General features: G+C 44.7%; 1 protein-coding gene across 2 annotated transcripts; it reads right to left on the bottom strand.

The window, feature by feature from the left end:
• Positions 1–16,165: 16,165 nt before the first annotated feature.
• On the bottom strand, positions 16,166–58,211 carry SPIC (Spi-C transcription factor). Of its 2 annotated transcripts, none has more exons than XM_075342392.1 (6): positions 58,152–58,211; positions 58,010–58,060; positions 48,307–48,400; positions 43,655–43,761; positions 21,321–21,426; positions 16,166–16,816 (listed from the first exon to the last, which is right to left on the bottom strand). In XM_075342392.1, exons 2-6 carry the CDS (start codon positions 58,013–58,015, stop codon positions 16,389–16,391), a joined length of 741 nt encoding a protein of 246 aa, XP_075198507.1. In that variant the 5' UTR covers positions 58,016–58,060; positions 58,152–58,211; the 3' UTR covers positions 16,166–16,388. The 2 variants fall into 2 exon arrangements, with proteins under 2 accessions (XP_075198507.1, XP_075198509.1); XM_075342394.1 differs by having other exon boundaries at positions 16,166–16,813.
• Between the last annotated feature and the right edge of the window lie 13,878 nt (positions 58,212–72,089).

The following is a 72,089-nucleotide window of genomic DNA, read 5'->3' as shown; positions in this document are numbered from 1 at the left end:
TTACATTACATTTTTCTGGCTTCCCTGGTATGTGGGTTTCCAGTAGAGCCCCCAAGCCCCTCATCCTCTCCCTCGGCTTCATTTTACACGCCAGAATCAAAAAGTCCTTCCAGTCACCCCTTGTCCCACCTACTGAGCTTTAACATGAAGTTATTGAAGGGGCCCTCTGTGACAGCACTCCTCTGCCCGGTTGTTTGGTTCCTGCTCTCGCTTTAGAGCCCACTGACTTTGAGGGGGTCCTTTGGGTATACGCCAGGGAATGGACACCATCCAGGCCACACGGACTCAACCCACACCTTGGAACACAGTTCAGTCAGTCCTCTCCTCACTAGGACCCTGCGTGTCTGGATTTCACCCAAAGGTCAGGCCAAATTGTAGCTAACTGGACATCATTCTGACTATGCATCCCACTGATGCAGCTTGTTACTCTTCACTTGGGTCTCTCCTGCTATTTCCTGTGTTCCTGACCTTTATTTGACTAAACTCCTCCCTGCAATTAATTCTCCATAGCCTGTGAGAACCAGGGAGCAGTTACTGCACTGTAGCCATCTAGTGGCTGAATAAACAGATTACACCATCACATCAATTTCAAACATCACACAGTTACATAAGCAAATGGTGGACAGGGACGGCCGAGTCTTACACCCCCTTACACTATATGTATTGAAATCCAATCTGTGATGAGTATGAGTTGACTGCTTAAAATGTGATCTCTATAGAACAAGTATCAGGCTTTTGTGTGGCAATATATTCATTATTCCAAAAGAAACAAAAAAGCCAGATTAATGTTTATAGAAATAGTTATCCAAAACTCCAATGGACAAATTCAAAGACTCAGTTGATATTCTTAAAAAATTCTTGCAAAGCAAATTTTATTTGAATAATTCCGTTAAAAATAGATCCACACGTGGGGCAAAATAAATATCGGATAGGGGTAGTAGTCTCTCGGACTACGCGTTTCGGTGTGTATGCGCCTTTTACATGTTCCCTAAACAAAAGTAAACTGCTTGCCAAACGTTAAAAAGGGAAATGAGGGGGTGGGATAAAAACAAACATGAGACACCCATATTAACCCGATATTGAAATATCCCTCCGAAGAAGTATATATTGAACTCTTACCTAGTATATACATGTATAGGATAGATTAATAGTCATTCTTATAGTACAAAAGAATTTTTATATATAAACCTGTAGCACAAATCGGAAACAAATGTAATAAGAGCCGCAAGAGAATATGCAAACATTATCCATAAACATCAATAAATATATGTGGGAATGGATGCAAATATTCATCTCAATAAACATGATTAAAGATATTACTTAGAAACATAAATCCTATATATAATCAACAGATAATTTCCTAATGAAAGATGAGTTAATCGGTATATTAAAAAATACCTAAATTTGTACCGGTAAGCTGGCTGTAGAGGTCCAGACCTCTATGATGTGGCGTCGGAATTTTCCCTTTTTTGGTTTTATGCACATAATGTAATGAAAATATATTTTTTTATGGATTAATTAAAGTCTTGGTTTTTAGAAGATTTTCTCGCTGGAATTTTTTTCACATTACTCCCAGTGTGCCCCCTGGTTGCTCACAAGGATCCGTGCTGGAGATAGTCTTCTGGATGGGGTGAGCTGATCCTTATTTATTTGTTTTTGTGTACATTAATATCAATGGGGTTACTCACACGTAGTTGTTTTGACACGGACCATGTGTCCATGTGGAGCTAACACGTGTCCGTGTGCACCATACGCCGACATATCAGTTTTCTGCCAGCCGCATGGATGTCATATGGACCACACACTGATGTGATCTGTGTGACATGCATCAGAAGACACCCATTCATTGAAATGCCTCGCGAACATTCACTGCATTCACCGCGGACCCGGAAGCAAATGGGACAGGAGTGCTGGAGACAGGTAAGGCTATAAGTTCATGCTGTCCATGTGCTATCCAGATAACACACAGGTAGCACACTGATGCTTCAATCCCTTCTTTTTCGTGGACATACCGCTTTGTCTAAGGTGATGCCTGTCCCTTTAATGCGGGCTTGCCACTTTTTCCCTGCACATATTAAGGCAGCATTACACGGTTCGATATATCGTGCGATATGTCGTCGGGGTCAAGGAATTCGTGACGCACATCCGGCATCATTAGAGATGTTGTACCATGTGACACCTCCGAACGTCTGTTAACGAGCAAAAATACTCACCTGATCGTTGCTCGTTGACACGTCGTTCATTTCCATAATGTCGTTCCTCCTTCTGCGCGCCGGTTGTTTGTCGTTCCCGTGGCAGCACACATCGCTAGGTGTGACCCCCCGGGAATGACGAGCACAGCTTGCCTGCATCCTGCCGTCAATGCGGAAGGAAGAAGGTTGGCGGGATGTTAAGTCCCGCTCATCTCCGCCTCTCTGCTTCTATTGGGTGGCCGCTGTGTGATGTTGCTGTGATGACGAAAGTCCCTCCCCCTTCAGGAAGAGGATGTTCACCGCCCACAGCGACGTCGTTAGGGAGGTAAGTACATGTGACGGGGGTTTAACGACTTTGTGCGACACGAGTAATGAATTGCCCGTGACGCACAATAAATCGTTGCGTGCAACGCCGCCTTTAGCTGATCTGATCAACCAACATGTGCCACTAACGGGAGATGCACCCACTCCTGCTAACTAGATAAATCCCACTGTCAATCTCTGATAGTGGGATTAAACGCACGCTGGCGGGGAATGCGTCATTTGCGACATCCCATCAGCAGCCCGTGACATGGTCACAGGGTGCCGATGAGTTGTCATGAAAGCTAGGAGTCATCTAATGACCCCTGTGTCTGTCATGATGTAGTTCCTGTGAGCATCGGCATTCATAGGAAGAGAGCAGCTATATGTTTGCATTAGTTTGTTGTATGGGGAGGGGCCCAGAAAGATTTCTTGCACAGGGGCCCCCTGTAGTCTGTGTTCTCCCCTGGCAGGAGGGACTAGTGCATTTCACAAAATAGATGGAATCATGAGCAAAGAAGATTATGTGGTAATACTGTAAATCAGCCAGGAACTTAAAGATTGGGCGGAAATGGGTCTTCCAAATGGACAATGACCAGAAGCATACTGCCAAACTGATTACAAAGTGGCTTATCAATAACAAAATCAATGTTTTGGAGCGGCCATCAGAAAGCCCTTATCTCAATCCTATTGAAAAGTTATGAACAAAGCAGAAAATGCAGGTGCCAGCAATGCGACCTACAAACATGGCTCAGTTGCACCAGTTCAGTCAGGAGGAATGGACCCAAATTCCTTCCAACTATTATGAAAAACTTGTGAAGGATATGTAGCGCCCCTGAAACCATCAGGGTGCTACAAGGTTCTGCATCCCCGCAAGGATGTAGGACCTACCCCCTTAGGAACCCAGAACCCCAGTGCCGGTACCAACAGAAACCCATGTAATCCCAGGTTTTCCCCAACAATCCCCCATACAATGGTACCCAGCTAGGGTGGGACCAATGGATGGCCGCCTAGAGGTGGAGCCAATCCAGTCCACTAGTTGACCAGGTGGGAGGGGCAGAGTGTGGAGAGTAGTCAGTGAGTTGACCGCAGTAGGAGAGTGAAGGTGGAAGCAAAGCGACGTCCTGACTCGGGTTAACGGTAACCTGGTACCCAGGAGAAGTGGTTGCCGGTGGAGTACGGTGGAGTACTCCCGGAACTATGCACCGACGGGGTACAGGATCCTAGGACAGGAAAGAGCTCCAGGCTGACCTGTTACCACCTGCACAGCAAGGGGACCATCAAGGACCTTGCTGACCCTAAAGAATCCGAAGACTCAGTAACAAAGGGAGAATCAGGGACAGGACCAGAGTCTCCAACCCCACAGGGTTCACGCTACCGTCAGGCAGACAGAAGTGGACAAACCACAGAACGGGGACCCCCCGTTGTTCTATACTACGGGGACCCACTGACCAGAGACAGGTGTAGGGGATGAAGGTACCAGATAACCAAACTGGCACTGGGACGAAAGGGACCTGAAGGCAAAAGCAGCCGGCCTCGGGCAACCAGTCAACATCTACCAGCAGTGAGTAAACCAGTTGCACTGAACACTTGTGTGGACTACCTTCTTCCGATGCCCACTGCACCATACACCCTCTGGGGCCAAACCCTACTTGCGGAGGGTCTACCATTCAAGCTGCCAATACCACCAGCCCCTGTAGAGACATTCTGCAGCGGCTGCTCCCTACACTTAGACGCAACACCGCAAGTGGCGTCACATGTGAACATTATCTTATGCTCCCCTATAAATATCCCCATTACAAAAAGGGCCCAGGGCATGCAACCGGGCAACGGCCACCACCGTGACTTCCCCAAAACCTGTACTGCCGAACCGAGTATCCCATATCCCTGGGTGCTACAGATATTCAAAACATTTGACTCAAGTCATACAGTTTAAGGGCAATGGTACCAAATACTAATGAAATGTATGTAAACTTTTGACTTGCAGAAATATACTGCAGAAAGTAATAAAAATTACTTAAAATATTCTCTCTCTCATTATTCTTGCATTCGGGAAATATAAATAATTTTGGTTCCTAAGTGACCTAAAACGGGAAAGGTTTACTCTGATTTCATGTCAGATAGTAAGAAAAACATGTAGATGTGTCTTTTTAGATAGAGTATGTAAACTTCTGATTTCAACTGTATAGGTAGATTTACATTACTTTTAAGTAAGTGTAGCATCATTCCCTTATATTTCTGAAAATTCAGCAATATATACTGATAAACAGTTAACACAAGTATTTTATAACCAAAAACCCAAAAGACGAGGTATCAGTTCATGAAATACTTATAAAGTACTGTGGCAGTAAAAGGTATTGTTAAGGCATATAATATTGATGACCTATTTTTAGGAATGGTCATGAATATCACATCAGCAGGGGTTCAACACCCACTACTCCCACCAGTCAGCTGTTATTAGCTCCAATGGCAGTTGGATGGAAACACTGCCAGAGCTAAATGGCTTAGCTCCATTCAATGTCTAGCGGCCTGCTATACTTGCCACCAGCTGCTACACAGTGACAGTTGGCCACCTAACAATATGATATTGATGGCATATTATTGATATGTCAAGAATAATAAAGTACCCATCAAAAGTTTAATCACGTGTTCCTACAATTGTTTTCTTTGTTTTCTCGTATAGGAATATGCACATCGTAGATTGAGAATGGAGGCAGCAAAACTACAAAAGAACAAATATGAAAACAATGAGTAATGAACGTGTTAAACAGTCTGGTAGTAACCTGTAATGGACTTCCAAAGAACAGGAAATGCCTGAATTCTGAAAAGGTTTATGACCATTAGGTGTGTTTTAAAGAGGCAGTGTTGGTACACAGTTCCATGTAATGCTGAGCCCTATTTCACAAATGTTTTAAGCCAGAATTAGGCAAGAACTACTGCACTAAGTATGTAGCGCCCGGTCCCGACACGGCACCCCCGAACGCTCCTGCTCCCAGGCCACAGTGGGGGTGCCGGTCTCCACACCTGCCTGCCGGTCCCATGTGCACTACTACTTCCCCGGGGTCTGCTGTGGCCTCCTCCTGCTTCCAGGCCACACGTAGGCCTTCTAGGAGTGCCCATAGGGTGCATGCGTGACCACACTCCCTTTTTTAAAGGGCCGGCGTCCCGTTACCCAGAAGTGATCATGATCCTTTAAGACAGCTATCACACTGAAAGTATTTAAGACTGCCTACCTTTAGGGGAGGCGCCTGAGCAACGTTGCCTATCCTTAGTGCATTGCCAGTTCTCAGGTCCCTTACCTGCAACTGTGTCTAGTTTTGTGTTTTGTGTTCCAGTTTCTTGATCTGCTAACCTGTGTTTCTTTTTAGAGCCTGCTTGCTGCCACTACCTCTGTGCTGCCACGTCCAAGTTACCACCTCCGTGCTGCGACATCTGAGTCACTATCTCCGTGTTGTCACGTCTGATTCTATACATCTGTGCTGTCACATCTGAACACATCCGTACCGGACATCAGAGTCTCACCAGTCCATCAGAGCCGACACCACTGGTCCCAGCCGCCGTGCATTTAGGCCCCCTGGGGCTGCACCTGCCAATTCCTGTATAGGGGTTGGCTCTAGGTTAGCTCCTCCAGGGGAGTGTGGTGTATGATCCAGTGGGTCCACTCCCGGACACTCGCTGCCCCTTGACATCCATAACAGTTTGCTCAGGCCATGGACTCTGCCGGGATCAAGCCTACTCGCCTGGCAGTCATGCAGCAAGAGCTCACCCACCAATGTGAAACCCAGGCAAACTTAATGATTTTCATGAAATCCATCAATACCTACCTGGCGGACATGCAAGCCTTCAGATCTTCTGACGCTCCCCAGCTTATCGAGAAGCAGAGGGAACTTTCCCACCAGCATGAGGCACAGAGAGGCATGTCTGAATATATGGCATCCGTTAACTCCCGTCTGTATGCTCTGCAGTATTCGGCACCTTCTGCTACCCCGACCCTGTAGTGCCGCCAGCATCAGATCTCGCCTGGCCTCCCTACCGATGTGTGGAGGTAATCCAAGAGTGTGCCAAGGTTTCTTGAATAAGTGATCCTCGCATTTCAAGTTTCCACCTCTTCAACTGGTGTCTGATTGCTCCAAAGTGGCATTCATCATGTTGCACATGTCCGGGCAGGCCCTGGCATGGATGAATCCTATCTGGGAGAAGAATGACCCAATCGTCCAACATATGCCCGCCTTCCTAACTACCTTTCGCAATGTATTCGACAAGCCGGGATGCTTAGCCTCTACTGCCATGTCACTCTTGAGAATCCACCAGGGTAATCTCATGGTTGGGCAGTACACCATCAAGTTTCGCACACTGTCTTCCGAATGTGAATGGAACAACGAGGCATTGGTGGTCGCCTTCTGGGAGGGATTGTCCTGAAGAATTAAGGATTAACTGACCAGTCGGGATGTGCCTTCCACCCCGGATGACCTGATTTCCATTGCAATCCATGTTGACCTTCACTTCCAGGAGTGTGCCAGAATGGTCAACCATGAGAGGGAAAGGAAAACCTTGTGATTGGCATTCACCTTTCAGCGACCCATGCTGCCTCATCCCAACAGGACCACTACCCTGCAGGAGCCCATGGAGGTGGACAGCGCCAAAGAGTCCAGACAATGTCAGGAGACTTTACGAGTGGCAAGAGAGTGCTTCTACTGCGGAAGTGCCAAGAACTTGATTCGGGATTGTCCTGTGAAGCCGGGAAACTACCAAGCCTAGGGTCCGTTGGAGAGGCCACCCTAGGTCATGTCAAGTCCTCTTCATTTTTCCTTATCCTAGTATCCCTATCTTGTGGTTCCATCCAGTTCATGGAGCATGTGTTTGTGGAGTCTGGCTCTGCCGGGAACTTAATCCAGCAGTCTGTGGTGGACCCCATCCCCATCTCCTCCGTGGATGGGAGACACCTTTCTGATCTTATCCAGTTTGTCACCAAGACACTAGAGATTCGAGTAGGATCATTGCACTCAGAAAAGATTGCTTTTCATGTGCTGCCTGGGATGGCTCATGTTCTGCTGCTGGGGTTACTATGGCTTTGATCGCACAAGCCAGTATTGGACTGGGATTCAGGAGAGATACTCCGGTGAGGGGCACACTGCTATGATAAATGTCTGATCCTGATTCATCCCTCTCATTTGCCAGCAGCGCCGGATAATCTCCTAAGCCTGCCACCCGTCTACTGGGCCTATGTCGACGTCTTTGAAAGGAAGAATGATGAGACGTTACAGCCACATAGGCCCTATGACTGCCCCATCGACCTCCTGCCTGGGTCAACCCCTCCTCAAGTATCTATGCCCTGTCACAGGCAGAGAGCCAAGCCATATCCGAATATGTAAAGGAGAATCTGGCCCGAGGCTTCATCCAAAAGTCCTCCTCTCCAACCGGTGCGGACTTCTTCTTCATGCGGTCTGATTTACGGAGGGACTAATTATGTAATTGTATCTGAACCTATCATTTCTGATATGGATCCACCTGGGGACTACATCAGATCAACTATTGGTGAGTTTTCTAATTGGATGCAATTCTGATTGGTTTTACTCTGTTAATATACCCTCTAGTATATGTGCTCTGGTTCCATAGTGTCTTTTGGGAGCTTGGGCATAAGACCTCTGCCCTCTATTAAAATACCGGAGTCCCCTGATGATTCAAATATGATGAAACGCGTCTGGACGAGGCTAGGGATGTTATAGGGGTTCCAAGTGAGGGTTAGATGTGGTCTGCCCTTGTCAGGGCCGAAGTCTTTGGGGTAACAGGTGAAGTCAGTTTCCCTAGGGATGTGTAGGGTCAGTGACAACATGAAAATGGAAGGACCCACACAGAGGAAACTTTGATGTACCCCAAGCTACACAATATGGGTGAGATTGTTCCTATTATTCTCAACTAGAGTACTTTTAAATATTGTGATTTCCTCCTTTGAGGACCAATATATAGTACCTTGGTTGTTTATATTGAGTTTTTTTGATTATTTTTTTGGTGCTCGTACAGTGGACCACTGTCCAACTCTGGGCTAAATAATCACACTCTATTGTTTGTGTTTTGTTTTGTTTTTTTTTGTTAATTTTGTTATATGTCTATAGGCTCTTTGGTCACCATATTTAATATCATATGGTATAGTGTGATATGACAGTACACTAAGGAGGTTTTGGTTACGTGCTACCTAATCTAGGTTTTTAAGAGTATTAGGATTAAAAGTTACAATTTAGCCTCTTATTTTTGCTTTGTACACACTTTGTTAAGAAAAATAACATTTCTCTTCAGCCTTTGATTGACTACCAGGGGGCTGAACAAGATCACAGTGAAGAATAAATACCCACTGCCTCTTATTCCCGAACTGTTTGACTGACTTCAAGGTGCCAGGATCTTCTCTAAGCTTGATCTCCAGAGAGCATACAATCTGGTCATGATGCGATCAGGTAACAAATGGAAGACGGCTTTCAACACTCGTGATGGACACTACGAATATCGAGTAAAGAAAAAACAAAAAGCCAGCACCAAATGTGCACTCCAGCACTAAAAATTCCAAACTGTACTTATTATAACATTTTGAGATTTTTGGCAAAAAATTGCAATTTCTTGAGCTACCTCGCCACGTCACGGCAAATCTCATTTGAGGCAGTCCTACACTAAAATATTTTTATAAAATGTGCCACACGGCCTCACATATGAATAGTAGAACTGCTCTTAGCAGCACTCACTTGGTCTATTTCAATCCCGTACCCATGACTGAGTCATGGCTGTGGGCGAGACAGGTCCAAGCAAATGCTGCATGAAGTAAAAAGCCTGTGGACAAGGCCTGATGACTGAATGTGTACAGTCACCAACCGCCAAAATCTAGACAGGTGGAATACATCCCAAATTGGGGTGCATAGCATGGTGGGGGTCAGCCACCGACCAATTCAATGAAGAAAAAACAAAAAGCCAGCACCAAATGTGCACTCCAGCACTAAAAATTCCAAACTGTACTTATTATAAAATTTTGAGATTTTTGGCAAAAAATTGCAATTTCTTGAGCTACCTCGCCACGTCACGGCAAATCTCATTTGAGGCAGTCCTACACTAAAATATTTTTATAAAATGTGCCATACGGCCTCACATATGAATAGTAGAACTGCTCTTAGCAGCACTCACCTGGTCTATTTCAATCCCGTACCCATGACTGAGTAACCATGACTGTGGGCGACGGGTGGAATATCGAGTAAAGCCCTATGGGCTTAGTAATGCCCCAACAGTTTTCCAGGAATTTGTGAATGATATATTCCGTGATCTTCTCTACACCTATGTAGTAGTGTACCTGGACAATATTCTCATCTTTTCTCCAGATCTGCCTACCCACCGGAGGAATGTTCATCTGGTCCTTCAGAGGTTGAGAGAGAACTGCCTCTATGCTAAACTCGAGAAGTGTCTGTTTGAGCAGACCTCGTTGCCTTTCTTAGGATACATAGTCTCTGATACCGGTAGAGGAAGATTGTGTAGCCAAAAATATGCTAGATGAATAGCTCTGAGAGAACCAGGGTGTAAGGTAAGCCGGTGGGAGGCATGAAATAGGTCATTTTAGTAAATCTGTTCACCACGACCCAGATGACAGTACAGCCAGAAGACTTTGGCAGGTCCATGATAAAGTCCATCCCGATGTGTTGCCATGGAGCAGAACAGCACCAGTAAAGGAAGCAGAGGACCAGCAGGATGCGTCTTTGGAGCATTATTCTGAGCACAAAAGGGACAGGATGAGACAAACTACAGAATGTCCTGTCATAATTTAGGCCACCAGTAATGCCGAGAGATACAGTGGGGAAAATAAGTATTTGATCCCTTGCTGCTTTTGTAAGTTTGCCCATTGACAAAGACAAGAACAGTCTATAATTTTAAGGGTAGGTTAATTTTAACAGTGATAGATAGAATATCAAAAATAAAATACAGAAAATTACATTGTATAAATTTTATAAAGTTATTGACTGATCCAGGGTAGACTTGGTCTCTACCCAGTTGTTGGAGAAGGACTTCACGAGGGTTTCGGCTGCCGGATTGCTGGAGGTTCATGCCACAGGACACGGGACTTTGGACTGTTGACCAAAGACCACATGGAATGGAGACTTGGTGGATTACTCGCTCACATGGTTATTGTACGAGAACTCCGCCCATGGAAGAAGGTTGACCCAGTCGCTGTGGTGCTCATTGACAAAATGATGGAGGTAGTTCATCAGGACCTGGCTAACATGTTCCACTTGGCCACAGGACTGTGGATGATAGGCAGATGAAAAGTCCAAAGCAACATCCAGCATCTTGCAGACAGCTCTCCAGAACCGAACTTTGAACTAGAGCCCTCTGCTGACATGAACTGTAGTAGAGTGCTGCATCAGATGACATAGTCTCCACCTGAAATGGTTTGAGAAAAGTTGGACTGCAATGTGAAGGCAAAGCAGCCAACAAGTGTTCTGCACCTCTGGGAACTCTTGCAGAACTTTTTGGAAAGCCACTGTGTTATTATTTAATGCAGCTGCTTTAGAGAATGCCAAGAAGGTGTAAATATGTCACCAGTGTAAAGAGGAAGCTAAGATTTAACATTTATTTCAGTTTGTTTCACACACGTTCCTTTACTCTTTATTTCATTATTTCTTCCTTCATGGTTTGCTGTTGAGTCTGAATTTAAAATGTACACATGCCTATAAGAATAAGTGAAACTATGGCATGAAAAGGTGAGACCAAACTTTTGGCATGTATTGTATATGCCCTAACAAACCCTTTAAATCCTTCACGACATATAGTTGCGTCATATGTCGTGTCCCTGCCTTTGATATGGGCTCGCACACCAAGCTGCCATCTTTCCTAGCAAATGATGGCTGAGTTAATATGGTAAATGCCTATGTCAATCTCTGACAGGGGCATTTAATACTCACAGGCAGGGTGGCAGGCCATTCAAATCATGCTACATTAACCCTATCACGGCCGGCCGATTTTGCGTGTTCCGTTTTTTTTTCTCCATTCTTCTTCCAAAATACATAACTTTTTTATTTTTCAGTCAATATGGTCATGTGAAAGCCCGTTTTTTTGCAGAACGAGCTGTACTTTTAATTGAAACCATAAGTTTTACCATATAGTATACTAGAAAACGGCAAAGAAATTCCAAATGCGGAAAAATTGCAAAAAAGTGCGATTGCACGATTGTTTTTGAAATATTTTATTCACAGTGTTTACTATATGGTAAAACTGATGTGTCAGTGTGATGCCTCTGAGGTCATTGTGAGTTTGTAGACATCAAACATGAATATGTTTCCTTATCACTAAGGGGTTAAAAAAAATCAGAAGTTTGTCAGCAAAAAGCGGTGTACATTTTGCGCCATTTTCCGCGACCCATAGTGTTCTCATTTTTCAAGATCTATGGCTAAGTGATGGCTTATTTTTTGCATCTCGAGCTGACGTTTCTTGGTATCATTTTTGCGCAGATGCTATGTTTTGATCACCTGTTATTGCATTTTGCACAAAATTTGTGGTGACCAAAAAACGTAATTTTGGTGTTTGGAATTTTTTTGCCACTACGCCGTTTACCAATCAGATTAATTCATTTTATATTTTGATATATCGAGTGTTTCTGAATGGGGCGATACCAACTTTGTGTACATATATATATATATTTTTTTTAACCGTTTAATTTTCAATGGGGCAAAAGGGGGGTAATTTGAACTTTTAGGTTTTTTATTTTTTTTTAATTTTTCAAAACTTTTTTTAAACTTTATTTACTAGTACCCCTAGAGGGCTATAGGGATCAGCTGTCTGATCACTCATTCATTTCTCCCGATCAAAGCAGCACCACTCAAACCGGGAGAAATGATCATCTCTTACAGTATTCGGCTGCTGGTTAAAGGACCTGAGTCATGTGAGCTACAGGAGTCATCACATGACCCTGTGCTACCATGATAACCACCAGATCCACATGATCACGTCACGTGACCTCCGGTATCGGGCAGTGAGTAAATTTCTACCGCTATCACCGTTAATATGGCGCTGTCACACCTTGACAGCGCCATTTAAGGGGTTAACAGTTACAGGTGCATAGCGATTCCACTCGTACCTGCCAGGCACACATATCAGCTGCACAAATAAGCTGACATGTGTACAGATCCCTGCCTGCAGCCCGCAAAAGCAGGTGGGGATTAACACTATGACCGCAGGGACGTAATATTACTGCCCACGGTCATTAAAGGGTTAAAAATAAAGCGAGAATAAAATTAAAAATACACATTTTTGTATCAAAGCGTTTGCAAAAGTCATATCTGTCAAAATAGAAAATACCGTAATTTTCAGATTATAAGATGCACTTAAATGGGTGTGCGTCTTATAATCTGGATATGGCTTACTGCGTTAGGGGTGGTGACGCAGGCTCGGCGATACTGAGGGCTCAAAGGAGGGGGTGTTACTGCAGTGGAGCAGCTCAGGAGAGTAAGTAGAGGGCGCGTCGGCAATACTGCAAGCTTGTGCGGTCTCGCGGTGGGTGCCATTGATCTGCCGGCGGGCTGCGAGCTCCTTTGAATCGCTAGTGGTTGACGCAATTAACTTCAAGAAAATGGCGACGGAGGCCAATCTGCGCATGCTCTGCCTCCGCAGCCATTTTCTTGAAGTCCATTGCGTCACCGCTGATTCAAAGGAGCCCATAGCCCACCAGCAGATCAATGGCGCCTGCTGACATGACACCCCATAAGCCCTCAGTATTGCTGGCTCTCCATCCACTGACCCTCCTGAGCTGCGACACCTCCTCCTACGATCCCGCAGCATCACCGAACTTCCGTCCACTGACCCTCCTGAACCATGACACCCACTTCTCCGAGGTCGCAGCATCACCGAGCCTGGATCCTGTGACCTTCCCGAGCCGCTCCATCACCGCTGCTTCCCCTTGGTGAGCTAATATAAGACACACTAGGATTATAAGACGGACCCTCATTTTAACATTAAAAATAATTTTTTCCTATTTTCCTCCTCTAAATTTGGTGTGCGTCTTATAATCCAGTGCGTCTTATAAAAGGAAAAATACGGTAAAATAATTCAATTGGTAAATTGCGTAACGAGAAAAAAAAACAAAATGGCAGAATTACACTTTTTGGCTGCCGTAACACTGCAATGAGAGGCTATCAAAACAGCCCAAGATGGTATCAGTAAAAACACCAGCTCAGGGCAAAAAAAAGCCCTCACACAGCCCGATATCCCAAAAATTTAAAATGTTGAGGCTTTCAGAAAATGGCAACACATGCAAAAAATATTTTTTTATACATTTCTGAATTTTATTTCACCACTTAAATAAAAAAAACCCGTACATGTTTGCTATAGATATAATCGTACTGACCTGGAGAATCATACTGCCAGGTCAATTTTACTGTAAAGGGAAAGTGGTAAATGAAAAAAAAAGAACAATTGTGATATTGCACTTTTCTTTCAATGCACTTGGAATTTTTTCAATGCTTTCCAGTGCATCTCATGCTATAATGAATGGTGTCATTCAAAAGTAAAATAATCCCAAACATGGCTATGTGGCTTCAAAAATAAAAAAAAGTCATGGCTCCTAGAAGAAGGGGAGGGAAAAATGTAAAAACAGAAAGTAGCCCAGTCATGAAGGGGTTAAAGAGTACCTGTCACGAGGTGAAAAATGTTTCTATTTTATTTCTGTTGCTAACCTGAGTAGTTTGAATAATATATATACAGTTGAAGCCAGAAGATGCTGTCGGAAAATGGTAAGATTAGGTCATTATCCACAGTGAAACGAGTGCTGTATGAACATGAGCTGGAAGGCCACTCTGCAACTAAGAAGTCATTACTTCAAAAGAAACATAAAAAAGCCAGAATAATGTTTGCAAATCCACACAGAAACAAAGATCTTAATTTTTTAAGTTATGTCCTGTGATCCGACAAAACTAAAATTGAAATGTTTTTCCTAAAGGCCAGACCATTACGTTTGGAGCCAAAAAGGGAGATGCTTTGAAGCCTAAGAACACAATCCCCCAACTGTGAAACACGGGGGTGGCTGCATCATGTTGTAGGGTTGTTTTGCTGCACGAGGGACTGGTGCAGTTCACAAAATAGATGGCATCATGAAGAAAGAAGATTATGTGGCAATACTGATGCAACATCTCAAGACATCAGCCATGAACTTAAAGCTAGGGCGGAAATGGGTCTTCTAAATGGACAATGACCCAAAACATACTGCCAAACTGGTTACAAAGTGGCTTAAGGATAACAAAGTCATTTTTTTGGAGTGGCCATCACAAATCCTTGATCTCAGTCTTATTGAAAATTTATGGGCAAGGCTGAAAAGGTCGGTGCGAGCAAGGCGACCTACAATCATGGCTTAGTTACAGCAGTTCTGTCGTTAGGAATAGACCAAAATTCCTTCCAACTATTGTGAGACGCTTGTGGAAGGAGATCTAAAACGTTTGACCCAAGTAATAAAGTTTAAGGACAATGGTACCAAATACTAATGAAATGTATGTGAACTTTTCACTTTTCAGAAAGTGATGAAACAATGCCGTAAAACATTCTCTCTCTCATTATTCTGGTATTTGGCAAATATTAATTATTTTGGTTCGAAATTGACCAAAAACGGAAAAGTTTATTCTGATTTCATGTCAGATAGTGAGAAAAACATGCATATGTGTCTTTATAGATAGTGTATGGAAACTTCCGGTTTCAGCTGTATTTATATATAATTTATTTTTGTATTTATTGTTTTAAATACGCAATATTGCTTCTAGCAATATGGGCCTGCTATTGTATTTCCTGTTAATGTTTATGGTCTTTCCAAGTGTGGTCTTAGGATGGCTTTGTACGTTGCAACATCGCACGTGCGATGTCGGTGGTGTCAAATCGAAAGTGACGCACATCCGGCGTCACTTTCGATATCGTAGTGTGTAAATCCTAGATGATACGATTAACGCGCGCAAAAGCGTCGTAATCGTATCATCGGTGTATTCTCCGACATTTCCATAATGCCGGTGCAGAGACAGGTACGATGTAGTTCCTTGTTCCTGCGGCAGCACACATCGCTGTGTAAAGCCGCAGGAGCGAGGAACATCTCCTACCTGCCTCCCGGTTGCAATGAGAAGGAAGGAGGTGGGCGGGATGTTTACATCCTGCTCATCTCCGCCCCTCCGCCGCTATTGGCCGCCTGCTGTGTGACGTCGCTATGACGCCGCACGACCCGCCCCCTTAGGAAGGAAGCGGGTCGCCGGCCAGAGCGATGGTCGCAGGGCAGGTGAGTGCATGTGAAGCTGGCGTAGCGATAATGTTCGCTACGCCAGCTATCACAAGATATCGTACCTGCGACAGGGGCAGGGACTATCGCGCTCGACATCGCAGCATCGGCTTGTGATGTCGTAATGTGCAAAGCCCGCCTTAGAATTCTATGGGGCATAATTTAGGCTCTTCTTTTTAATTATCCTGTGAAGACCATAAAAATGAAAAGGCCCATATCTCTGGCACTGTGTCTGGTTTTGGCGTGGTGACAGGTCCTTTTTAAAATCTCCACAACAGTGTTTTCTTACAACCAGCACTTTTGTACACAAAAATACAAAATGTAATATTAATAAATTAGTCTTTATCCCAGTGAAATGCTATTGACATTTTTTATTATGCTTATAATATGTTTATTGACTCATTTTCCAATATGACTCCAATATTGTGACTTCGTTGCTGTGCCCCATTAAAAGAAACAGTGTAAGCAGTATACATAAAGAATAAAAAGGCTGCAAGATCTATGTACAAATTTATTTACATTGTATATCTTCTTGACATATGGCGCCATTTGACATCTTATAAATTTCAGAAGCTGAGTTATTTTTACAGTTCGATGCCCTCACAAACTGTAGGAGACATGTTTCTTTATGCATACTGATAGCTGAAGTTGTAATTGTTGTAAGTATGCTTATTAATTTCCCAGCACTCATGGCTGCTCCAGTACTCCATGAACGGCTGGCCATATTGGCAGTACACAGCTTCCTTTCCTGACACCGTGCCATGGGACAGTCTCTGTAGAACCAGCTCACTGAACTGGTATGTCAACTTTCTTCTGACTTTACTAATTTCCCCAGTTCTGCCATAATTCCGCAAAGCTCTGGCCATTTTCTGATACGTCATGATTTTACGGTTTCCCTTTTTCTTACCCCACACTTCTGCTAGTTTCTCTTTGTTTTTGGAAATAAATTGGAAGACACCACTTGATTCATCAACCCACTGGATACAGTTGATCATGTCAGGGTCAGACAAAGCCTCAAGGAGATATTCGTAGAGACGGAGCTTTCTCTTACCTGCTTAAAAAGGATAAAATGTGATTCCAAGGAAATAGAGAAGTGTTACATTTCAAAAAAAGATAGGTAAGGGTGCTGTCAAAACATTTATCATAGTCAAAACCCCCTAAAATCGCAAACTTCAATAAATAAATTATTAAAAACAATACCCCAACAATAAACACAATTAAAAGACTAGGTGCACAGAGGAGGAAAAGATACTGACCCTGACAAATCACTTCCTCCTTTGCCCTACTTGACAGCAAAGGTCGGTGCCCTAACAGTCGTCATCATCATCGTCTCTTCCTAGATCACCCTAGAAATTCCTGTGTTAGAAAAAGTGCCATGCTTACAAGGTGCAATTAATCACATAAAGTGCAAAGTGCTCCAATGCCTAATATTAATACTGACAGGTATAAGGTCTAATCCAGGGGTCTGAAACTCGGGTGTATGGGCCACATATAGAAAAAAAAAATTGAGAGGGGCCGCACTCTTTGCAGGACAAAGTGACATTTTTAATGAATCCATGTTTTTTTCTATACAACTTTGGATCACTTTTTTTTAACAGATTTTGCTAGTTTATTATAACAAACTTGCACTTTTTTGTTAAGTTTATATATAAAACAGCATTTTTAATGGCAAAAAAAATCATGCTTTGTTTTGAATTTTTTTTTACATTTTATCACCTTCTTGTAATATTGTTTTACAATTGGCAGCAGCATATAGTAATCTTAGCCAACATCTTGTAGTAATGTCTCCCATCCATGTACCCTGTAGTAAGATGCCAATCCTGTAGTATTGTGCCCATCCTTGTGCCCTGTAGTAGTGTGGCCATCCTTGTAGTATTGTGCCCAGTAGTATTGTGCACATCCTTGTGCCCAGTAGTATCGTGCCCAGTAGCATTGTGCTTATCCTTGTGGTATTGTGCCCAGCAGTATTTTGCTCGTGCTTGTGCCCATCTTTGTGCCCTGGTGTATTGTGCCCAGTAGTATTGTCTCATCCCTGTGTTATTGTGCCCAGCAATATTGTGCCCTGTAGTATTGTGCCCATCCTTGTGCCCAATAGTATTGTGCCCAGTAATATTGTGACCATCCTTGTGCCCTGTGGTATTGTGCCCAGTAGTATTGTGGCCATCCTTGTGCTCTGTGATATTGCACCCAGTAGTATTGTGCTCATCCTTGTGGTATTGTTTCGATCCTTGTGCCCTGTAGTATTATGCCCTGTGGTATTGTGCTCATCCCTGTAGTATTGTGCTCATCCTTGTGATATTGTGCCCATCCTTGTGCCGTGTAGTTGTATGCATCTGCGGTGTGGCTTTCAGAGGCCGCATGCCCTCCCTAGGGAGAACACAGTAAGGATACTGCAGCACTCCGAACCCTGATCGCAGGCATGGGCTGCTGCGGTCTCCTATGGAGGAGACTTGAAGCCCCGTAGGACAGGACCTGCCGCGTCCAGGACACAGAGGGTCCTGATTGTGAGCACTTACCTTATCTGCTTGTTGTGGCCTGTGACGATCGAAGCTCTATGCCGGGGGCCGGCTCCGGCACGACTTTACTGCAATTGAATTCATTTGCGGTTCCGCGCAGAGGAGTTGTCTGAGCTATACCAATGGCTGCTGCCCACCAATCAGATGCAAGGAAGTGATGTCGCTCTATGACATCACCTCCTTGCATCTGATTGGTGGGCAGCAGCCATAGGAATAGCGCAGACAGCTCCTCTGCATGGCACTACAAATGAATTCAATTGCAGTAAAGTCCTGCCAACTCCGGGCATAGAGTTGCGATCGTCACGGGGTCTGCGGGCTGCAACAAGCAGCCTCAGGGGCCGCATGCGGCCAGCGGGCTGCGTGTTTAAGACCTCTGGATTAGACCCTATATATTCTGTATTAACATTAGGCATTGGAGCACTGTGCACTTTCTATGGTTAATTATTGCACCTTGTAGGCATTGCACTTTTTCTATGACAGGAATTTCGAGAGTGGTCTACGGAGAGACAACAGTGAGTAGGGGCGCCATACCGACTATTAGGGCGCCGACCTCCGCTGTCAGGTAGGGCAAAGGAGGAAGTGATTTATTAGGGTCAGTATCTTTCCCTCCTCTGTGCACCTAGTCTTGTAATTGTGTTTAATGTTGGGGTATTGTTTTTAATAATTTATTTATTAAAGTTTGCGATTTTAGGGGCGTTTGACTATGATATATGCAATCGAGCAGTTAGCAATTATCTACATTCTAATCGGAAATAAATATGAATCTTAGGAGCCTTGTGGCTGCTTATTATTACCCCCCATCCTCAATACAGTTTATACACCTGTGTAATAATGGTGTTATACAAAAATTAATTACCTTTACAATAATTGGGCTCATTCTATTGTCGATCTGATTGTCTGATCTTTTGCATACTCTGGCCTAAAAAAGGGTTGTGTTATCAAAGATGACCCCTGGTGTGATTCCCTCAACCACTGGCAAACACCTGATTTTTCTATGGTCAGACAAAATTTTCTCCAAAAGGGGAAATGTAGAAAGTAATTTTCTATCATGAAGCATAGTGTTTAAGGGTTTTCCCACTTTGAAAAAGAGGAACAAAAAAAAGTTGCCTACCATGTAAAGTAACAAAATCAGATTGTACTCGCTCTCCCTGAGTCCAGCGCTGGCTCTCCACTGCTGCTTCAGTCTTGGTATTTTGGCTGTAGCAGTGACATCACTTTGACAGATCTATCACTGAGCACAGCATCTTGTGCCATCTACCTTAGGCTCTGTGCCCATGTGTGCGTATTGTATGCAGTTACGCTGCTTTCTGCACCGCAGCGTAACTGCATGCGTCCTGCGTCCCCAGCACAATCTATAAAGATTGTACATATTCCATGCTCACGTTGCGTTTTAGAAGGCAGCGATTTGCATGCTGCCAAATCGCTGCATTCTAAAAAGCAACATGTCACTTATTCTGTGCACTTTGGATGCAGCCCCCGCTCTGTCTATGGTGGGGGCTGCATCCAGAGCACATGAAATCGGCTTTTCACTGCATTTATTACGTAGTGTTTCTGCAGTGATTTGAAGCGCACATGTGCTGTTCAAATCGCTGCAAAAATTTCTGCAGGGACACAATGCAACGTGGGCACATAGCCTTAGCCATGTTGCTGAGTGGACAGAAGCCAGAGACAGAGAGGACATACGGTACCTCTAGTTATCTCATCACCTACCACTCACCACATTCCTGGACCCATTTTCAGCTATGTGTTGCCATGTTTGTTTTCATCACCAAGAGCAAAGGCCTACTGGTGCCCCTACCCTCTCTACACTGAACCTGAAGGATATTTGTGACGCCCCAGGGATGCCGATCCTGTTCAGGGACGCCACAGGGCTCGTTCAATATGGCAAACAGGTAATGTCAGTTTTTATATATATCGTGACGCCACTCACGGCTTGTGGTCAGGGATGTGGATGACCACCGCTGCAGGTTTACGAGCGTCTGGGGCTGATGGGGTCTGCAGCCAGGTGATGTAGCCTCCTGTGAGTGAGGCAGGCCCCAGGGGCTCGGGTGAGCAGAGTAGCGGGTCCCGGAATAACACAGGCTGAGTCCAAAAGTCTTTCAACTGGTTTTTACTCACTTCAGATGTTATTGTGAGCTGACCCGGGCATTGCTGTGATTAACCAGGTAAGACCAGGGTTCCTTTGGGCCAGTCTGAGGGTAACCTGTTAGCTCGCCTACCTAGGACTCTGTGTTCAGATAACCCCCTGACGTGGAGTACCATGGGGGTCTATCCAGGGAGTCGCTACTGCCTTTTCTCCCCTGTGTTTGGCCCGTTTGCCAGCAGCGTGGACCAAGTGAGATGGCTCCAGGCTCTGTCCCCTTATGGGTCCCTGTGTTGCTGCTGAGGCTCGGAATCTGTGAGGTTGGTGAGGTACTTGTAGTTCCCCTCACCGGCAGGTTTAGCAGATCGTTAAACTGGAGTCTGCTCTAGGGACCTGTACCCCGTACGTGCCTAGTCACCGGCAACTCCGTAGTCTCTCACCAGGTGACCGTTCTCCCCCGCTAACGGTTACTACCTCGTGCAGGGTCTGACTAGTGGGAGCGCGCGTATCCGCCTCTCGACCGCCGCTCACCACCACCAGACTGGTTCTCTCCCTCCTTTCTTGACAACCTCTGCACTCTAGCCCCCAGCCCCTTCGCTTCACCCCTTGACAAGATTTGAAAGCCAGCCCCCTCCGGAGACTGCCCAAGGGTCCCTTCTACTGGTGTGGGGGAACTGGCTGCTATGTGTCTGTGCGTACACATCTCGTTCTGGCCCTTAGGATTACCTGGAAGTACTGTCCCAGCATGGGTGCAGTACTCAGTGACGCCTGACCGGGTCAGGGGCGCCACACATTTTCCAAACCCTTTTATCCATGACCTTGCAGATATGTATAAGAAAGTTCTTCATATTCTATTTTGGGTTGTTTTTCTTCTAATTTAGTTATTTAAATATCTTTACAATTTGCAATATTCTTGTGGGATCCACTGCAATACAACAACATTTTGCATTTATATTTACCAATTTTTTGTGGGGCTTTAGAAGAATGAATTGTGTCATTTAGATGATCTTCATCCCAATTTTGCATGTTGTGCTGCATATAATCCACAAAAGAGTTGGGATTTACCTGAAAGAAAAATAAATATGAAAACATTACTAATACTAACTACCAAAATACAACTATGTAATAGGAAAAAAATGCTTTAGGCTATGTGCGCATGTTGCGTACTGGCCCTGCAGAAATTTCTGCAGCGATTTCAACAGCACACGTGCGCTTCAAATCACTGCAGAAACAAAAGCCGATTCCATGCACTCTGCATGTAACCCCTCCCAGCCCCTCCCATAGGCCTGAAACACACATCCGTGAAACACGTGCGTGTTTAGTCTGTTTCCGTATATACCGGAGACACGGCCAAACGTGCACCAATGTTATTTAATGTATGAGGACACATGTGCGTTTTTCATTAAGGTCCATGGGTCCGTGTGCGTGCTACGTTTGTGTCTCCGTTTTGCACGGAAGCATGTCTGTTTTCAGCACGCAACACACAGCACGGACCCAATGAAACTCAATGGGTCTGTGCGCACGTCCGAGTGACACGGACGCATCTCTGTTTGCTCCCTGTACGTTTTGTGCTTTTTTCATGTGATGTCGGTCTTTTTTCTTTTTCTGTTTCATTCTCTCCGTCAGTCCGTCGGTCGGTCGGTCTCTCTCTATGTCTGTCGGTCGGTCTCTCTGTCTTATCTATCCCTCTCGCTGTCTATCGGTCAGTTCCCTCCCGCTCTCATACTTACCATTCCCCGATCTCCGGCGCAGCACTGCACGGCTGTTCTTTAAAGTCCGGCGGCTTTTCCTCTTTTGAAAAAGCCGGCCGCTCATTAATCAATCTCGTATTCCCTGCTTTCCCCGTCCACCGGCAAATATGATTGGTTGCAGTGAGACACGCCCACACGCTGAGTGACAGCTGTCTAACTGCAACCAATCACAGCCGCCGGTGGGCGTGTCACTATGGAGCAGAGAAATAAATAAATAATTTAAAAAAACGGCGTGCGGTCCCCCCTATTTTAATACCAGCCAGATAAAGCCATACGGCTGCACGCTGGTATTCTCAGGATGGGGAGCCCCACATTATGGGGAGCCCCCCAGCCTAACAATATCAGCCAGCAGACGTCCAGAATTGCCGCATACATTATTATATGCGACAGTTCTGGGACTGTACCCGGCTCTTCCCGATTTGCCCTGGTGCGTTGGCAATCGGGGTAATAAGGAGTTAATGGCAGCCCATAGCTGCCACTAAATCCTAGATTAATCATGTCAGGCATCTCCCCGGATACCTTCCATGATTAATCTGTAAGTTACAGTTAAAAAAACAGACACACCCGAAAAATCCTTTATTAGAAATAAAAAACACTGACAAATTCCCTCATTACCAATTTATTAACACCAACAAAGCCCTCCATGTCCGGCTTAATCCACGGACCTCCAGCGTCGCATCCAGCTCTGCTGCATGAAGGTGACAGGAGCAGCAGAATACACCGCTGCTCCTGTCAGCACCACGCAACAAATGAGGTGAGTAGCGCGATCAGCTGCTGTCAGTCACGTAACTCACGGCCACCGCTGGATCCAGCGGTCGCCAAGGGTTACCTCACTAACAGCTCAGCTGATCGCGCTACTCACCTTATTTGCTGCGTCCCAGAACTGTCGCATATAATGTATGCGGCAATTCTGGGCGTCTGCTGGCTGATATTGTTAGGCTGGGGGGCTCCCCATAACGTGGGGCTCCCCATCCTGAGAATACCAGCCTGCAGCCGTATGGCTTTATCTGGCTGGTATTAAAATAGGGGGGGACCGCACGGCGGTTTTTTAAATTATTTATTTATTTATTTTACTGCACCGTATAGACACTCCCACCGGCTGCTGTGATTGGGTGCATTGACACAGCTGTCACTCAGCGTGGTGGGCGTGTGTGACTGCAACCAATCACAGGCGCATGTGGGCGGGGAAAGCAGGGAATACGAGATTGATTAATGAGCGGCCGGCTTTTTCAAAATAGTAAAAGCCGCCGGAGTTTTTATAACAGCCGTGCAGCACCGCGCCGGAGATCGGGGAACGGTGAGTATGAGAGAGGGCTGCTCAATTCAGTCACTCAGGGGATTAGCGGTCACCGGTGAGTCCTTCACGGGTGTCCGCTAATCAGTACGCGGCACACAGACAGAGCCGCGGCATGACAATGAAGTCGGGTGAAGTTCACCCGAGTTCATTCTCATCGCGCAACTCTGCTGTCAGCCGACATGTATCAACGACATTGTGCATCACACACACACACGGAACATTTCACACGGGCAACACACACACATGTCAGTTATTTGACTCACACACACACGGACATTCCACACGCACATACGGCTAGCATACGGGATACACACGCAGGCCACACATACCATAAAAACGGACCTAAAAAACGGAAAACGGACCCGAAAAACGGCCCGTTTTACACGGACGTGGTTTTAACAGATGTGTGTTGGAGGTCATAGACAGAGAGGGGACTTCATGCAGAGCGCACGAAAGAAGTGACATGTCACTTCTTAGAACGCGCGCTTTGGGCAGCAGCCGAAGCACTGCGTTCTAATACGACACGTGCGCACGTCTCCTGCACAATCTCCATAGATTATGCAGGGGACGCAAGACGCATGCAATTACGCTGCGGTGCAGATCGCAGCGTAACTGCATGCAATTACGCAACGTGCGCACATAGCCTAAAGAGTAACTTAGCTTTCAGGACACTCATAGCAGGCACTGGAATTAACTGGAGATAGTCGGGGTCCCAAAGCACCCCTGTCTCTTAAGTTGTGCTCTTTCGTGGGTCTACTGAGTTATTGGTGAGGTGCACAGGACACAGATCTCCACCGTTCTACGGACAATTAAAGTGCCTATTAAATATGAAAAATCTACTTGAAAGATTAGTTACTCTTTAGTCAGGGGGAAACATAAGGAGCATTTGGCCCCGATGTTTCCGGCAGGGTGGGCGCCGTTAGACAGCCCATTGTGGCTGTCTGAGATTTGGCTTTCTGCCACCCACTAGAGTGGAATTCAGCTGATTTCTCAGTAGGGTATCAGCTCATAGCTGGCTAAAGGAACATTTGAAATACCTACTCCCAGCTTTAAGTCTTTCGGGTGTGAGTAAAATTGAAGCCCTGACCATCGGCATTTATGGGTCAAAGAGACATCAGCAGCATAATCAGGTTTTTTAATCCAGCTGCTCACTCTCCAGTGTCACACAGGCATTGTCCTGTGGAATGATAAATGCTCCAATGGAACTGAAGAAGCCTAAGCTTTATTGTAATGCAGTTAATGAAATTTATTGTGACGGGACAGTATCGGGTGGTGTGGGGGAGGAGAAGTTTGAGGAGACAGCAGTATGGGAAGAGGGAAATGTGTGGAGAAACAGGATAAGGAGTGGAGAAAAGAGAGTGAGAGAAAACCGTTTCGGGAGCAGGGAAGGGGAGAATGAGGGAACATGTGTCGAGACAGTATTGAAACTGTAGGAATATTGTGTTAGGAGACATTATGGAGAGGGGGATAATGGGTGACGAGATAGTATGGGGAGCAGAAGGGAGTAGACACTATGGCGAGTGGTGGGAGGAATGTGAGGGGAGATATTATGCAGAGAAGGAGGGGGTAATGTGTGAATAGGCGGTATGGACAATGGGGGTGGGAATGTGTTAGGAGACATTATGGGTAGTGGGAGGAAAATGTGTGAGGAGATAGGGTGGGGAGCTGTGGGATACAGTGCCTTGCGGAAGTATTTGGCTCCCTTGAATTTTTCAACCTTTTCCCACATTTCAGGCTTCAAACATAAAGATAAAAATTTTAATTTTATGGTGAAGAATCAACAAGTGGGACACAATTGTAAAGTTGAAAGAAATGTATTGCTTATTTTAAACTTTAAAAAAAAAAAATAACTGAAAAGTGGGGTGTGCAATATTATTCGTCCCCTTTACTTTCAGTGCAGCAAACTCACTCCAGAAGTTCATTTGTGTCGCCCTGGACAAGCCAGGGGCCACAGAGCACAACACCTACACACCCCACACTCCCTGCAGGCACATCAAGGTCATACACAAAACCCTTGTTGCCTTCCTCCATTGGCTGATGTCCACACCAGGGGGTGGAGCCAGGCGGTTGGTCTCCACCCACCAAGGAGTTCACAGTCCTGGAGGAGGGAAAACAGGCAGTTAAGCTAGGGAAGTAAAGGAGTGAGGAGTCTAGTTTTGGAGGAGTTAGTGGAAGGAGGTGAAGTGGAGAGATAGAGTTTGGAGAGGAAAGAGAGCAGTTGAGTAGTGAAAGTGGAAAGAGTAAAGTGACAGCTAAAGAGCCTGAAGTTGGTCCGGGTGTGTGGCCCGGACGGAGCAGCAAGGTTGGCAGACGGTGGTGACCGTCTGCAGGAGTGGCCTATCGGAGTTTGCCGTAAGGACCGTGGACGGGCGGTGCCCCGGCGGTACCGGACCGGTACACAAGGAGAAGCCAGCACCATTGGCAGGGGCTTTTCGGACCCCGGTAAGACTAGGAGTCGCCGTGAAGTTGCCGAATTCGTTAGTGAAGGGGACCTCCGGGTTTCCAAACAGTCAAGTCCCGACAGAAGGCAACCGTCCAACCGTGAAGGGGAGACACCGCCACCGCCAAGGGCAACCGTTTCCCAGGGCCAGCGCCTGCGGGCAAAAGGGGCTCCCCCAGCCCATATCCAGGTCGGGGAGCGGGTTACCGGTGGGAACCCATCAGAATCAACATAGAACATAGGTGCAGGGAGAGACAGTCATCACTAACCTGCAGGGAACAACAACACCTCAGCCGTCCGAGGGACCCGTCCATCCAGCCGCTTGTTTTACCATGAACTGTGTCATCATCATTGGGCTGAGTGAGTACCTCTGTGCCGTGCGGCACAGCGCTGCCCCTGCGACCCTGCACCTCACCAGGCCCCGCAACCCGCCTGCCATCCACTCCTACCCCATCACCGGGCCCCGGGACAACCAACCTCCTACCCACGGAGGGGAGAAATAACAACAAAGCTGCTCCCTGTCACCGCTCCCGGGATCCCCGTCCAGAGCAGCGGTGGTGTCCACACAATCACCACAGCCGTGGGTGGCGTCACGGACAATATCCCCAAAACCAAACCACCCCTTTTCACTCACGGGCGAGGAGCGCCGCTCGAGTCCCCGGGATCCGGCCCATCGCTCGAGCCACCGAGCAGCAGCAGCCGCAGAGCAGCGGCAGCCGGACCCGAGCAGTGGGAGAGCGCAGCGTCCCCTCCTCCGCCCGCGACACATTGAGGATCTCTGAATGATCCAATGTTGTCCTAAATGACTGATGATGATAAATATAAGCCACCTGTGTCTAATAAAGTCTCCATATAAATGCATCTGCTCTGTGATAGTCTCTGTTCTGTTTAAAGCGCAGATAGCATCATGAAGACCAAGGAACACAACAGAAAGGTCCGTGATACTCTTGTGGAGATGTTTAAAGCCGGATTTGGTTACGAAAAGATTTTCAAAACTTTAAACATCCCAAGGAGCACTGTGAAAGCGATCATATTGAAATGGAAGGAGTATCATACCACTGCAAATCTACCAAGACCCGGCCTTCCAGCCAAACTTTCATCTCAAACAAGGAGACTGATCAGAGATGCAGCCAAGAGGCCCATGATCACTCTGGATGAACTGCAGAAATCTACAGCTGAGGTGGGAGAGTCTATCCATAGGACAACAATCAGTCGTACACTGCACAAATCTATCCTTTATGGAAGAGTGGCAAGGAGAAAGCCATTTCTCAAAGATATCCATAAAAAGTGTTGTTTAAGGTTTCTCACAAGACACCTGGGAGACACACCAAACATGTGGAAGAAGGTGCTTTGGTCAGATGAAACAAATCAAACTATTTGGGCACAATGTCCAACGATATGTTTGGCGTAAAAGCAACACAGCTCATCACCCTGAACACACCAGCCCCACTGTGAAACATGGTGGTGGCAGCATCATGGTTTGGGCCAGGTTTTCTTCAGCAAGGACAGGGAAGATGGTTAAAATTGATGGGAAGATGGATGGAGCCAAATACCAGACCATTCTTGAAGAAAACCTGTTGGAGTCTACAAAAGACGTGAGACTGGGGCGGAGATTTGTCTTTCAACAAGACAATCTGAAACATAAAGCAAAATCTACAATGGAATGGTTCACAAATAATCGTATCCAGGTGTTAGAATGACCAATTCAAAGTCCAGACCTGAATCCAATCGAGAATCTGTAGACAGAGCTAAAAACTGCTGTTCACAAATGCTCTCCATCCAACCTCACTCAGCTCGAGCTATTTGCAAAGGAAGAATGGGTAAGAATTTCAGCCTCTCGATGTGCAAAACTGATAGAGACATACCCCAAGCGATTTGCAGCTGTAATCGCAGCAAAAGGTGGCAGTGCAAAGTATTAACTTAAAGGGGACAAATAATATTGCATGCCCCACTTTTCAGTTATTTATTTATTTATTTTTTAAAAGTTTAAAATAAGCAATACATTTTGTTCAACTTCACAATTGTGTCCCACTTGTTGATTCTTCACCATAACATTAAAATTTTTATCTTTATGTTTGAAGCCTGAAATATGGGAAAAGGTTGAAAAAATCAAGGGAGCCGAATACTTTTGCAAGGCACTGTATGTGAGAAATATATATGTTGAGCAGGATAAAGAAAAATGTATGAAGAGACATTATGGAGAGCAGGAGGGAAGTGTGTGAGGAGACAATATGGTGAGTGGGAGACAGTATAGTGAGTGAGGGAGACGTGTGAGGAGACAGTATGGGGGAGAAATGTATGGTGGGAGAAAAGTGTGAGGGGACAGTATTGAGGGGAAAAGTATTAGGGGCACAGTATAGAGACTTGGCAGTGTGGAGTCAGTATAAAGAAGGAGCAGCATGGGGGGGTCACTGTGAGCATGCAACAGGGAGGAGACAGTGTCCTCTGGTGGGGCAGTATGAGATGGGGCACAGTATGAAGAATGGTCGGTATAGGGGGGACACATTGTGAGGGTATAGTAAGGAGGAGGCAGTATGCCAAGGACAGGGAATGTGAGGAGGGGGCCCAGTAGACACTGAGCCATACAGAACCGCCATCAGGGCTTGACAACCATGACTGGTGTATGGGCTGAGGTGAAGAGGGTGGCCCAGGGTAAATACTTAGCTTTGTCAAGCCTTTGGTCAGGCAGGGCCCCTTCTTCACCAGGCCCCAGTTACAGCTGCAGCCAAGGGACCCAGCCATGTCGATTCGGCCAATACACATGGCAAATTTGCATGCGAAGGGGCATTGCAACCAAATTAGCCATGTGCTGAAGGCAAGTGGAGCAGATAAGGGGGCCATCGCGTCATCCGGTGGTCCAATGTGCAGCAGCGTAGTGAGGTCATCACTCTGAAACCTCATCACACTGCAGTAGAGCTGCGGAGGTGGTGAGGACGTGGCAGCCGGCGGGGACAGGTAAGCGCACTTTGAGCTGAACGGAGGAGTTGGATGCTTGCCGGGGTTGGTGGGGGGTTCTGCCAACCCCAGTACCTGCCTTGCTTCAGCTGGATGTTTGTCGGAGGGTGCACATGCAGCTAAAATGCATCGGGGCTCAGAGAGGATGCCTCGCAACGTGGGAGTCATAGAGGGTAGGTAAAGTGTGGGTTTTTTTTTATTTCTGCGGCAGACAAATATACCAGGGGGAGCCCAGGAAGAGGACATATATACCAGGAGGAGGACAAAACCAGGATGGGTACATATATACCAGAATCTGCCCAGGAGGGGGACATATATACCAGAAGGGGGACATACATATCAGGAAGAGCCCAGGATGAGACATATAAACCAGGATGGGGACATATGTAGTAGGAGGAGGACATATATGCTAGGAAGGGGACAAATGAACCAGGATGGGTTCATATATACCAAAATGTGCTCATGAGGGGGACCTATATACCAGGAGGGGGACATACATATCAGGAAGGGCCCTGGATGAGACATATAAACCAGTATGGGGACATATGTACTAGGTGTGGCCCAGGAAGGGGGCATATATACCAGGAGGAGGACATATATGCTAGGAAGGGGACAAATAAACCAGGATGGGGACATATATACCAGAATGTGCTCAGGAGGGGGATATATATATACTAGGAGGGGAACATACATATCAGGAAGGGCCCATGATAGGACATATAAACCAGGATGGGGACATATATACTTGGAGTGGCCCAGGAAATGAAAATATGTACCAGGAGGAGAACATATTTATTAGGAAGGGGACAAATAAACCAGGATGGGGACATGTATACCAGGATGGGCCAAGAAGGGGGACATATTTACCAGTAGGGGGACATACATATGAGGAAGGGCCCAGGATGGGTACATATATACCAGGAAAGGGACATATATACCTGGAGGATATTATACAGATATTATGGAAAGAGGCAGTTTAGAAGTTGTAATATGGATTGTGGTGGTAAAGAGGGTGTATTATGGAAAGAGGCGGTGTAGAGGGTGTATTATGGAGAGAGGTGGTGTAGAAGGTGTATTAAGGAGAGGGGTGGTGTAGAGGGTGTATTATGGAAAGAGGCAGTGTAGAAGGTGTGTTATGGAGAGGGGCGGTGAGGGGGGATATTATGCAGAGAGGCAGTGTGTGTGGGAGAGATACTATACATAGGGGCAGTGTGGGAGAAATATTATGGAGAGGGTCGATATAGAGTGTGTATTACGAAGAGGGGCAGTGTAGACGGTGCAGTATGGAGAGGGGAAGTATAGAGGTTGTATTATGGAGAGGGGCAGTGAAAGGATGTATTATTAATTTTCTGAAGGAAATACTTCATTTTTTGGAACAACTTCAAGGATGCTTACACTTTTCCCCATAACTGTGTGTATATATAAGTTTTTCCAAGTGTGGTGGCGGGACTGTGGAAGGTTTGAGGGGTAAAGGTGGACCTGGGGTGCAGCCTTGGCAAAGTCTTAAGGAGGCCCTAAAATGTTGCCAGTATGGGTCCCTGAAATTCCTAATGACAGCGCTGGAGCCATATAGAGGGGGTGGACTATGTGAAGATGAAGCCCAGTATGAAAAGGAGAGGAAAATGTGTAAGGCCTGCGCCACACATCCGTGCCTCCGGCACGTGTTTGTCATTTTTTACACGTACCGGCGGCACGGAGACACTTTAACCAATGCTACCCTATTGTAGCAGGCACACACACGTAAAACCACACGGAACGTGTGTCCGTGTGCGTTTGTACGTGTGTGCGATTTTCAAAGCGCTGACATGTCAGTGTTTTCTCCGGCAGCACGGGTGTTACACGGCCCGCACCCGTACCACACGGGGGTAGTGTGGATGCGGTCCCGTGTGACACGCGCCGGAGAAAACACACATGTCAGTGAAAAAAAAACAAAACATTTACTCACCTTCTCCAGCCCTCCTGTCTCTGCCGCTGCTGCCTCTTGCTGCCGACCGCCGCTCATTAATCTCATAGAATATTCACTTCACTGCCTGGCAGCAGCAGCAGCGGGGAGACGGGAGGGCTGGAGACCGAGGATCAGCACCACGGACAGCAGCGCGGCAGCAGGAAGGACCAGGTGAGTATAATAATTACTGATTCTACGTGTGCTATCGCGGATAGCACACGTAGAACACACGTGTCACGCACGTACCAGAGACACGTACTTACCTGCACGCAACACGCAGCGAAAATACGTGTCTCTCGGCACGTGCGTGAAATTCACGTGAGTGTGGCAGAGGCCTAAGGCAAATACCATAAGAAAGACAGTGTCATTTTCATATATTGTGCAAGGAGCACAGTGAGGGACAATTATTCTTCAGGGGTGCAGGATAAGACAGGTATTTTTATTCAGTAGTATTATAATAACATTGTTATTTTTAAGGGCATCGTGTTAACATGTGCAGAAGACAGGAGTAGAGGGAAGTCACAGAAACAAAGTGTGGAAAAAAGTCATCATGGCATCTGGACAAGATGGAGAAGAAAAGAAAGAGAACAACTTCAATCATAGAAGATGTCACCTATTTGTTACTTGATGTAAATATTTATTTATGACTATGTCTCATCAGTACTGTGGTTCCTGTATGATCCGCAGTATGATAATGACTGATAACAACTCTCAGCATCTCATTATGATTGTTGAAGGCATACTGGGAATAGTAGGTTTAAGTAATACAATTGCTTATGGGGTTGACCTGACATGTGATACATGACTATGTTAATAAGTAATGTGTAGTGATGAGCGAGCATGCTTGTTACTACTCGGTACTCGCACGAGTATCACTGTACTCGGGCTACTCGGCGGGGACCGAGTAATCTCGCGATACTCGTGCTGTACTCGTGGTCTTCATTTCTGCATGTTGGCGCTCTTTTGAGAGCCAGCCCTCATGCAGGGATTGGCTGGCAGACCACTGCAATGCCACAGCCCTGTTAGTTGTGGAATTGCAGTGATTGGCCGGCCCGCACAGCGTGACCGAGCCTTTATACCGGCCGGCGCGCTGTGCTCTGCTCACAGCTATCCAGACAGTCAGTGCAGGGAGAGTGTTGCTGCTTCAGGGAAAGGTTTGCGGCCCTTTATAGCTAGTTCCGGAGCAGGGCTGCAAACAGTGTGACCAAAAGTCCTTCTCAGGACTATTCTAGTTGTATACAGGCAGGCAGGGTATAGTTAGGTCGGAGTACAGTAGCAGAGTCCTTCTCAGGACTATTGTTGCTATATACAGGCAGGGTATAGCCAGGTCGGAATACAGGCTAGTGACCAGAAGAGTCCTTGTCAGGACTATTGTAGCAGTATACAGGCAGGCAGGCAGGCAGGGTATATAGCCATTCCTAGTGGTGACTGTATATCAGCCTTCATCATATCTGTGGCTGGTGTACACAGTCTAAAACAGTCCAGATAGTGTCAGACTTCTCAGTAATTGTCGCTCCTAAAAACCTGTTAGGTTCTTATTGCGTCCGTGCTTGCATTTAAAAACCGCACGTGTGTGCCTGTCGGTGGCAGCGTACAGGTGCACGTTTTTCACAAACTATTATATAACGCACAAGTCTAGTGAATAATACACGTCAGTCAGCAGTGTCTGATAGTGTCAGACTTCTCAGTAATTGTCGCTCCTAAAAACCTGTTAGGTTCTTATTGCGTCCGTGCTTGCATTTAAAAACCGCACGTGTGTGCCTGTCGGTGGCAGCGTACAGGTGCACTTGTGTGCGTTTTTCACAAACTATTATATAACGCACAAGTGTAGTGTATAATACACGTCAGTCAGCAGTGGCTGATAGTGTCAGACTTCTCAGTAATTGTCGCTCCTAAAAACCTGTTAGGTTCTTATTGCGTCCGTGCTTGCATTTAAAAACCGCACGTGTGTGCCTGTCGGTGGCAGCGTCAGGCTCCATATTGTCCCTGGATTGAGATGTGCACGAGGGCCTCAAAATATTGTTCCCATTGCAAAGGAGCGGGTCTCCTGTCGTAATGCCCATTCTGAAAGAATGGGCGAAAAAATTTACCACTGGGGTATACCTGAAACAACGTCCTAACTATTGTAACGGTCATCATGATGGCGCATGAGGAGAAGGAGGAGCAGTCCAGCGATTAGCCAAAGTCCAGAAGTGTGTTACCATGGGTGAGTGGAGGTACATGGCAAAATCCCGTTACAAACTTTAAATTCCGCTGTCATTTGCTGTTGGTGTGGTGAAGTCTGGCCCAATCCAACCCTTGTTCATCTTGATCAGAGTCAGCCTGTCAGCATTTACAGTTGACAGGTGGGTGCGTTTATCTGTAATGATTCCACCTGCGGCACTAAAAACACGCTCTGACAAAACGCTAGCGGCAGGGCAGGCCAGGACTTCCAAAACGTAGAGAGCCAATTCATGCCACGTGTCCAGCTTGGATACCCATTAATTGTAAGGCACAGAGGAATGTCGGAGTACAGTTGTTTGATCTGCAAGGTACTCCTTGAGCATCTGGGCAAACTTAGGATTTCTTGTGGCACTACCCAGCACCTCAGGGGCTGTGGTATGTGAGGGGCTGAGAAAACTGTCCCACATCTTAAAGACTGTTCCCCTACCTCTGGCGGATTGGACTTGTGCCCCTCTCGGCTGTATGCCTTGGTTGTCCACTGATTCCTGACCTATGCCGCTAGCGTTTTGTGAGGGGAATGCTTTGCCTACTTCCGTGACTATGGCCTTCTGGAACTGCTGCATTTTTCCTGACCTCTCCGCCTCGGGAATAACAGACATAAAGTTCTCCTTTTAGCGTGGGTCTAACAGTGTTACCAACCAGTAATGATTGTCGGCCAAGATGTTCTTAACGCGAGGGTCACGAGACAGGCAGCTTACCATAAAGTCAGCCATGTGTGCCAGACTCTTAACAGCCATCACTTCAGTATCCTGACCAACACGATGACTGAACATGCTGTCCTCCTCCTCCTCCTCCTCCTCATCATCTACCCTGTCCTCTGGCCAGCCACGCTGAACCGAGGATATGACTGCATGTCATATCCTCAATTTGGCCAGAGAGTTGCTACATGTCTTCATCCTCCTCCTCGTCATAGTCCTCCACTGCACGTTGTGATGAGACGAGGCTGGGCTGTGTGTTATCACCCACATCCACTACTGTTTCTTGCTCAAACTCATCGCGCTCCGCCTGCAATGCATCATGGTTGTTTTTTGAGCAGAGACCATTTTAGAAGGCAGAGAAGCGGTATGGTGACGCTAATAATGTCGTCATCGCCGCTCACCATCTTGGTGGAGTCCTCAAAGTTTTGGCGGATGGTACATAGGTCGGACATCCATCTCCACTCCTCAGGTGTTATGTGTGGAGTTTGACCCATTTCCTGACGGCTTAGGTGATGCAGGTACTCAACAACTGCCCTCTTCTGCTCACATATCCTGACCAACATGTGCAGAGTTGAATTCCAACGCGTGGGGACATCACACACCAGTCTGTGAGCCGGAAGATGCAAATGGCGCTGAAAGCCGGCAAGGCCGGCTGAAGCAGTAGGTGACTTTCGAAAATGTGCAGACAGGCGGTGAACGTTTACCAGCAGATCAGACAGCTCTGGGTATGACTTTAGAAACCGCTGAACCACGAGGTTGAGCACATGGGCCACGCATGGAACATGTGTCAGCTGGCCTCGCCTCAAAGCCACCACCAGGTTCCGGCCATTGTCACACACGGCTTTCCTGGCTTTAGGTTCAGAGGTGTGAGCCAGTGATCTGCCTGCTGTTTCAGAGCTGTCCACACCTCTTCTGCATTGTAGGGTTTGTCACCTATGCAGATTAGCTTCAGCACAGCCTGTTGCCGCTTCGCCGAGGCAGTGCTGCAGTGCTTCTGTGTCGCCCTGGACAAGCCAGGGGCCACAGAGCACAACACTTACACACCCCACACTCCCTGCAGGCATATCATAGTCAAAACACAAAATCCTTGTTGCCTTCCCCAGGGGCTGTTGTCCACACCAGGGGGTGGAGCCAGGCGGTTGGTCTCCACCCACCAAGGAGGAGGGAAAACACAGGCAGTGAGAGTTAAGCTAAGGAAGTGGAAGGAGGAAAGTAGTAGAGAGGAGAAAAGTGACAGCAAAGAGCCTGAAGTTGGTCCGGGTGTGTGGCCCGGACAGGACAGCAAGGTTGGCAGGATGTGGTGACCGTCTGCAGTGGAGGCCGATTGGAGTCTGCCGTAAGGACCGTGGACGGGTGGTGACCCGGCCGTACCGGACCGGTATACAAAGAGAAGCCAGCACCATTGGCAGGGGCCTTTTGGATCCCGGCAAGGCTTGGTGTCGCCGTGAATTTGCCAAATCCGTTAGTGAAGGGGACCTCAGGGTTTCCAAACAGCCAAGTCACGATAGAAGGCAACCGTCCAACCGTGAAGGGGAGACACCGCCACCGCCAAGGGCAACCATCTCCCAGGGCCAGCGCCTGTGGGCAAAAGGGGCTCCTCCAGCCCATATCCAGGTCGGGGAGCGGGTTACCGGTGGGAAACCATCACTACCAACACTGAACTTAGGTGCAGGGAGAGACAGTCATCACTAACCTGCAGGGAGAACAACCGCAGCCGTCCGAGGGACCCGTCCATCCAGCCACTTGTTTTACCGTGAACTGTGTCATCATCATTGGGCTGAGTGAGTACCTCCGTGCCGTGCGGCACAGCGCTGCCCCTGCGACCCTGCACCTCATCAGGCCCCGCAACCCGCCTGTCATCCATCTCTACCCCATCACCGGGCCCTGGGACAACCAACCCCCCTACCCACGGAGGGGAGAAATAACAACAAAGCTGCTCCCTGTCACAGGCTCCCGGGATCCCCGTCCAGAGCAGCGGTGGTGTCCACACAATCACCACAACCGTGGGTGGCATCACGGACAATATCCCCAAAACCCAAACGACCCCTTTTCACTCACGGGCGATGAGCGCCGCTCGAGTCCCCGGGATCCGGCCATCGCTCGAGCCACCGAGCAGCAGCCGTAGAGCAGCGGCAGCCGGACCCGAGCAGTGGGAGAGCGCAGCGTCCCCTCCTCCGCCCGCGACACTTCCAGCTTGGGACTGGTGTGTAGGGTAAAGTGGATGAGGATGCGCAGGAGGAGGAGGAGGCTGAGGAGCATGACATTCCGGAGCTGTAGAGTGTGGGTGAAACCCTGACTGAGGTAGGGCCTGCAAAACTTGGTGTGTGAAGGACGTGTTCCGTCCCTCGCTCAGACTGGGTCCCAGCTTCCACAATATTAACCCAGTGTGACGTCAACGAGATGTAGCGGCCTTGCCCACATGCACTTGTCCACGTGTCTGTGGTTAGGTGGACTTTGGCTGAAACAGCGTTGTTCAGGGCACGTGTGATGTTTTGTGACACGTGGTTATGCAATGCGGGGACGGCACACCGGGAGAAATAGTGGCGGCTGGGGACCGAGTAATGTGGGACAGCTGCCACCATCAGGTCGCGGAATGCTTCTGTCTCAACCAGCCTAAAAGGCAACATTTCCAGCGCAAGCAGTCGCGAAATGTTAGCATTTAGAAGTGTGGCATGTGGGGCGTTGGCAGTGTATTTGCGCCTGCGTTCAAAGGTTTGCTGAATGGATAACTGAACGCTGCGCTGGGACAAGGACGTGCTTGATGATGGTGTTATTTCTGCGTGGGCAACTGCAGGTGCAGGGCCGGAGGAGGCTTGTTCGCGGGCAGCATGGACAGGGGATTGGCTCGCATGCACAACAAGCGAAGACGTAGCAGTGACATCAGCAAGCACTGCTCCTCGACTCTGTTGTACATCCCACAAAGTCGGGTGCTTGGCTGACAGGTGCCTGATCATGCTGGTGGTGGTCAGGCTGCTAGTTTTGTTACCCCTGCTGATGCTGGCACGGCAGGTGTTGCAAATGGCCTTTTTAGAATCATCTGGAGCCAACTTAAAAAACTGCCAGACTCGGGAAGACCTAACATTTGTACAGGCACCTTGTGTCGTGTTGTTCCGTGGAACAGTTGCCTGACGTCTGCCTGGGGCCACCACCCTGCTTCTTACTGCCTGTTGGGATGCTACGCCTCCCTCCCCCTGTGCACTGCTGTCCTTGCTCTGCATAGCCTCCTGCCAGGTTGGGTCAGTTACTGGATCATCCACCACGTCGTCTTCCTCTTCCGCACCCTGCTCCTCCTCCTGACTTCCTGACAATTGTGTCTCATCATCGTCCACCCCCTTGTTGAGACATGTTGCCAACTTCGTGAGAACGTGGCTGCTCAAATATTTGGGCATCTGTACATACGATCTCCTCATGACCCACTTCAACATGAGCTGGCGAGAGGCCAGAATGTGCGAATTGAAACGTGAACAGCTCTTCCGAGTGTCCAAGTGTGGGATCATTAATGTCCGAGGACGTGTACTCAGCCTTGTGGTAGGAAGGAGGATCAGGTTCTGAAATGTGCGGTGCAGTATCACGGCTACTGACACTTGACCGTGTGGAAGACAGACTGTTTGTGGTGGTGCCAATCTGACTGGAAGCATTATCCGCTATCCAACTAACAACCTGTTGACACTGGTCTTGGTTCAAGAGCGGTGTACTGCTGCGGTCCCCAAGAATTTGGGACAGGACGTGCGAGCGACTAGATGTGGCCCTTTGTTGTGGCGAAATTAGAGCTTGCCCACGACCGCGGCCTCTGCCTGCACCACCATCACGTCCACTTCCTTGTTCCTTGCCAACGCCCTTGCGCATTTTGCAATGCTGTGCTGACGTGTATTCTCTAGACTTGTGCGTTATATAATTGTGCTTCTTACTGCCTGTTGGGATGCTACGCCTCCCTCCCCCTGTGCACTGCTGTCCTCGCTCTGCATATCCTCCTGCCAGGTTGGGTCAGTTACTGGATCATCCACCACGTCGTCTTCCTCTTCCGCACCCTGCTCCTCCTCCTGACTTCCTGACAATTGTGTCTCATCATCGTCCACCCCTTGTTGAGACACGTTGCCAACTTCGTGAGAATGTGGCTGCTCAAATATTTGGGCATCTGTACATACAATCTCGTCATGGCCCACTTCAACAGGAGCTGGCGAGAGGCCAGAATGTGTGAATGGAAACGTGAACGAACAGCTCTTCCGAGTGTCCAAGTGTGGGATCAGTAATGTCCGTGGACGTGTACTCGGCCTGGTGGTAGGAAGGAGGATCAGGTTCTGAAATGTGCGGTGCAGTATCACGGCTACTGACACTTGACCGTGTGGAAGACAGTGTTTGTGGTGGTGCCAATCTGGCTGGAAGCATTATCCGCTATCCAACTAACAACCTGTTGACACTGGTCTTGGTTCAAGAGCGGTGTACTGCTGCGGTCCCCAAGAATTTGGGACAGGACGTGCGAGCGAGTAGATGTGGCCCTTTGTTGTGGCGAAATTAGAGCTTGCACACGACCTCGGTCTCTGCCTGCACCACCATCACGTCCACTTCCTTGTTCGTTGACAACGCCCTTGCGCATTTTGCAATGCTGTGCTGATGTGTATTCACTAGACTTGTGCGTTATATCCAAGGTTTTGCAAAACGCACACAAGTGCAGCGGAAAGCTGCCACCAACAGGCACACACGTGCGGTTTTTAAATGCAAGCACGGAGGCACTAAGAACCTTACAGGTCTCTATCCAGGGACAACGTGGAGCCTCCCAATTTTTGGCTGCCCTGCCAAAGGGCTATACTACAATAGACCCACTTCCTTTCAATGGGCACTTCAGGTTTACAGGCCCTCATGCACGTCTCTATCCAGGGACAACGTGGAGCCTCCCAATTTTTGGCTGCCCTGCCAAAGGGCTATACTACAATAGACCCACTTCCTTTCAATGGGCACTTCAGGTTTACAGGCCCTCATGCACGTCTCTATCCAGGGACAACGTGGAGCCTCCCAATTTTTGGCTGCCCTGCCTAAGGGCTATACTATAATACACCCACTTCCTGACAATGGACACTTAATGTTTTGAGGCCCTCATGCACGTCTCTATCCAGGGACAATGTGGAGCCTCCCAATTTTTGGCTGCCCTGCCTAAGGGCTATACTACAATAGACCCACTTCCTTCCAATGGGCACTTCAGGTTTACAGGCCCTCATGCACATCTCTATCCAGGGACAACGTGGAGCCTCCCAATTTTTGGCTGCCCTGCCTAAGGGCTATACTACAATAGACCCACTTCCTTCCAATGGGCACTTCAGGTTTACAGGCCCTCATGCACGTCTCTATCCAGGGACAACGTGGAGCCTCCCAATTTTTGGCTGCCCTGCCTAAGGGCTATACTACAATAGACCCACTTCCTTCCAATGGGCACTTGAGGTTTACAGGCCCTCATGCACGTCTCTATCCAGGGACAACGTGGAGCCTCCCAATTTTTGGCTGCCCTGCCTAAGGGCTATACTACAATAGACCCACTTCCTTCCAATGGGCACTTCAGGTTTACAGGCCCTCATGCACGTCTCTATCCAGGGACAACGTGGAGCCTCCCAATTTTTGGCTGCCCTGCCTAAGGGCTATACTACAATAGACCCACTTCCTTCCAATAGGCATTTCAGGTTTACAGGCCCTCATGCACGTCTGTATGCAGGGTCATTGGTAAACCTCACAATTTTGGACTGCCCTGGCAAAGGAAAATACTACAAAGACTCAGTTCCTCAAAATGGGCACATTAGACTCAGAGGCCTTTATGTACGTCTCTTCTCAGGGACATCGGAGTGCCACACAATGTTTTACGTAAAATCTTTCATGTATTGATCTCAAAAAGTAACATACATTAGCTCTATCTCACTATTGGGTATGTGCCCTTAACATTTCCGCCATGAAAATTAATTTTGGTGTCATTTTGGAAAATTTTCTGGTGAGTCCGTAAAAATGGCGTAAAACGCGGACAAAATTGTTCACAGCTGTGACTTTTGAGTGATAAATGCTTCAAGGGGTCTTCCCCATGCTGTTGCCATGTCATTTGAGCACTCTTCGGAGACTTTTGTGCCATTTTTAGGGTTTCTACATGCTGCTGGGGGTCATTTCACAAAAATACTCGGGTCTCCCATAGGATAACATTGGGCTCGGTGCTCGGGCCGAGTACACGAGTATCTTGGGAGGCTCGGCCCGAGCTTCGAGCACCCGAGCTTTTTAGTACTCGCTCATCACTAGTAATGTGCCATCTGACAAGTTAAGAGTTACTATATTTTTATTTATTTTAGGAGCATTAAAGTGGTTGCCCAAGTTTGTGATGAAAGTCTTAAGTCACTCTATGTGACTTCAGACTTCTGAATCTTCACAGTGTGCATACTGACGCTGTCAAGATTATCCAGTGCCAACGGCAAGAGTGGGATGTCACCTAACTGCAAGTATGTCATTTGCATACATGATGTCACGTGTAAATTAGCCGTGATCTACCTCACTCAATGTACTTGTACTAAGCAAAGCCATGCACATCTAGTCTGAATGTGGCCGGAATTATGCAAATCATATACTTGGGGTCACATAACCACCCAATATCGGCACAAGAGTATCCATACAGCATGCAATGCACAAACTGTGAGGATTATAAAGTGACTGCAGTCTTTTATCACAAACATGGACAACCCCTTCAATTATAACATTAAGCTCTAAAGCATGACCAATTGTAACAGCATATAATATGCTCACTGTCAGGATTTGGCTCTGCTTGCTAGCTCCAGCAGTCATCATATGACCACTCATATGTGATTTTCAGTCGTGTGACAACTAGATTTTTTCAGGAACTGTAGTATTTCACTGAACACTGAGAAAATTATGAAGAGCAGCAAGTTGGTACAAATCTCATTTGCGTGTATCATGAAGAATGCTCAAACTGCTTATACTGTGTATAAGAGGGGACGCCAAACTGAATACTTGCCCTGGATTCTGGAAAACCCAGCTCGGCCTCTGAATTAATAATAAAGTTCAATTACTGTTGTGCGCTCTATTAGACTCCTGTTAAAGTTTTGTTTTGATGCCATCTAGTGGAAAATACAGTAACTGATCACTCAAACTAATTCTCTTGCACCTCTCCCCAATTTGAGCATTTTAAGCTGGCCCCATGATGGAATAGTGGTTGCAAAGATGAATTCAACTTTTTTTATATATTTTATTTTCTCATCTCCATTGTGGAAATATTAGTCTGTACATTGTAGGTTCTCATTTATGCTAAGACCAAGGCGGTGTTAGCAGAGATTAATTTCTGCGGGCATTGGCTTTTTCTCCTGCATGGCATTAACCAATCATAGGCAGAATATGTCATGCAGGGGGACAAAAAGAAAATATGAGCAGAAAAGTTTAGATCATGGGGTTTTTTTTCGTGTAATGACTAGAGTTGAGTTGAGTTGAGTTGTACCTAACTATTCGTACTCGCTATACTAATAACGAGTACTGTCTAATACTCGCATATTCATTCCAAATAGCGTGTGCAATGGAAGTCAATGGGGGAAAAATAATCGCAAGGTAACGAGTAACCCAAATGCCGCACTATTCGCTACTCGCACAAATAGTATAGCATTCGGGTTACTCGTTACATTGTGAGTATTCCCCATTACCTTGCATTGCACACACTATTCAGAATGAATATGCGAGTATTAGACAGTACTCATTATCAGTATAGCGAGCACGAATAGTTAGGTACTCTCTCAACTCTAGTAATGACAAACAGCTCTGCTCTCCTTACTGATTACTTATGATTTAACTCTCATGAACATGATGAGAATTCTGGAGTCATCAAGTCCCTGCTATTTGAGTGCCAGAATATAGGTGAGCATCAGTGATGGAGAGCAGGAGCGCCAGACCCAACTGTGTTGCAGGTGATGCGCTGCTATCCTGTGCACCGGTGCTCCAACAGTAGTAAGGGACGTGATGACTGCTGAGTTCTTAACATGTTCACGTGATACAAATCTCATTTCAGGAAGAAACGTTGGGGGACAGGTTGCATCTATGACATGCTTTTTGGGCGTTTGCTTTTTCCTATAACATGGCAGTGTTTTGATTGGCCAGTGTTATAGAGGAGAAAAGAAAATACTCACAGAGAAGATCTGCAGTATAAACTTAATTGATTGAAGGGAAAATTTGCATATTTATTACGGGGGTGTACAAATTCAAAACAAAGGAGCATGGAAAAAAAAGAAAAACTGTTCCAGAATCAGTGGAATAGCGGCAGCTGGAAGTGGTACTCAGTTTAACTTTTAAAAAATCCAGTAAAAGGAGTTGTCTGGACTAAAAGTAACATTGTCCTTGTGTTTGAAGTGGAAAAATCAATGATACTCACGTGCCTTTGTCAGAACATGTATTGAAGACATCAGAATTCCATTAGCCATAGGAGTTCCACCGCCTACAATTAGCCACAGTGTACCAGTGATTGAATAGCATGCCCTCAGATGTTTTTCTTATAATGTGCCCTTCAAGCTACTTGATTACTGTAGCTAATCTCCGGCCACAGTGGCCCTGTCACTTACTGAATGCTAACACACAACAAAGGGGCCTGCACTGGATCCAGGTGACTGATAGTAGGTAAGGATCATTGATTTTGTTATTTTTGGAAAACTAAGCCCATGGGCAATGTTACTTTTTGCCTGGACAACCTCTTTAATATATTTATTGAGGGAGCACAGAGGATAAAAAAAATATTTACAGGGCATAATAATAATTATTTTCAGATCACAATGTCAGGACGAGTTGCTGAAGCCGGGAGCAGAAGAAAGTGAAAGTCTGCAATGACAATTTGTGACCAGAAGATGTTAACATGGCATCTGGAGTGGAGCAGTTGGAAAATAAAACATGAGAATGGCTCTAATCTGGGAAGAAGTGACCTAAGTTTAATGTTACTGCCGACTGCATAGATACACGTGTGTAGTCACTGTGTGATCAGCAGTGTATTGATAGTGGTAACATTCTTGTTCCCAGTATCTTATTGTTATTGTTAAGACTGTACTGGAAGGTAAAGGTTAAGGCATTATAAATATATATGACATGGGCTGACCTAACTCTGCAGCTGATCTCTGTACTAAGCTTTATGTAAGGTTTTATTCATATACGGATGTTGGTTCTGGTTCTGTGTTCTGTGTTCATGTACTGATGTTAGTTCTTGTACTATATTTGTGTACTGATATTGATTGATTACAGTGTGCTGATGCATGCTGATATGTTTGTATATTGCTATGGTGTATGTGCACCTGCACATTAATTCAATACTGTAGGTGTTCTCTACTGGTCCACATATTTTTTTTGCATTGTGTGTAAATGCCCTTTGGGACATGCATCCATATCCACCCATCTTTCCCTGACAGGTTTTAGAGCTAAACCAGATCTCTTAGCCTAAATTCATACTGAAGCATTTAGAAAGGTCAAATCATAATAGCTGTTACATGACCCAGTAGAGAGCTGGAGCAGCACTGGAAGCCATGCAAGGTGGCTACACTATATTACATGTACATTCACACAGATTAAGTCAATAAAAAGTTTAATGGAGGTACTTCTTTAACTATGCATTGGTACAGATTGCATTTTTTTGAGTGATAACAGTGCTTCTTTGTCTATGGGAGAGCTTCTTTAACTATGTATTGGTAAGCATGGCATTTTTTCTGAGATGTCCTAAGGTTTTAGTGTCTGTTTTAGGGGATTGTAACAAAAACATTATTACCATGATGGAAAATTACAGACTGTATGTGGAGGGTCATACATTATCATGCTACTGTTGAGTAAAGCCACTCAAGATTTCAAGAGTTTCAGTTGACACCAAAATTGTAATAAGGGATTTCCCATTGCTTTTTTTATCAATCCCATTACATTATATATAGGTGAAAGAAGTATAGGGAAGTCACTGAACAAGGTGTTTCACTACTGTATACAATATATACTCACCATTGGGTCCATCCAAATGTGTGTAATTGCATCTTCGGGAGGTGTCTTCATGTACATGTTGCATTGTGGATGGTTATTAAGAATGCCTGTATAATTTTTGCAGTCATCTGCATAACAGAGACATTTTTAAGCACATCATATGAAATCTTTACTTTTATATTTTGACTGGATGCTACCAAACACTGTATCAATGTCATATCCCCAATTATTCAAGGAACAATAATGGCACAACTTAAAGAGGACCTGTTACTTGATCAAAAAATTGAGTTTAATACCTGTAAAATTCCTTGAACTTTTCTGACTATATCACTTTTTCTGTTTTGCACTATTTCATTAAAATGCAGAGATATTTTCACTTGTTTTTTCTGTAGCACAATATGTGAAATCTCTGCTTATAGTCCAATTGGGCGTTTCTATACACTCTTCTCTGATGGAGTGTGCACTTTCACCCATACCTCCCAGATGCTGTGATTGACAGCATCAAGGAGGGATAGATGAAAGCACACAATCCCCCAGAGAAGACTGTGAAGAAACACCTAGTTGCACCACAAGCAGAGATTTCACATATTGCGCTCCAGAAGAAACAAATGTGAATATTGCTATAATTGAGTGATGCAGTGCAATTTGCAAAAGAACAGCTGAGTATTCGGAGCTCAGGGATTTTGAGAAGTTATTTAACTCAATGTTTAGCAAGGGACAGGTCCTTTTTAACCACTGTGTTATTTCTAGTGCAAAACCTAATGGTGTAATACTGGGCATAGAGATTCAAAAAGCACTAAAGTGAGATCCCTTTTATCTTGTGTCACCAAGCACAAGCCCTGAACTTGATATAATAGACTGTATGTTATATCTGATGTAATTGCCTAAGATATCCACATAGTATTTACAAGAATGCTTGGAACCAGGTGCAGTAAATATGAAACTTCCAAAATATGATAGAAAATATGCTAGAAAATAAAGTAGAACATGAATTGCACCATTCCAATCCAATACTGCAAGATTAAGGCTATGTGCCCACATTGCGTTTTTATGTGTATTAAATCTGCACGTAAAAATGCATGTTTTGGCAGGAAAAAAGCAGCTGAAAAAACACACATTTTTATTGTGTTTGCTCATTTTTTTCACATGCTTTTTTCCATGCTTCTTTTTGTGCATTTTTTAGTCATGACGACCGCGGGAATTCAGGCACTGTACTCCCGCTGTTGCCGCCGGGTCACGGGCTGATCTTACAATCTTACAGCCAGGACCCTGTTCTTGCTGCCAGGAGCAGTTCCCGCACCACTCCCGGAAGTTTATTCTCCCTAAATGCTGCGATCAATGTGATCACAGTATTCAGGAAGCAGGGAGAGGAATCGCTTACCTCTCCCTGGTGATCAGGTCCCTATAATGCGATCACAGGACCTGATTGCTGCCATTTAAACCCTGGGTTGTCACCATGATGACCCCAGGTTACAGAGGTATGGATCGCCTCACAGTCCAGGGAACCTACAGTGCAGACCAAAAGTTTGGACACACCTTCTCATCTCTAGAACAACTGTTAAGAGGAGACTTTGTGCAGCAGGCCTTCATGGTAAAATAGCTTCTAGGAAACCATTGCTAAGGACAGACAACAAGCAGAAGAGACATGTTTGGGCTAAAGAACACAAGGAATGGACATTAGACCAGTGGAAATCTGTGGTTTGGTCTGATGAGTCCAAATTTGAGATGTTTGGATCCAACCACCGTGTCTTTGTAAAAAAAGGTGAACGGATGGACTCTACATGGTTGGTTCCCACCGTGAAGCATGGAGGAGGAGGTGTGATGGTGTGGAGGTGCTTTGCTGATGACACTATTGGGGATTTATTCAAAATTGAAGGCATACAGAACCAGCATGCCTACCACAGCATCTTGCAGCGGCATGCTATTCCATCCAGTTTGCATTTAGTTGAACCACAATTTATTTTTCAACAGGACAATGACCCCAAACACACCTCCAGGCTGTGTAAGGGCTATTTGACTAAGAAGGAGAGTGATGGGGTGCTACGCCAGATGACCTGGTCTCCACAGTCACCAGACCTGAACCGAATCGAGACAGTTTGGAGTGAGCTGTACCGCAGAGTGAAGGCAAAAGGGCCAACAAGTGCTAAGCATCTTTGGGAACTCCTTCAAGACTGTTGGAAGACTATTTCCAGTGACTACCTCTTGAAGCTCATCAAGAGAATGCCAAGAGTGTGCAAAGTAGTAATCAAAGCAAAAGGTGGCTACTTTGAAGAACCTAGAATATATGACATATTTTCAGTTGTTTCACACTTTTTTAAGTATTTCATTCCACATGTTTAATTCTTAGTTTTGATGCCTTCAATGTGAATCTACAATTTTTAGAGTCATGAAAATAAATAAAAATTTAAATAAGACGGTGTGTCCAAACTTTTTGTCTGTACTGTACGTAACCGGAGTTCCCTGCCGCAAGGTCCTGCGGTAAAGACCTCAAGGCCTAGGTGCAGGGAACCCCAGTGACGTCACAAGGTGAACCGAGTTCATGCCGGTGGATCTGCATGAAACCCCCATGATGCAGCGGCATGAATTCAATTCACTTTGTGACGTCACCAGACTTCCCTGCAGCAAGGTCCCGAGGTAAAGACCACAAGATGATGGAATGGTTGCAGAAAACCTCAGTGACATAAAAAAAGAACATAAAAAAATCAACATGTTCAATACGCATGCGTTTTTTTCCTGTGTTTTTCACTGACTCCATTGAAGTCAACTCAATTGGTGAAAAAATCAGGAAAAAAAGCAGAAACAATTCACATGCTGATTCTGTTTTCAGCAACAAAAACTGCAAGGAATAAAAGAAGCAGCGTGTGCACAGCAAATCATGATTCTCATAGACCTGACTCATTCACATGATGCAGACTTAGTTATTATTCAGCATTCAAGTTTTTAAGCTATGACTAACACAGAAATATTAAAAATAAATAATATTTTAATTATGGTTTTGTTAAGTTTCACACTTGGTTTTGTTTTAGAAAATATGAATGTAAAATACTGATCAAATATTAATTGTATAAACCAAGCAAGGCCATGTATTGTTAATTCAGAAGTATCGGGCAGTTGTAGAAATGTGTGAATTTCTGATAGCATAAGGCTATAAAAAATACTTTTGTGTAGTCTTAGGGGTACTTTGCACACTATGACATCGCAAGCCGATGATGCGATGCCGAGCGCAATAGTCCCCGCCCCGTCGCAGCTGCGATATCATTGTGATAGTTGCCGTAGCGAACATTATCGCTATGGCAGCTTCACATGCACTCACCTGCCATGCGACGTCGCTGTGGCCGGCGAACCGCCTCCTTATTAAGTCACTGCGACGTCACACGGCAGGCAGCCAATAGGAGCGGAGGGGCGGAGATGAGCGGGATGTAAACATCCCGCCCACCTTTGTCCTTCCGCATAGCCGACAGGAGCCGCAGTGACGCAGGTAGGAGATGTTCCTCGCTCCTGTGACTTCACACACAGCGATGTGTGCTGCCACAGGAGCAAGGAACAACATCGGACCGTTGCGTCAGCGTAATTATGGAATTCGCCGACGCTACACCGATGATACGATTACGACGCTTTTGCGCTCGTTAATCGTATCATCTAGGATTTACACACTATGATATCGAGAGCGACGCAGGAAGTGTGTCACTTTCGACATGACCCCACCGACATCGCACCTGCGATGTCGTAGTGTGCAAAGTACCCCTTAGGGTGCGACTGCACTTTGCTTTTCCACCTGCGTTTCAGGTGCATTTTTGGTCCGTTTTGAGAAGCACCTTTTTCATGCCAAAGGCATGCGTTTTGATTTTACAGCAAAGTCTATGGAAAATGGGGATTTGCAGAACGCACTTTGCGTTTCTAAATGCTGCGTTTAATTTGCATATTTTGTGGCAAAAACCATGCGTTCAAAGAAGCAGCATGTCAATTCTTTTTGCCATTTTGGGTGCGTTTTGCTAACATTGTTGTCAATGAGAAATGGCAAAAACTAAGATTCCTTCAAATTTCTGCGTTTTACCTGCTTTTTCAGTGCAGAAAACATGCGTTTCGGACTACCAAAATGCATGCTTTTTGGACATCAAAATAATGATTTGATATGTCCCTTTACACACACACAAAATCCGACAATTAAATGTAAGAAAAATATGCATTTATTGCTATTTTAGCGATAAAATGTATATTACCGCTATAATTTTATGAAATATATCTATTTTCATTATTTTTCCCATTAATATAGATTTGATCCTTTCTTTTCTCTTTTTTCATTCTGTTTGACTGTTAAAAATGTATTAAGCAGTGTCTTGATGTTCAAAACGCATCTGTCAAAACGCAGGTGAAAAAGCATGCAAAAAGCGCTGAAAACACATCTAAAATGCGGTAAATACGCATGCGTTTTCAGCGCTAAAGTTCTGAAAAAGGCAACTTTGGTCAAATCAATTAAGCCCAAAACGTGCGTTTAGAACTGCAAGTAGGTGAACGCAAAGTGCGGTCACACCCTTATACTATTTCAAGAGAGTCAAATTATCTGATTTGGAACTAAAAAGCAATGCTTTCATTTATGTGTTTCTATTAGAAATGTTGAGGCATCCCGCCATTGTTCATGTTTATCCATATACAACCATTTTTGGTTTTTGCACCTGTTGACTGCAGAATTTCATTGATGCAGGTTGAGTTTTTCTGTAGAACTTCCAGGGCATCTTCAAATTCTTCATGTAATATGTCTGTAAAATTCTGTACAGAAGTCAATAATTATTGTGGGTATTTTGACTTATTATAGTCTGTATTATAATGCACAGTACCTATGTATTTTATTTTGTCAATGATATATACATCCAATTTTCTAATTTCTACAGTTTTAGATATGAGTTTCATAATAAAAAGGCTTATATTCTTAAAGGGAACCTGTCAGGTGCAATATGCACCCAGAACCATGAGCAGTTCTGGGTGTATATTGCTAATCTCTACCTAACTGTCCCTGTATACACTAGGATAGATAAAGAGATCTTTAGAAAAAGTATTTCTAAAGATCCTTTATGATCAACTAATGAGCGAGGGGACTAGTCACAAGGGTGTTACTTCCACAGACTAGTCTGCCCTGTTAGCCTGTTAGCATGTCCACAGAGGCATGCTAACATCCTATTCAATGCCCATTGCCCAGCGCCATCAGCGGTTATGTGCATACCTGTGTCAATTGTCATCGCCTCAGGCGCATGGGTTTAGGGTCAGTGTGCAATAATGGGGGAAATAATGACCTTGCGACTAATCCCTGCACTCATTCACATATCATAACTTAAAAATACTTTTTCTAAAGCTCTCTTTATCTATGCTAGCGTATACAGGGACAGTTAGGCAGGAATTAGCAATATACACCCAGAACTGCTCGTGGTTCTGGGTGCATATTACACCTGACAGGCTCCCTTTAACCAGATTTAAACTAAGAAAGAGATTTTCATAAGGCCTAAAACACACTTCCGCAAAAAAACGTATGTGTCTCACGGTCCGTTTTTTGGGTCTGTGTTCCGTATTTTTGGGGTATTTCTCTGGTACGTATGGTATCCGTGTGATGGCGTATGTGAGCCGTGTGTGCGTGTGGAATGACCGTATTGACATAAAATACGTACGTGTGCTGTCCGTGTGCCGTCCGTTTTTAAAGGCCCGCATTCTTACCCAATTAACGTTGCTAATCATTCATCATGAGATCCTGGTGTTTTTGTTTGCCATCAATTGACCTGATAGATTGGTAACAAGTGTTTCAGATTTTGTGATTAAAAACGGACACAGACGATACGTGCTGAACACTGACATACTCCGTGTGCGGTCCGTGCAGGCACGGACCCATAGACTAAAGCGGGTCCATGCCTGCGTGCTGCCGGCCAAAAACGGACATGTCATCCATGTAGAAAAGCACACACACGTACTTACCACACGGACACACGTTCCGTGTGATTTTACGTGTGTGTGCCATCTACCATTGACTAACATGGGTCTCCGTGTCTCCGGTACGTGCAAATACGTACCACACACGTAAAAAAAACGGATGTGTGTTGCAGGTCTAACTGACTTATTTCAGCCATGACCCTGCATACAAAGCCACTTCCAATGGATGGTAGGCACTAGTGATGAGTGAGCACTACTATGCTCAAGTGCTCGGTAGTCGAAACAAGCAGTTGGATGCTCGTATGGGCTCAACTTGTGTACCGAGTATAATGGAATTCAAAGGGGGACTCGAGCATTTTTCAGGAAGAGTTACCAGAAAAAAGCTTGAGTTCCCCATTGACTTCCATTATACTCAGGTACTTGAGTGGCACCCATTTGAGCAATGATTGCTCGTTACATGTACCGAGCACCCCAACAAGATAGTGCTCGCTCATCACTAGTAGGCACCAGTCAATTCTTGGTAATGATCGTGTCCACAATCCAGTCCATAACCATTCAGACACATAAATAGAACAATAATATTTAGGATAAAACAGGGTATAACTTATCAAAGGGAGAATCTGAGGTGAGAGCAACATTACTACTGCAAGCAAATAAATGTTTTATTATTTTGCTCCTGCATGTCTTTTTGATAATTGAGGTGCAGACTGTTTTTTGGTTATATGCACTAGATTCATAAAATGTTAATAGAAATGTTATCCATTACCTCAGCAGAAATCACACTAGTAAGGACTGAACATTCTTAATTGTAGCTATAGGTATGAATGCAGCATCCAATACTAAAGTATTGCAGTATATGGCATAAATTATTAATCATTAACAGGTTTAATTTGCCTAAAAGGACTAAAAACCTGTATGACATATAGTAAAAATGCTTTAAAAAATAAAAGACCAAAGAAAGACTTAAAAGTCACCCAGCTATTACCAATCAAAAATTAAAGAAAAATAATACTTCTGCGATAGTTATTTCTGCATCCATTAAAGGCTGATCTATCATAATATAACATATGAACCCCTATGGTAAATGCCAGAATTGCTGTTTTTCAATCACCACATACATTAGAGGGAACCTGTCATGGGGAAAAACGCTATTAACCTGCAGATACAGCACGGCTACAGATGCTGCTGACTACACACTGAGTGGTAACTGAACCCGCACCAGCGCCACCCCTATGACTAGAAGCCGAACGCTGCCGGGAGGAATTAAGGTAATTTCCTCCTGGCAGCAGGGCTCTAAATGTGTGGGCACTGTGCAGGTTCACAACACGATTAACATTTATTATCATTTTTATTCTCATGACGTTCCCTTTAAAGGGAATCTGTCACTAGGATCAACTGTCCGAAACGATCTATATGGACATCCAGGTTATAGAAAGTAGAATAAAATGATTCAATGATATTTGCTATCCAATGTTTTATTCCAGAGAAATTTACATTTTTCTTACATGTAAATAAGCTGTTAAGATCTATATGCATAGATCTCTCTGAAAATCTGCCTCTAGAGTTTATTTTATATGAAAAGCGGCATGTGTAAGACAAATAATGACTGACAGTCTGCTCTCCTGCTCTCCTGCTCTACATGTCTCATGCTGGTAACTTTCATTTAACCACTTCACGACCAAGGATGTACCTGTATGTTCTTGGCCGTATCGGTCTCTTTAATGCGGGCTCGCATGGCGGACCCACGTTATTCCCGCACATGTCTGCTGATCCGATCAGCTGACATGTGCAGCTAACAGGCTCGGGTGGATCCAAAGCATCTGATCAGGAGAATTGGTCAGTGTAGCCATGAAGCCTCCTAGGGGAAATAGCAAAATCATAAAAAAATGGAAAAAAAAAGTTTTAAAAACTATGAAAAACAAAACAAAATCCTAATAGTTGAAATTACCCTCCTTTTGCTCCACTGAAAATAAAACAATAATAATTAAAAAATACATATATTTGGTATCGCTGGATTCAATAATGCCTGCTCTACTAAAATATAAAATAAATTAATCTGATCAGTAAATGGCATAGTGAGAAAAAAAAATCAAAATGCCAGAATTACGGTACTTTTTTTGGTAAATGCAACATTGCATTAAATTCAATAACAGGTGTTCCAAACTTTGGAGGTACACAAAAATTGTATCATTAAAAACATCAGCTCAATGTGGCAAAAAATAAGCCGTCACTGAGCCCCAGATCCCGAAAAATGAGAACGCTGCGGGTCTTAGAAAACGGCGACAAAAGCAAAGTTATTGTTTTGGACAAACGTCTGAGAAAAAAGTTGTTTTCACCAGTTAGATAAAAAGTAAAACTATACATGTTTGGTATCTGCAAACACGTACTGTCCTGAGGCATCACACCGACATGTCCATTTTGCCATATAGTGAATATGATAAATGAAAAACAATTCTGCTATTGTACTTTTTTTTTTTCAATTTCACCGCATTTGGATTTTTTTCACGTTTTCCAGCACAATATTGGGCAGAATAAATGGTGTTGTTCAAAAGTAGAACTCGTCCTACAAAAACAAGCTCTTATATGGCTATATTGACCAAAAATAAAAAAGGTATGGCTCTTGGAAAAAGAGGAGGAAAAAACAAAAACAGAAAATCGCCCAGGGGTGAAGGAGTTAAAATAAGCTCTGGAGGCAGATTCTTGGGACGATTTTCATTCGGTCCATGGATCCTAACAGCTAATTTACATATAAATAAAATGTGGATTTGTGTGGAATAAAATATCAGATCGCAGATATCACTTCATTAAACTTTTTATGACTTACATGCCCATATAGACGGATTAGGAGTGTTAATTCTATTGACAAATTCCTTTAAAAAAATGCAAATAAAAGTGAACAAAACACAATATGTTCCTCAAAATAACAATAGAAAATACAGCTTGGTATGCAAAACAGCAAGCCTTAATACGGCTCCATATATGAAAAAAGAAAAGAGTTTAGGGTCTCATAAAATAGTGACACAAGCCATTTTTTTAAAAAAAAAACAAAAAAAAACAAACTCTGAACCTTTTTGAAAACTAGTAAAACAGAAATATATAATCTTGATATCGCTGTAAGCCTTCTGACCTGCATAACCATGTTGCTAGGTCAGTTTTACTGCATATTGATTGCCATGAAAAAGATGGAATTGCATTTTTTCACAATTTAATACCACTTTTTTCCCATTTTACAATTCATTATGTATTAAAGGAAATCTGCCACCAGGTTTTTGCTCCTCCATCTGAGAGCAGCATAATGTAGAAACAGAGACACTTTTTCCAGCGATGTGTCACTTACTGAGCTGTTTGCTGTCATTTATCAATGTTTTCTCTGCTGGAGATCTAGCAGTTATACAGAGCTCATTTACAGTGCCTACAAGTAGTCTTCAACCCCCTGCAGATTTAGCAGGTTTGATAAGATGCAAATAAGTTAGAGCCTGCAAACTTCAAACAAGAGCAGGATTTATTAACAGATGCATAAATCTTACAAACCAACAAGTTATGTTGCTCAGTTAAATTGTAATAAATTTTCAACATAAAAGTGTGGGTCAATTATTATTCAACCCCTAGGTTTAATATTTTGTGGAATAACCCTTGTTTGCAATTACAGCTAATAATCGTCTTTTATAAGACCTGATCAGGCCGGCACAGGTCTCTGGAGTTATCTTGGCCCACTCCTCCATGCAGAGCTTCTCCAAGTTATCTAGGTTCTTTGGGTGTCTCATGTGGACTTTAATCTTGAGCTCCTTCCACAAGTTTTCAATTGGGTTAAGGACAGGAGACTGACTAAGCCACTGCAACACCTTGATTTTTTCCCTCTTGAACCAGGCCTTGGTTATCTTGGCTGTGTGCTTTGGGTCGTTGTCTTGTTGGAAGATGAAATGACGACCCATCTTAAGATCCTTGATGGAGGAGCGGAGGTTCTTGGCCAAAATCTCCAGGTAGGCCGTGCTATCCATCTTCCCATGGATGTGGACCAGATGGCCAGGCCCCTTGGCTGAGAAACAGCCCCACAGCATGATGCTGCCACCACCATGCTTGACTGTAGGGATGGTATTCTTGGGGTCGTATGCAGTGCCATCCAGTCTCCAAACGTCACGTGTGTGGTTGGCACCAAAGATCTTGATCTTGGTCTCATCAGACCAGAGAACCTTGAACCAGTCTGTCTCAGAGTCCTCCAAGTGATCATGAGCAAACTGTAGACGAGCCTTGACATGACGCTTTGAAAGTAAAGGTACCTTACGGGCTTGTCTGGAATGGAGACCATTGCGGTGGAGTACGTTACTTATGGTATTGACTGAAACCAATGTCCCCACTGCCATGAGATCTTCCCGGAGCTCCTTCCTTGTTGTCCTTGGGTTAGCCTTGACTCTTCGGACAAGCCTGGCCTTGGCACGGGTGGAAACTTTCAAAGGCTGTCCAGGCCGTGGAAGGCTAACAGTAGTTCCATAAGCCTTCCACTTCCGGATGATGCTCCCAACAGTGGAGACAGGTAGGCCCAACTCCTTGGAAAGGGTTTTGAACCCCTTGCCAGCCTTGTGACCCTCTACGATCTTGTCTCTGATGGCCTTGGAATGCTCCTTTGTCTTTCCCATGTTGACCAAGTTTGAGTGCTGTTCACAAGTTTGGGGAGGGTCTTAATTAGTCAGAAAAGGCTGGAAAAATAGATAATTAATCCAAACATGTGAAGCTCATTGTTCTTTGTGCCTGAAATACTTCTTAATACTTTAGGGGAACCAAACAGAATTCTGGTGGATTGAGGGGTTGAATAATAAATGACCCTCTGAATAAACTTTTCACAATTTAAAAAAAAAAAAAAAGAAATAACATTCTTTTTTGCTGCAGTGCATTTCACACTTCCAGGCTGATCTACAGTCCAAATGTCACAATGCCAAGTTAATTCCGAATGTGTAAACCTGCTAAATCTGCAGGGGGTTGAATACTACTTGTAGGCACTGTATATGCTGAACTACCTGGCAGCAGGACAAGTAGTCCTGTAATGATAATCTGCTGCTGATTAATCAATGAATTTATCAAAACTACACTAAGCAACCCAACAACCTACAAGAATTAGCGCACAATGACCAGAGTAAAAAAAAAATATTATTATTTTATTAACAACAGAGACATACCATTAAAAAAAAGCTACACTAAGCAGCCCAGTAAGTGACACATTGCTGTAATCAGGGTCTCTGCCCCTACATTATGCTGCTCTCAAATTAGGTGGCAAAAATATGGTGACAGATTCCCTTTAAGCTTAACCCCTTCACGACCGGCCGATTTTTCGCTTTCCGTTTTTTTTTTCGCCATTCTTTTTCTGAAAGACGTAACTTTTTTATTTTTCAGTCAATATGGTCATGTGAAGGCTCATTTTTTGCGTAACGAGCTGTACTTTTAAATGAAACCATCAGTTTTACCATATAGTGTACTGGAAAGCGGCAAAAAAATTCCAAATGCAGAAAAATTGCAAAAAAGTGCGATAGCACTATGGTTTTTGAGATATGTTATTCACTGTGTTCGCTATATGGTAAAACTGATGTATGGGTGTGATGCCTCAGGTCACTGCGAGTTCGTAGACACCAAACATGTATAGGTTTACTTTTATATAAGGGGTTAAAAAAATTGGAAGTTTGTCCGAAAAAAGCGGCGCACGTTTTACGCCATATTCCGTGACCCGTAGCATTCTCATTTTTCAGGATCTATGGCTCAGTGACAGCTTATTTTTTGCGTCTTGAGCTGACGTTTTTAACGGTACCATTTTTGCGCAGATGCTACGTTTTGATCGCCTCTTATTTATTATTTATTGTTTGGAATTTTTTTGCCGCTACGTTTTATACTGACAAGATTAATTGATTTTATATTTTGATAGATCGGGCGTTTATGAACGCGGTGATACCAAAAGTGTGTATATTTTTTATTTTTTTAACCCTTTAATTTTCAATGGGGCGAATGGGGGGTAATTTGAACTTTTAGGTTTTTTTGTTTTTTTTTTAATTTTTAAAAAAATTTTTTTTTTAACTTTTTTTTTTATTTTACTAGTCCCCCTAGGGGGCTATTGCGATCAGCAATCCGATCGCTCTGCAGTATCTGCTGATCACAGCTACACAGCTGTAAATAGCAGATACGCTCTCTTTCTCTTTTGCTGTGCCGCTGGCACAGCGAAAGTGAAAGCATGTCATGTGTAGTACAGGAGTCATCACATGACCCTGTGCTACCATGACAACTATCGGAAGTCACGTGATCACGTCACGTGACTTCCGGTATCGGGCGGTAAGTAAAACTTTACCGCGATCGCGCTTATAATGGCGCTGTCACGTATTGACAGCGCCATTTAAGGGGTTAATCGGCACGAGCAGATAACGATTCTGCTCGTGTCTAGCAGGCACACATCTCAGCTGTGAAAATCAGCTGAGATGTGCACCGATCGCGGCATGCTGCCGCTGGAGGATCGCGGGCAGTAACATTATGACATTTAGGACGTAATTTTACTGCCCACGGTTGTTAAGGGGTTAATGGTGTCCTTCAATACAACTCATTTTACAAAAAAAAACAAGCATTCGTATGGCAATGGTGATGGAAAACTAAAAAAGTTGGAAGAAGGGAGCAAAACATAAAAGTGTAAAAATGAAAAACAAATGCTCTCAAAAATAGCAATCACTCTATATTAATTTTTAAAATAATAAAAAGTTATGGCAACACAAGGAAAACTATTTCTTTAAGCCAATTTACAATGTAAAATTAGAAAAACATAAAAACAAATACATAAAATGTATTATCATAATGATACTGAATAACTGTAACATGCCATGTATGCTGCACTGTGAATAGGTTAAAAAAATAAAAGACAAAGCCCGATATATTGCCAAACTAGTTTATTCATTACATTATATCTACCTCAAATACTTCTTGTCCCACACAAAAAATTATCATTCATCACCAAAAAAATAAAAAGGTATTTATGGTTTCATGCTTTAGCATTTCAGAGTGCAATCTGTCTCTTCTTTTTTTGTAATTTTATGTCATACTCAGTTATGCACCTGTTCACATTGCAGTTTGGTGAGTGCCATTAGTCTTTTTGTCTAGATTAATGGAGGTCATACATTCTGACGTGCACCCCTTCCCTACTAGGCACAGGTGATTTTATTCACTGTAACAGGCACCTACTTGCCCACACAGGAGGTTTTTAAACCCAGAGACAGGCTTCAATATAGAGTAGGTACCCAGTTATGAGATATGCCATGACATGGCTACTGGGCAGATATACAAATGGCCATTTTGTATGCTAAATATCTCAAATTTTTCTTTAGCAGTAATGCATATCTATATTCTTACATTCATGGTTCTCATGCTTTAGCATTTCAGAGTGCAGCTGTCTCTTTTTTTTGTCAGAAAAATAAAAAGTCACAAGTTTCCAAAAACAGAGATCAAGAAACAAAAAACGCTCCCTAATAAAGACAAAAGACCAAATGTGGATATTGTGGCAGGAGGCTAGGCGATGACCATGTTTATTACTTTATGTCAATTTGCACCAAATATGTAGAAAGTAAGAAGATACTTATTAATACTGTGCATTTTTTATATATTTTTATATATATATATATGTATATATATATATATATATATATATATATATATATAAATATATGTATATATATATATATATATATATATATATATATATATATATATATATATATATATATATATAAAAGCTACAGGAATAAAACAGATGAACATATGCACACTTGGACAACATTCTTATTCTTTAGAGAGTAGGGGACCCCTTTAGTTTAAATAGTTGAGAATCACAGAAGTGTAACATGGATATCTGTGACAATTATGGCATATAATATAAATAAAGTGTAAATTGTTGGACATAACCCTTTAAGTTTAAACCCATAATGTAATATAGTTAACATTTATATTAGGTTTCTACATATGAAGATAAATCTGGAATATAACAATTATATATTTTATAATTGCTTAAAAAACCCACAACTATCTAGCATTATTCCCAACTAAGATTTCCCATGTGACAAAATATCCTAACTTTTGATGGTTTTGCTTTAGTTTTTCCTTTCTGTCCTAGTATATTTATTTCTTACCACTTTTTATTATATTACCACTCACATTCCAAAAGCTTTATTTATTATAGTACCACTCAAAATGCAATGTTTTAAGAAAAGGAATCTATGAATTGTTCTTGTGAATATTATCCTTTAAAAAAATTTAACCTGATATACATGATCTTAAACAACTTAAACCCATAAAAAAATCCCCTAAAAAGTAAACAAAATTAACTCTAAAACTTTTTTAAAAATTCAAATTAACTAACTGAATGGAAAGTTGTGCAAAAGGTACAATATAGTTATGCTACAGTCATATGCTTACTAATGTGACTGCGTATATATTTTTTAAGCTTACCATCATGAAATCATTCAGAATTTTTTCTCATTCGGGATTCACCACAATAATCTGGGAAGAAGGACATACAGGGATGGTATAGATAATTACTAGGATTGAGGCTTCTGTGTTACAGTGACAGAATAGCAAGTCTTTGACTTACCTTTGTTGCAGGGTTCCATAAATTAAGAGGGTGAGATAGCAGATATTTATGTCCTTCTGCTTTTACACGTCACTAACACGTACTACTGTTTAAATTGCAGCAGTTATCCCTTGAAGTTTCTGAGCATGGACTGGAAAACAATAGCTTAAAGGTAAATACAGAAATCCAGCACATGCTTTCCATGTATTGTCTGAGCTTTACACTTCAATATTTGCCAAAAAGGTTATGTTACATTATATCATTATTTTTTTAGTTATAAAGTGACTTTCGGTTATTTAGTCACACCATGGATATAGTACCACTCAATACACTTTTCCATACCAGTGTACTGGTGAATGTTTGGTGATGGTAACTGTATTTATCGTCAAAGTTATTGAAATTTGGTTCCTTTAAAAACACATTTTCCTACTCTTCTTTTCATCATGAAATATAGTTCTAAGTTTATATTTGTAAAGCCCATTAAACATTATGACAAGCTGAGCTTGACCTGCTTTCTTGAGGAAGTAGTGGAAGAACATATAGGTGTAGTGATTGCATACCTCCCAACCGTCCCGGATACAGCGGGACAGTCCCTCTTCTGAGCCTTTGATCCCGGGTCCCGCCCGTGAGGCTGTTTATCCCGGCTCCACCCACTGTAGCCCCGCCTCGCTGTTTCTCCCTTCTACTATTCATTACAGAGCCGAGCGCGCACCTACTCCTGTGACTGCTGCTGAGGTATGAATCACCCCCTGCAGCAGAGCGACCCCCCTGCAGCAGAGCGACCCCCCCCCTGCAGCAGAGCCCCCCCCCTGCACCAGAGCCGACCCCCCCAGTCCCGGAGCCTGCGTTTCTCTGCAGCTGTTCTCTGATTCCCCGTGTGTGGCTTCTCACTGCTGCAGATACACGGGGAGTCAGGAAGCTGAGGAGACCGTGCAATCAGCACTTCTCTCTCCTGCAGATAGCACTGGCCAGTAATAACCTATGCAGAGTGACATCTGCAGGCTTCTATTAGCTTACCGATCAGTGGTCTCCTGCCTGTGGAGCAGAGCTGCTGGGTCCTAGCTGTCCAACAGCTTCAGCTCTGCTTTATCCTGGCTCCTCTACCAGTTAAAGGGAAACTGTCAGCAGAAATTTCACAATAAAAGTAAAAGCTTCCCCTCTGCAGCTCCTGGGCTGCATTCTGGAAAGGTTCCTGTTGTTATTGTGCCCCCTTTGAGACCTACAAAAATACTTTATGAAGTCTTACCTTTTTGTATGCAAATGTGTTTTTATGGTCACGGGGGCGGGCTGTCTGGCGTCCGTTATTCCCCCTCCTGCCGCTTTACGCAGTCCCCCATTGCTCATTTACATACACAAGGACGCCTTCCTCATGTAACTGTCCTCCCGAAGTTTTGCGCATGTGAACGCTTTTTCAGGTGATTGCGCAGGCACGAGATTATGGGCGGCGCTGTGATTGTCATCAGCAGCGTTAACCAAGTACCCGCCCATAATCTCGTGCCCGCACTTTTCCCTCTGACTCCACCGTTATGCGCAAGTGCTGGCCATATGAACCATGTTACCTATTACTGCTTGCACGAGATTATGGGCGGGTACTTGGATGACTTTGCTGATGACAATCACAGCGCCGCCCATAATCTCGCGCCCATGGTAATAGGTAACGTGGTTCATATGGCCAGTGCTTGCGCATAACGGTGGAGGCAGAGTGAGAAGCGCGGGCACGAGATTATGGGCGGGTACTTGGATGACGCTGCTGATGACAATCACAGCGCCGCCCATAATCTCGCGCCTGCGCAATCACCTCAAAAGCGTTCACACTTTGCACAGTGCTCACTCCCGCGAGAGTGGCACTGGGCATGCACAAAACTTCAGGAGGACAGTTACATGAGGAAGGCGTCCTCATGTATGGAAATGAGCAATGGGGGACGGCGTACAACGGCAGGAGGAGGAATAACGGCCGCCAGGCAGCCCGCCCCCGTGACCATAAAAACAGATTTGCATACAAAAAGGTAAGACTTCATAAAGTATTATTTTAAGTCTCAAAGGGGGCACAATAGCAACAGGAACCTTTCCAGAATGCAGCCCAGGAGCTGCAGAGGGGAATCTTTTATTTTTTTTGCTAAATTTCTGGTGACAGTTTCCCTTTAAAGGGAACCTATCAGGTGCAATCTGCACTCAGAGCCAGGAGCAGTTCTGGGTGTATATTGCTAATCCCTCCCTAACTGTCCCTGTATACACTAGCATAGATAAAGGCATCTATAGAAAAAGTATTTTTAAAGAGCTTATATCTTATGCTAATTAGCGCGGGGACTAGTCCCAAGGGCGTTACTTCACTTGGCTAGTCGGCTCACATAGCGTGTTAGTACTCACACAGGGGCGTAATAACATGCTAACATGCTATGCGAGCCGACTAGCCAAGTGAAGTAACGCCCTTGTGACTAGTCCCCGCGCTCATTAGCATAAGATATAAGATCTTTAAAAATATTTGTTCTTGATCTCTTTATCTATGCTAGTGTATACAGGGACGGTTAGGCAGGGATTAGCAATATGTACCCAGAACTGCTCCTGGCTCTGAGTGCAGATTGCACCTGACAGGTTCACTTTAAAGGGAACCTGTCACCAGATTTGGGGCCTATAAGCTGCGGCTACCACCAGCAGGATCTTATGTACACATTCTAACATGCTGCATACCTCCCAACCGTCCCGGATACAGCGGGACTTTCACGCTTTACGTTGTTTGTCCCGTTGCCACGGGCGGGACGGCCGGCTCCCGGGCTTCGCCCACCCACTCTCTCTCCGCCTCCCTGCTTTTCCCTCCTACCATCCTAGTAGACGTGGCATAGAGAGGAGCGCTGCCTGTGCTGCTGCTGGTACAGTAAACTAATCTCCCCAGCGCTGATTTCCCTCCCTCCCCCCTCACCCCCGGCCGGAGCCTGTCTGTGCGGTCGGCCGGCCGCCTGTCTGTGCGGTCGGCCCGCCACCTGTCTGTGCGGGCGCCCCCCCTGACACCTGTCTGTGCGGGCGCCCCCCGCCGCCTGTCTGTGCGGGCGGCCCGCCGCCTCATTCTGCGGGCGGCTGGCCGCCTCTCTCTGCGGGCGGCTGGCCGCCTCTCTGTGCGGGCGGCCCGCCGCCTGTCTGTGAAGGCGACCGGCCGCCTCACTGTGGCTGCCTGCGTGTCCGTGCTGGAGGCCCGCCGGCTGCCTGCGTGTCCGTGCTGGAGGCCCGCCGGCTGCCTGCGTGTCCGTGCTGGAGGCCCGCCGGCTGCCTGCGTGTCCGTGCTGGAGGCCCGCCGGCTGCCTGCGTGTCCGTGCTGGAGGCCCGCCGGCTGCCTGCGTGTTTGTGCTGAATGGGTGTGGATGGGGAGTGGATATGGGCGTGACTGTGAAATGGGTGTGGTTAGGGGGCGTGGCCTAAAAATTTGCCGCGGCGCGCTACGCGCGCCGCAAACTTTGTCCCTCTTTTCCTTCTTTAAAAGTTGGGAGGTATGGTGATTGTTATATTGCAAGGGTGGAAGGCATAGCATAAAGCTCCTGTATGATCTGGCTTAAATCCTAAGTCATATGACAAGGCTCGTTAAAGGGTCACTTATGACTGTTAGGATTCCTATGTCCAATAGGTGACACTAGAGCAGAGGTCTCAAACACGTGGCCCGCGGGCCGCATGCAGCCCCTCAGGCTGCTTTGTGCGGCCCGCAGGTCCGTGCCCCTGTTCACTATCGCGGCCGGTGCAGGGGCCGCAGCCACTGTCTGCGCTTTATGTCAGATGAATGTTTTGCCGGCGCTGCTGACAGTGGCTGCGGCCCCTGCACCTGCCGCGATAGTCACCGGGGGCATGGGCCTGCAGACAGCAAGAAGCAGAGATGAGGCAGCCGAGGGAACGTGGGACAGGTGAGAAGAATAGTGTGGGTTTTTTTGTGTGTGTGTGTGTATGTGAAGGATGGCACATTAAGCCCTAAGCAACCTATGACGTACTGGGCACGTCATTGCTCCCTGGTACTTAAAGACCCATGACGTACCCAGTACGTAATGGCGAAATCGCGGCCTCGAAGCCCCGGTGGCTGCGATCGCTGCAAATACCTTAGATTCGGGGAGGAGGGGACCTCTGCCTGACCTCAGGAGGGGTGGTGTCTCCTCCCCGGACCTACATAGGCTGTGATTGGCTGACAAACGCCGCTCAGCCAATCACAGCCACTGTAATGTTTTAGCCATTGAAAATGGCTGAAACATTGAAATCCAGCCATGATCAGTGCAGCTATAGCCCTGATCATTGGCTGTAGCTGGGTGACCTCTGTTTCACAGCCCCCAGCTCTGATTGGAGAGACCGGCCTTGTGACCGATCTCTCCAATCACTGTGGATCTGGGGCCGGAAACCGCTCCCCTCAGCTTCACTCCGGCGTCTGTGGCAGCCGAGGAGAGCGATCGGTAAGTTATAGCCACTGCCCCCCTTTCAGCCACCGCCGCCATTGCCCCCCCCTTCCCCCGACCCATTATTACAGGATGGGCACATTACTATAGAATAGGGACAAGGTGGGCACATCACTATAGGATGGGGACAAGGCTGGGAACATTACTATAGGATAGGGACTAGGATGGGGAACAGTACTACAGGATAGGGACATTACTACAAGGGGACAAGGATGGGAAACATTACTATAGGATAGGGATAAGGCTTGGGACATTACTATAGGATGGGGACATTACAAGGATGGGCACATTACTATAGGATGAGGACATTACTATAGAATGGGGACAAGGCTGGGGACATTACTATATGATGGGGACAGTACTACAGGATAGGGACATTACTACAAGGGGACAAGGATGGGAAACATTACTATAGGATAGGGATAAGGCTGGGGACATTACTATAGGATGGGGACATTACTATAGGATGGGGACAAGGTTGGCACATTACTACAGAATGGGATAACTATTTGATGGGGACAGTACTACAGGATAGGGAGATTGCTACAAGGGGAAAAAGAATGGGAAAACATTACTATAAGATGGGGACAAGGATGGAAACATTACTACAGGATGGGCACATTACTATAGGTTGGGGACATTACTATAGGATGGGGACAAGAATGAGACACATTACTACAGGATGAACACATTACGATAAGATGGGGACAAGGATGAGACACATTACTACAAGATGGGGACAAGGATGGGACACATTACTATAGGATGGGGACAAGGATAGGAAACATTACTGTAGGATGGGGACAAGGATGAGGCACATTACTACAAGATGGGGACAAGGATGGGGAACATTACTATAGGATGGGGACAAGGATCAGTACATTACTGTAGGATGGGGACTAGGATGAGCACATTACTGTAGGATGGGGACTAGGATGGGGCACAATACTACAAGTGGACAAGGATGGGCATATTACAACAAGCTGGGGAACATTACAAAAACATGTTGGCCAAAATTTCTATATAGTGCTAATTGTAACACTATTAGTTACAAGAAAGGGATAAAATGTAAAAAAAAAAAAACCTCAAAATAAGGCATGACATTTTTTTTTACCATCAAAATTATTATTTTTTTATATTTAAACAACGAATGTGCACATTTGTTATAATAAACAAGTGAAAAATGTTCAAAAATCAGTGATCCAAAGGTGTATAAATATATATGTGTATATACTGTATATATATATATGGTACCAATAAAAATGTCACTTTGTCCTGCAAAGACTGCGGTCCCCCAAATTATTTTTTTTTCCTCTGTGCAGCCCATATACCCAGCTGAGTTTGAGACCCCTGCACTAGAGTTTGCTTCCTTCCTTCCTGCTTGAAGAGGCAATTTACATAATTTCCAGAGGAGCATTGCGGCTTAAAGTCTCCTCACCACTGACATGCTGAAATGGTATGTCAGTCTTCGCAAGGAAAATAGCTTCCCCTTTAGACCCCGTCTTAGCCTCTAATACAGCCAGATAAGATCTCATACTTTGCATTGATGAGGGACAACAATCACGAAACACCATGTCTGCAAATTGAGGTTCTGATCTGGCATAAATCCTGTCATATGACAAGGCTCCTTATAGGGTCACTTTTGACTTTTACGATTCCTACCTCCAATAGGTGGCACTAAAGTTTGTCTACTTCCTCACTGAAGAGACAATTTGGATGCCGAATATTTATTTGTACATCTAAAAAATATGTCAATATGTTCTGTGAATTCAGATATCACATCCGAATTATGACAACACAATCAGTCTTCCGTACTTAGTGTGTTATTTCATAGTCTTCAGCCATAATGACACAGGTAAGTTGACAATGGCCAGAATAAGTTTTTGAGCAATTGCTTAGAAATAGGAGTCTATCAGAGAGCACTACAACACTGAAAGAGTTATGCTTTTGTTTTGTTTTTTTTTTAAATTGCCAACCTATATTAAGGATAGGGTATCAAGGAATTGTTTGTTTGTCATTGATATGAGGCAGATAGAGTTGTGCTTTATAGCAGGTTGTCCTGCTACACATGGGCTGCCACCTAACTATCGATGGATGATTGGTGGCAAGCCTTAATTGTTAGCTTTATAAATCCTGCTTAGAATGTGGAAATTTTGAACCCAGTTGTCATGTAGCGTTTGCATATGAAGAGCTAAAACATTTGGAGAAACTATATTTAGGTTCTGTGGGGATGTTGGAAGGAACCTTGTGGCTAGTAGACTATGTCGTGAGGGCTGGTTGTCCCTCTGATCAAATTCTTGGAGTAGAAGTAGAGTATGAAACTACACTAGACTGTGAAAAAGTGGGAAGGATAACCTAATAAGACCTTTTTTTTCTGAAGGTCTTATGGTGAGAGGGTTCATTTAGATTTATTTGTCCTGCAATGTTCAGTAATAATCCATGAATTCAGCAATGAAATGCAGGTTGTATTGCAATTAAGGGGAAGAAAGCATCTATAAAGGGATTGTCTGATTTTATGATAAACGTCTGCTGTCACACTTATGAGCAAACTTTTTAATCCTTACCGCATGCACACCGCACACTGTCAGGATTCAACAGTGTTTTAATTTGCATACTTCTGACCACATTCTGATTAGAGGTACTCAGCCTCACTCAATTCGCTTATATTAAACATGGCTAAGTACATCTAGTTGGCACCTGACCACATGCAAATTTCATACTGGCGGTCACGTGACTGGCTGTTCTCCCTAGCAACAATGGAGAATCATGACAATGTGCGGTGTGCACACTATAAATCTCCATAAGTCTAAAGTCATATAGAGTGACTGCAATTTTTTATCAGAAGACTTGACAACCCCTTTGAAAGCATCTAAAAAATCAAGTGAGCGAGTTGCATGTGTCTTGTTCCAAAGTGTGTTTTGAAACAATGGATTCAGTGATTTTAGATTTGGGGAATTTACAAGGGAGTGACTTGTATTAATTCACTGATTGCATTTATTTGTATATATATATTCCTGTGTCTACCTGTTCCATCCTCATTAGTAAAATAAGCTCCACAATTAACATAGCCATGCAGTGTACATCTCGTTGCATGTATATAATCCATGATCAGCTGTTCAAGTGTGCATAATACTGTGAAAGATAAGAGCACTTTGAGCTTTTGGAAGCACAGATACTGGATATAAATGAGGTATTTACAATATAAAGATTTATTGACAACATGGAAAGACGTTTGCTACTCACTGATCAGGCATTTGCTGTGATAGATGTGGTGGAAGTAGGTAACATGAAGGTGCAGATCAATGATGCAGTTAGCTGAGTGACAGAAGGTAGGGTAGATAAAATCATATTAATGAAGCTAGCTCTCATCTGGCTGACCTCAAGATGTTTGCTATTTTGGCAGATCATGGGGATCTCCATACTGAGGCAGCATTTCTGCAACAAGACATATCCTCTGAAACCCAGAGGAATGTTTGCTGTGATAAGAAGTGTAAAAAGGAGCAAAGGGCAGGCCATACAGCTAGTGTGCCGCCCCGTGCTCGGCTGCAACCGAGCTGCTTGGGTCCGAACCTTCAGTGGGTGGCTCGAGGATCTCCGAACCCGGGGGTCCTGCGGTCACTCCGACCAAAAAGGGGTTAGCGGTTTGGGGACGTAGGTATACGGCCGGAGCCGTGATTTAAGTTTGTGACGCCACCCACGGGATGTGGTGGAGGTGGACACCACCGCTGCAGTTACGGGGCACCCGGGGGAGATGGTATGCAGCAAGTTGTTAACCCGTCCGTGGGCAGGAATGGTGGCCCTGGGACCCGTTGGGGGTGTTTTGGCGGTGCAGGGACATGGGCGGCCGGAGGGCACTGGTGTACTCGCTATTAGAATGAAACACTCGAGTCTCTGGTAAACCAAGATGATGGTGGTCGGTACCCGCAGCCGGCTGCAGTCTGGTTCCTACACCCGGTTGGTGGTCTCTGCCTTTCTCCTGCACCTGTTTGAGTTGTTGGACTACCTGCGTTTGCAGCGTCAGGAGTCCGCTCCCCAGCTTGTGGATGTCGGAAGAGCCCGTTTGCCCGCAGACGCTGGCCCGTGGGATCTCTGAGCCTTGGCAGTGGCTTTCTATCCCCCTCGTTGGGCTGTTGTCTTCTATGAGGGACTTTGGGTGGAAAAGGACCTAAAGTCCAGACCGCAATCAGTTAATTAACTCAGTCCAGTAGTTTCTAGACCTCGTTTCAGGGTCTGAGTACCCCCTCTTGTGCTCCGGTTTCCGAGTCGGTTCCCCAGGTCGGTACCGGCAGGCCATTACCCTGTCCCGGTCCACCACGGTTCCACCGAGCCGTCTTCCCGACTCCTGCAGACAGAGGCCTCCATATGCCTCCTAGCCAAAGGTGCCCAGGCTCCAAACCTGGCACCTGTCAGTCTGTCACAGGCCTGACCTACAGGTCTGACCTCCTCCACTGAACTGCTTGTGAACTCCACTTAAACTCCACTGTGTTTCCTGCCTCAGGCTCTCTAAACTCCTCGGTGGGCGTGTCCAACCACCTGGCTCTGCACCCTGGTGTGTCCATCCAGCCCTGAGGGAGGTGACTAGGGTTTAATGTGGTTGGCTGGTGTTACCTAGTGAGGGGACTGGTGTTGTGCGGGGCTCTATCTGTGACTACCTGGCTGGTCCAGGGCATCACATTAGTAGGGGATTCAATTATTATAGGAACAGATAGGACAATCTATGATGCCACATAAGAAGACAGTACATAAAATGAGAACAATTGGACAAGAGGAAAATATTTGTAATTGGATTAACAAATAGCTCAGTGATAGAAACCAGAGGGTGATTATTAATGGAATATATAACATAGTTAAGAGTTGGATGCTACTAGGGTTAGTATTGGACCCTTTTGTAATATACTTTATTAATGGCGTTGTAGAGGATATACAGAGTAGACTTGCAATATTTGCAGATGACAGTAAACTTTGAAGGTAATCAACAAAAATACTGATAATTTAATACTATAGAAGAATTTGGGGAACCTGGAGGCTTGACATTAATAAATGTAAGGTAATGCACAAGGGCGGAGGAAACCAAGTATACAGTTAGGTATTAAATAGAAAATCCCAGACTAAAACTTTCACTTAAAAAAAAATGGCTATACTTAAGTTTACTGATCAATGCCAGGCAGCTGCATACAAGCAATAAAATTATGGGTCACATTAACAAAGGAATTGATGCTTATGACAAGAACTTAGTTTTGCCTCTATACAGCTCACTAGCCTGGCCACACTTAGAATATCATGTATTTTTTTGGGCTCCAGTGTGTAAAAAGAACATAGTTGAACTAGGATGGGTGCAAAGAAGACCAACTAACATTTTTACATTAATGTGTGTGCTGCGCTACCAAACAAATTTTCAAACCTGGAGTGATTCAGTTTGGAAAAAACAATTCTAAGGGTTCAACCTTATTTCAATGCACAATTGTCACGGTTTCCCCTCCCTGTCCACATGGCTAGGGGGTGGAGCCTTCTCCCGGGCCTCACTTCCGGAGCTTAGTGCTGCTTTGCCTGTGAGTGCTGGTCCCTGTAAGTGTGATCCTGATCCGGTCCCTCTCTGTGCCCTAAGCCTCTGTCTGTGTTTTGTCTCCTAGACATTCTGCCATTCCTCTGTCCCATCTCCTTCCTTCTCACAATAGCCCCAGTTGTTCCCCCCTCTCCTACTTCCCAACTCGGTTGTTTCCTCTGGTACTGACCTCGGCCTGACCTCGACTCCTCCTCTGCTAGTTGATCCGGTCTTCCTGCTGCCTGTACTGTGTATGACCCGGACCCGTCTGACCATCCCCCGCATGCCCCACAGCTTCAGCTGTCCGGCTGATGCTCGCAGACACTGCATCAGCACACACTGGAAGTTCCCCTTCTTGCTCATTCAGTTCCGTGTAGTGTCTTTCCCTGCAGGACTCCAGCTCCCCCTGCAGGCAGCCTGACAACAATTATATGAATGGACAATACAGAGATATTTCTAATGATCTATTAAATATAAGAGTCATGAGAATATGGAACTCTCTGATATTAAAATGATCAATTCACTAAACAAGTTCAAGAAGGGCCTGAATGTCTTTCTTGATACATATACTTTTACAGATTATGGGTGCTAGACTTTGTGATGTGTCTGGGTACTAGTAGTGTGATTGCCATATGTGGAGTGGTGGACTTTTTGTCTTTTTCTGCTTGCTAAGTTGTGGGTCGAAGTTGTCTTTATTCAATTATGAAACTTTGAGTGGTGAACCCATTATTAATTTTACTTGTTAAAGTAATTATAATTGTTTACAAAAACATTGAACTATTGAATTTTATGTTGGTTTCCAGTTGTCTTTTTTGTTTAATGTGATCCACTTGAATACTCCGTATTGCAAATTCCTCTTAGTTTTAGCGCACTAGTTGTATAATCGGATTTCTACAAGGGGTAAGACAAATATTTTCCCTACTGAGTTACATGATAAGGGATAGAATATTATTTTTAATAGTTGGAAAACCTATGTTAGAGGGGTAAAAGCATTTTAACAAGTGGGCCATTAAGAATAAAATGAGTGTCTTTACAGGATCATGAAACATAATGGCCAGATCCACTTTGAACTTAGGTTTAATCAAAGTTAGGGCTTGTGCGCACGGGTGCGTATTGCGTGCATTTACGCTGCGTCTAGCACTGCAGCGTAAATGCATGCGACCTGCATCCCTTGCACAATCTATGAAGATTGTGCATAATCCTTGCGCACAATGCTTTTTTGAATGCAGCGATTTGGATGCTGAAATTTTGATCCAAATCCGTGCGTTCAAAAATGCATTATGTCAATTCTTTCGTGCGCTTTGGATGCAGCTCCCACTCTGTCTATGGGAGAGGCTGCATCCATAGCACATGAAATCGGGATTTATTCTGCTGAAACATTGCATCCATTACGCAGTGTTTCTGCAGCGATTTGAAGCGCACATGTGCTGACAAATCGCTGTAGAAATTTCAGCATGTATGTGCGCACATAGCCTTATTAGACTGAAATACGCAGTAATAAGAGTCTACACTACTGTATTTGACTATATAAAAACTCTCCAGAAGGCCACTTCTTTATGAAAACCAACCCTAATATAGAATAGATTTTTCTGGACCACATTTTTTTTTTACTACTTTATAGCTTATTTAGATTGGCCCTGATTAAGAGGACAACCAAACTAGATGACCATTTTTCCTGTAACTCTTGTTATTTAGCAATAACAAAAATAAGTGAGATTAAAAAGTAGAACAAGATAGATTGGGTGTGTTATTACACATATTAAGATAATGAAACAATTAATGAAAAGTAATGTATGATATCAAACAAATATAATTAAAAAAAAATTATAATTTAAAGAAAAAGTTTGAAAACATTTTCCAGCATAAAATTACAATGAGCTGTTAAACAAAGCCTCAATGCTATTCATCATTGTGTACATATGAGCTATCAGCTGCCAGTGTTTGCATACATCATATTCAATTCTATAGGGGTCAAAGTATCAACTGTAAAAATACAGTATGTGTGAAGTATTTTTGTGATTTGCCAGCTTTAAGATGCCTTTAGTTTAACTCATTTGCTTAACATGACACATTTTGTTGCTGCAGCTGCCAGGTATAATTTTCCCATGGAAAATCTATTTGTCAATTTATCTGTTGCAAAATATAATATTAATACATTACAGATATAGAGCTCTATTTGATAGGCTTGTCCTACCTTTTTAAGACGAATCCATTCTACTAACTTGTTGGTGAAAGGGATCTCATGTATTATAGTTTAGTTTTTGTAAGCCTGAATAGGTTTTAACTGTTTTAGGGAAGTATTTTAATTTGGGTTTCTCCAGTGTGAGTTTACCTAATGTTTCTTCAAATCATTTCTTAAAATCTTCAAATGATAGATAGATAGATAGTTTGTACAGCTATTTAGCAGAACTAATATTTAATTTTTGAAAAAAAAAAAAGACATTCGGTTCCCCTTAATTTTCATAACCAGCACAGGTACAGCAACAGCTGCAGATTGAAATCCTCAGCTCTTAGCTGTACCTTCGCTGATTTTGTAAATAAAGTTGATGTTTTAATTTAAAAAAGTAATTTAAAAAATGGCATGAAGTACACGAAATGTATTTAAAACCAGCCAAGGAACAGCAGACACTTGGGGGCTGATATTAGGGTGGGAAGGGCCACGGTTATTTGTCCCTTCCCAGCCTAAAAATAGCCGACCACAGCCGCCCTTGAAGTGGCACAATTCACAGCTGGCATCAACCTATATATTATCGTTTTTAACACCACACCAGGGCAATTGGAAGAGCCGGGTACAGAGCCAGAATTGTCCCATCTAATGGACGCTGCTACTTTTGGGCTGGGAAGGGTCAAATAACCATGGCCCTTCCCACGTTAATATCAGTCTAGCGTTGTCTGCTGTCCCTTGGCTGGTTTTGAAAAAAGTTAGGCACCCCACACCATTTTTTTAAATCATTTTTTCTAATAATTTCAGAAATCAGCATGGGATCCCCTCTATTTTACAAAACCAGCCAAGGGACAACTGACAGCTGAGGGTTGCAATCTGCAGCTTCTGCTGTACTTGTGCATAATTATGAATATTAGAGGGACCCCACATCATTTTTTTTCCAAAAATTATTTAATAATTCTGCTAAATGGCTGTACAAGCTATGCATCTAGCTGTCTATCTAATTCAAGAAATATAGAGCAGCACAGAATACTTAATGCAAAGAACTCAACATGCCTAGGATGTTTAAGCTAACCTATATAGGGCAGCAATATCCATCAAATGTGCATGGGGACTAAAGCTGGTGTCACACATAACGACAACGACAACGACGTCGCTGCAACGTCACCATATTCTGTGACGTAGCAGCGACCATAGATGATCGTTAGTAAGCTGTCAAACATGTTATAAAAAGCAGCGACGGAGCAGCGATCATAGCGACGTCGACAGTCGTTGTGTGGTTTCAGACGTAGCGTAGCGTCGCTGCTGCGGTGTCAAACACAAGGATTATCAGCTTATCAGCATGGTGCAGCGGGATAGCAGCGATCAAAAAATGACCTGGAGCATTCAGGAGCGAGCAACGATTTCGCAGCAGGGGTCTGCTCGTTGTTATGTGTCACACACAGCGACGTCGCTGTTGAGGTCGCTGCAACGTCACAGAATATGGTGACGTTGCAGCGACGTCGTTGTCGTTGTCGTTATGTGTGACACCAGCTTTAGTCTGAGTCCTCTCGGATTCAGTCCTCTTCCCCATCTCTTTATGGGAAAATATGGGATTTCATAAAATGCCACCACAATCCCGGATAAAGAGAATAATAGTCTGACCAGCCAATTAAAGTTTTCTTAATCGAATTTACACATAATATTACTATTGACATGAGTACTGTATATATGCATATTTTACAAAAATTATTCTTTTATAATTAAAGATTAATTGTAAATACACATCTTGATGGATGAGTCAAATTCTTCTGCATCTTGTAGTGTAAACAAATCTGTAAAAATATATAAAA

Source organism: Anomaloglossus baeobatrachus, chromosome 4 (genome assembly GCF_048569485.1).
Source record: "Anomaloglossus baeobatrachus isolate aAnoBae1 chromosome 4, aAnoBae1.hap1, whole genome shotgun sequence".
In the NCBI taxonomy this organism is placed as follows: Eukaryota; Metazoa; Chordata; class Amphibia; order Anura; family Aromobatidae; genus Anomaloglossus; species Anomaloglossus baeobatrachus.
This window is presented reverse-complemented; position numbering and strand designations above follow the sequence as displayed.

Excerpts from the sequence above, each read along its gene's own strand:
- SPIC (XM_075342392.1), bottom strand. Across the intron at positions 43,762-48,306 it reads TGAAATTCTGCAGTCAACAG|ATGACTGCAAAAATTATACA; the intron begins GTGCAAAAACCA and ends TCTGTTATGCAG. Across the intron at positions 16,817-21,320 it reads TAAAGCCCCACAAAAAATTG|CAGGTAAGAGAAAGCTCCGT; the intron begins GTAAATATAAAT and ends ATCCTTTTTAAG.